The sequence below is a fragment of the Denticeps clupeoides genome, chromosome 4, assembly GCF_900700375.1.
Source record: "Denticeps clupeoides chromosome 4, fDenClu1.1, whole genome shotgun sequence".
Taxonomy (NCBI): domain Eukaryota; kingdom Metazoa; phylum Chordata; class Actinopteri; order Clupeiformes; family Denticipitidae; genus Denticeps; species Denticeps clupeoides.
Window position 1 is genome coordinate 27732754 of NC_041710.1, and position 60948 is coordinate 27793701.

Genomic DNA, 60948 nt, shown 5'->3' on the forward strand with positions numbered 1-60948 from the left:
ACTTACACTTTTTTTTTTTAAACTTTCATCCTTTGTGTACATTTTCCCAAAGCATTTCCTTATTCCACTTTTTTTTTTTTTTACTCTGAAAGTAACTCAACGATAAATAGTAAGGCATTAAATGAGACTGTAATGCAAAGTCTGTTTAATGCCAAAAAAAGACGTAGCTTTGCCCCAATTATCTGTAGTCTGTATTCTGCAGCTGAGAGATTGTTGTGACTTTCTTTAAATAGGCTAGCTTTTGCAGGCTGTTGACCCAGCCTCTGATGTAAGACCCAGACATTCTCACATCAAAGAGTTGTTGCTTCTCCCACATAGATTTCTATCGGGGAGGAGGAGAGTGACTTTGGGCAGCAATCAATACTGCATTTGGCTTTGAAGTCGCCCAATGATGCCAAATCTCATTAATCACTCAATAATTTAAATTTAATCGTAACGCACCCTCTCTGCTGTTCCTTGTTTTGCCAGCACGTCGTTTTAAGCTACATCTTTCTGTTAATGAAACTCTGAGATGTTGGAAGTGGAGCGGAGGGCAGATGTTTCTGTGTCTGCAGCCTGGATCGCTCACACCTGTCCTGCACACACTCACCCTCACCAAAACATGTACAAACACCCCAAAACATTCAACAGGTCTGCGGTGGCCACACAAAACGCCAGACGAATCCAACTTGTGCCACTTCACAGGACGACCTTCTCTCAGTTGATGAGAAACAATGGGGCATGAGGGTCCATTGAGGTCATCACGACTCCTCTTGCAGCCTGGCATCAACAGCCCTGATCCAGACTCCACAGGCCAGCTGCAGCTCATGGAGGTGCATTCTCAGTTGGGCACATTGTTCCCCACCCACAGAAACAGGGATGGATGAAGAATGGGCCACACCTGCAGATACCGGTGATGCCGGTCCTTTCACTGTCACTGTGGTTCCTAGTAAACGTGGAAATCTACTTCCCCCATCTCCTACTGCATTTAATGAATGAAGGGTGATGTTTCGTAACCTTTGCTCAACATTTGTGGCATCTGTCTGGTTCTTTTTATTACATTCTGCTGAGTCATAGCCTGTGCCTCCAAATGCCCAAGGCTCCAGAACAAAAAAAAAGAGCTAATAAATCTTGAAAGCACTCAGAACCAAAGGAGGAATCTAATGTTACTGATAGCTACCTGTATATAACATCAGTAAGATCAGTATATATTTTAGGTATACTACAGGAGTATGACAGATGGACATATAATTTGTCAGAAGATGAATCAACCAACAGGCCAGTATCTTGCCAGCTCTCAACCATTGATGCTCAGTCACACACAATTAAAGCCAATGACATGCTCCCTCACAAAATTTAATTTCCAATGCAATTGTCTCCAATGTCACAGTCTCATGCTAAACTTGTCATTTCAATTGCAACTGAGTTTAAACTTGTCCCACTCATTTTTACAATTATGTCCAACAAGAGCCGCCATGTACGTGCTGACAGCACAATGGTACAACAAGTTGATAGGAACCGGACTGAGTATAAACATGTCACTATAAAGTGGGTCCGAAATAGTTTTATACACAGTTGTGAACACAGTGAATAGATTGTGAAGAGAAGTTCTGCTTTTTGCTGCTCTGACTGTGCCTTACGGTAAATCTCATCCGATGAATACTTCAAATGTTGGAGCCCTGGGACTAAATGCAAGCCAAGCAAGCAACTCCCATGTCCTAAAGAAAGTTCGGCTCAAGTAAAGCAAGGTGTAACTTGAAGGTGAGTTTTGGAAGCCACAGTCAATCTTCTGGCTCAGAGGAAACTTTTAAGATGGATTTAGAGATAGTGAGAAATGACAGCTGGATTCACCGCGGGGATCTCCAAAGAAATGTTTCAGATTATATACATAAAAAAGACATTTTTATTTGTCCTCTTTGAAGACTGGGGGGGATGAACAGCTGACAGTCTGTCTAATGTAAAGTTTTGTGTACTTTATGGATTTGCCCCTTGCTTTTTGCTAATTGCACAATTAAAAATAAAGCACAAAATTGAGGACACTCACACCCCCATGTATAAGCTAGGCACATGCACTCCTGTGCAGATGCACACTCGGGCTAATTAGGAAGAGGTAGGCTGTTATTCCCCCGTTTTTTCCTTCTGCTTCTCTTAAGCGCTCCCCTTAATCTCCGCAACCCTGCAGGCTTTGTGCTCCTGACTACTCTGCTTTTAGAGCCGCTTCAGGAGCAAGCGCACAGGGCCCTTTCACAATACACACACACACACACACGCTTAAAATACACATACACACACACACACAAAGCTCACAGGTGGCTGGCTCACTGCCAGAGAACCAATATGGAAGCTACCTCTGAATGAGTCTCAAACACACACACACACACACACACACACACACACAGAAAGGGAGATAATTCCCCTCGCCCACATGAAAGAGGCGAGCCTTGGGCAGCTCGCCAGGGTCCCGCTGCCTGCAGACAAAGGAGCTGCACCTCCGGGGGGTGTAGATGCTCATCTGGGATCCAGCATGCTGATGGACGATGTCTAGAGTACACACTACCCTGTGCGTGTGTGTGCGTGTGTGTGTGTGGGTCCCACTGTGTTGTACTGCCCTAGCCTGCAATTAATCTCTCCGACATCAAGCTTTCCCCCAGGAGAGACCCTGTTCCCCCTAGCCTGTCATTGATCCCTGCGGTGGGGGGCCCGGTGTGTGCGGTCTAGGTACTCACCTCCACACAGCGCCTCTTAGGAGGCGGCACCTGGGCACACCCCTCACCCGTGTTGGCTCTTCCTTCACCGGGGCTACTGTAAACCGTTAAACTACATGGGATTATTTTGAGCCCTGCAGAGTCAGACCAGCATATGTTGTTACAATTCGCTTGCAGCCATTAACATTCGGACAAGGCACATGGTTGCTTCTGATGACGTCTACGGAAATATCTTTATACTATAAAAATGTTGTTGAATGTAACATTAGTTGTATTTGTATATAGTGTAAAGAAGAGTCATGTTCTGGGTGATTTCAGGCAGCCAGCAATACTACGATGGTTTTTAGCAGCATCACTATGACCCATTTACATCTGTAATGGCACTTCAGCTGATTTTTCCATTTCCATGGGACCAAAGCAGCATACAGGGCAAAAAGTTATTTAAAAAAACAATCCCCTTCCATTTACCCAATGAACTTAAACCCAGTGAGACCCAATGATTTAATTGAAGGTCCAGTAAGTGGACCTTAAATTGAAAGTTAAACGAAAGTGCTACAATCAACACTTTGTCCACAATGTTTGTACCGCACCATTTCTGTTGTGTAGTGCAGGGTAGTATCCCTTAATGATGCATCTTGTGAAGCTACGCGTAATACATGGTGGTGAGATGTTCTAATGATGCTGAGAGAACGAGGCAGAAAGAACGTGTGTGGGGGTGCTTATCTGCTCCACTGTGCTACATTTCTCTTAATTAAAAGCCCTATCAGCGTCTTTGAAGTTAATGAATCGGTTTGGTTATGTAAAAAAAAAGCAGGGGTATTTGGATGCCTGCGCGATTTTTGCCCGTTATTCGACGCCGCGTTTCTGAGAACACACGACTCCCGATTGTTGTACAGCAACGTACACTTGCAATCATTTAAACCGACAGAGAGAAAGAAAACGAAAACCTGGGGGAGGGACGCTACAGTAAGACGCGCTGCTAATAATTTTTCAGGCGTGCAGGGGAAATCCTCACATGCACGGCAGACATGCTTTTTACACGGAGACACACCCGAACCAAGAAGATTGCATTAGCAGGCCAGTTTCTCTCTCTCTCTCGCTCTCTCTCACACACGCAGAAAGATATGTGCTCTTCTCCGTGTACGAGCTGAATGAGTTTAATCTTATCTTGGCTGCAGTTTCTCGCCTCGATTTGATTCCTCCCCACGCTTCCGCTTGGACCCTCAAGATTACAGTCAAACATTACAGGGCCGTGACCAATCGGCAATTAACCAAATGTTGCGAGGTGCGGCCTCTCAATGGGGATTTTTCTCCAAAGCTTTTCACACATTCATTCCGCACACTTCAGAACATGACACCAAATGAAAGCTTAACCCAAATAAATCAGAACCACGTCAACAACTGAAAGACCGAAGCGTAAAACAACGCTTTGAAACCCTGAATGGGAAATTGAAGAAGTCATTTGAGAGTAAATACTGGCTAATTACTGCTGGAGGTGCAGAATGTTTTTCGAATTTTTCTTACGAATGCATTATTCATCACATGGCGTGGGAGGTGAATCATAAAATCAATCAGCTGCCATGATACGGACCGACTTCGATAAAACCCAACCAGCGGCCGTCGCCACAACTGACTTGGAACGCTCCTGTCAGCGCTGTACTTCTCAGCTTCGCCGCTGAAATATTCATTTCGAACGCACCCGTGTCTGGCTGAAGACATGGCTGCTTTGAATCAGGGCTCAGGCCCCGTGCGCTTTTTGTTCTTATGGTAATGACAAATCTGGCGCCCTTATGCCTCCCGTTCCCTTAAATGCTGGTCGAGGTGTAATTGGAGGCTGAGAGCACAGCTTGTTCCAGTGAACCATGGGTACAAACGGCGCGTTCGCAGCACCACACACGCCGAGAGCAGCTAATCCAATAGAGGATCGGCGGGTTTTTAAAATGTCCCTTAACTAACTGAGGTGCACTTCTTGTTGTATCTGGAAACGCTGTGATAAGCGGAAATGGTTCTTTATTTATGTATTTATGTACGTATTTATGTATGTATGTATTTATTTATCTGTGCTCTTCTTAAGACAATTAGTACATCTTGCCTGTGCTCTTATTTAGGAGAAAACTCAGCTCAACTTGCCAAAGTGCAGCACTCTGTTTCGTAAGCAAGGCGTTTTTGTTCCCCCTTCTCGATTTAACAGAATCATATTCTGCTGCTTTTTCCTCTTCCTTTTTTCTTCCTTCCAAACTTCCTTTGTGCTCTCTCACTCTCCGAGGCCGAAAGCTTTGCTTTTTTTCGCCCGCTTTTCTCCCAGCGTCCTGCCCATTGTTTCCTGTCTTCAAAGTCAGCGGCCTCCCCCCCTCCAACCTCTTCATTTCCCCCCCCCTTCCACCCCTCAAGACCCCGGCACTTCAGTAGATTGGAAACCCTCGATAGCATTTTATTCCATGGCGTTGTTGATTTCTTTGCTCTCTCAGTCTGACTGAACTTCAGAGGGACAGACTGAGGTGCGAGACACCTTGATGTCACCAGCTATAGAAGCCTTGCTGAGGGACTGACAGAGACAGGAGGCTGCTGTGCTGCAGAGATGAAACTTTTATGCGATAGACCAAAAACAGGCAGAAAAAGGACAGATGAGATAACACTATGTTTAGAACACTACAGACACATTCCGATTTTTTATTTGATTTTAATGAGGGTGAATGACATGAAATATAGCAAGGCATTAAGCTCTTGAAGTGAATTTACTCAATATTTTGTACATATTTGTACTAATAACGTTATAAATAATATATTTTCTTCCTAAAAATAAAACTGTTGACTCCTGGTCATCATAATTAGCATTTAGTTTTTAATACCCAAAACTGGATGAATTAATAAATGCTAAATTATACTACCTGAATAATACTACGCATTTTCATGTGAACTTTTACTAATAGTAGACTCACAAGACAAGAATGAAACATTTAAGATGGACGGATGTACAAACAATGCGAGAAACTTCTGAAAGCCAAAAAATTGCACTCAGCAAAATGCTTTCTCAAAAACACCTCCAACCTTAAAGTGAAATTAGGTCTGGAAGAAATGCTTTTGAAACCTCTTGATTTTGCTGTTGTTGTGGTTATATCTTCAAAGGCAGCGCCCTAACCATGTTTTGTTTGCATATCTACATCCACAGGAGCAATTCTAGGAAGTGTCATGCAGCAGAGGATGCGTGCGGACAAGGGGATGATCTCCCCAGGTCCAAACCTTTGTTCTGGAGCTTCCTCTCCTCTTGTCTCCACCCTGCGGTGCCAGCATCAGTGTAATTGCACATCATTACCATCCCACAATGCATCTGCTAAGAGCCCAGGTTCCATAATGAAATTGAGTAGTGCACCTCACTGCACTACACAGCAACGTGTGCGTCTCCAGGAAAGAATGGGGACCTGGGAGCTGAAGAATATTCCAAATTGAAATGAAGTGGACATTTCCTGTCCATAATGCCATTGGTCGGCCAAAGAAGTGAAACGACTGAAATTATTGGCTAACATTCTGTAGCCACTTTTAAAATTTCTATATCTATATATATATATATATATATTGGTTTTGTTTTGTTTTGGATGAAGTGGGGTTGGGATGGGGGGGGGGGGGGGGGGGGGGGGGGTTGCCGCCGTACTTCAAAAGAATCTGTAACAAACCTAATTCATCTGAAGCGTAGGATGAGCTGGTAAGAAAGATGAAAGATGAAAGTCTGTTGGCATGGAAACAGAAAGCACATCAGTGCCTTGTAGTGCACAAAAGGGCTGCCTGCACCACTGTGCCACTCTCTCTCGTGAAAGGATGCTGGAAGAGATTTTAAGTAGTAGCATGGCCCTGTAACGAAAATTACCCAATTACGATGGAGTAGGAACTCCAATCTGGACTTATTTTTGTGCATTAAAAAGCCTGCATTTGTTAGCAAGCTAAATACACCAAGCTTTACACACAAGCCGCCGCATTCTCTGCATCTGCTCTGTTCTTCACACAACCTCGAACTACACAGACAGTTTTAAAAAAAAAAACGTCTTGAAAAATGCCTTTTGGAGGCCGTCGGCTGATAACATTTCAATCAACTGGCTAATAAATCAACCATTTTATTTTATGAGCTGACTGTCAATTCTGACTAGTGCATCACTTCAAACAGCGAGCGCTCCGGCCCCTCCCGCCTTCAACTTCCCTGCATCCCTCGCTCCCGTCTTATCACAGGTGAGGGTAGTAAGAGTTAATTGGAGTGTGTGATCTCAGGGAGGGAAATTCCACACCTCACGGCAGTGCTGGCACACACACGTGTACGCACACACACACACACGCACGCACGCACGCACGCATACACACTGCTGTACGGTCTTGTTTCCAACTGAATCAGAGTATCTTTCAGTTTTTGTACTTTTCTACTTTTGCCTTTGGTGGATTATTGTGAAATGTTGATCACATTATAAAAGTGAATAATAGACTGCTAATTGACAATTATATTACAGATTAAAAACTAGTCAAGGTGTTTAGAATCATTTATTAAGGAAGCTTAAACACCAATACACCTTAGGGACAGAAAATATCCACATTAAAACACATTAAATGACTAATTTATTTTAACATAAAGTGTTCTGTAAAATACATTTAGGGCATCCTATGACCTTTACAATACAGGTAAAAGCATTTAATTTCGTACCTTTTTGTGAGACTTTGCACATGAGGAATATTCACTGCTGTGGCATCAAGTGCATTTGCAGAAATAAATACTCTACATAGAAATTAGAAAAGACAGTTTTATAGTCTTCTTTGTCTTGTCTACCCACCAAATCTTTGTTGTTTGTGTGAAAATTTTTGGACTTTTACACCACATGTAAACTATGCTATTTTGACGTCTAAATGTGAATCCACTTGGACGTCAATATGCAGTCAAATCCAGACTTGGTAACTTTTTTTGGATGTCATGGGGACGTCTAACACAGGTGCAAGAAATTGACATTATTAATGAATACACCCACTGTATATTCACATTCAAGCGACATCTTTTTCAGGTCATCTTTAGACATCCGCTGTTGGTCTGCTGTAGATGCAGACTGTGACGCCAGATGACATGTTTATTTTTACGTCTTCCAATCATCCAGTATTTACGTCCTTAGGACATCTGTATCAGGGATAATTCTAGTCCAAATGAGGTAGTTTTCTTTTCTACAAAAATAAAAAATTATATCAGCACTCTGCAGTGCTTTCAATCTGTGAGTGTGCACAAAAGACAATGTGGAAGACACAACATTTTAAGATGATTTGAGAGTGTGTGCAGGTGAATGACTGAGTTTGAGGATACACCAGGTCAGTTGGCCAGATGATTCACGGTATTTGAAGTTAAATGTGTAGTTCAAGTGTTTTAATGTTTATGTAATGTTTAGGTCTGTTTGTTGCAGCGAACTGCACATTACTCATCTGCATAGAGCCGGGTGGGCAAACTTTTAAGATCGGGGGCCACATTCACTAAAATTTGTCAGACGAACTGGACCAGCATTAGATGCATACATATCAGACATAAACATAAAAAAAGGCATTACAGTGTTCATATTTACATTCACTTTTAGTGGGAACTGTGTTGCTTATCAGTCTTCAGTTTGGAGGAAGGCTTGCTAGTATAAGAAGGAAAGGAAATGTGTGAGGAATGAGCGAGTTGTGAGCACCTCCTCACAATTTTAGCATCTTTCTTGCTAGTCGAAATGCATCACCTGACCGATCATTTACCACGCAAGTCAGAATAAAATTCGGTCGGGTTCAGACGAAGATCTACAGCTCCATCTGCGCCTAATGTGCCACCTGGTGGAACGCCAGGCATCAAATGAGAGCCTTCATAATTATGATTTTATTTGGGCAATTCTATAACAATCTTCCGCGATTAAAAAGACCAACGGGTCAGTTTGGCGGCCCCTGGTATAGAGGTTAGCCCATGCGAAAAGTGGCTATCTGGGATCATGCAGATGAAATTTGACAGGGCAGATGGCTTTGTGTGCTTCAGAGCATTTGACCACAAAGATGTGGAGGTGGGGAGCCTTCTCTCAGGACTGCAGCGCTCAACTGTTGTTTTGTATTGTATATATGTAGGATATACTTGGTGGGTGGAATTAATAAAAAGGGAAATAAATGAGTGGGCATTGATTTTATTTTATTTTGTTGATAATGTTGACTGCATTTGCAGAAGGTGGAGGAACTGCTAAAATAAAAATAGGTTTAAAATGCATATGCATATCCAGATACATACAAAGATGTAAAGCATTTCCAGTTAAATCTGATGCTGAGACAATCAAATGAAGCAGAAAGAAAAATGAACTTGAAGAGTATACCAAGTCCTAAAATGAGTTTAAATTTTATGTAGAAAATATGTTCATAACAACCTAAAACTCTTGTACAGAGCTCCTGGGGATGTAAATACTAGACGTTCAGAAGACGTCTGCACCTTCGACGGACGTGCAAAGATGACCTGTAAAAGATGTCGCTTCAATGTGTTTGCGCAGAGGGAACGACTGCAAGCTTTTATACTGGGGATCCTGTATAGGGATGTAAATACTGGACATTCGAAGGCATAAAAAAAACATATCATCTGGTGTCACAGTCTTCACCTTCATTGGACCAACAGTAAACGTGCAAAGATGACCTGAAAAAGACGTTGCTTTAACGTCTCTATGCGCAGTGGGAATGTTGTGTTTGTACTACATACTACATGTGCATGCATTATTCTTGCCTTTGGTATTTTTTATGAAATGCTTTCATCTTCTATTTTCTAGTGATCTGGTTATCTTATTCATTTTTAATATCAATCACTTTCATTCAGTTTTGAAGTGCTTTGTGTTTTGAAGTGTGAAAGGCTTTCAATAAATAAATGTACTTACTTTTTATCAATTGTATCTGCTAGTTTTGCAATTGTATTCACAATATTACTCCACTTAAACATGCTACCTTATTGTGACTACCTTAGTGTTGTCTATTTCTTATTGTATTGTATTGTATTTTTATATGCATATTGGTAAAGTCTTATAGTCTTGCATTGTTTTACAGAAAATCTGCATTGTGCATACAAAATAACTATTCTCATGGACCAAATGCATTGCATGAAAGAAAGAACCTTTGCCATTGGAAAAAGGCACAGGAATGAATGATTGAAATCATTCAGTGAATTTATGGACAAAATGAATTTGATCCCTAACTATTTGTCCATCACAAAATGCATTCTATGGACAGAATTACTTGCTGTTGTTGATACATTTTGTTGACAAAATAACTTGGATTAAATTACTTTTTGTCATTGGCAACATACAATCTTTCACTGAAATGCTTTTCTGTTGTTAACAAAATTGTGGACAAAAAGAAGATTGTGGATAAAAGTGTATTTTGTCTCTCCTTCATACAATACAAATACAGTAAACAAAATTCTTTTGATTTTGGTGAACAAAGTAAAGTAAAGGCTTGTGTACAAAATGTGAGCATGGTTTATTTTTATGTGGACAAAATGCAGTAATGTGTCAGTTTTATAATTCCTTTGGTGACACAGAATATATTTCATCACAGACATAAGCCTTCGGCCCTCATAATTTATTTAATCATCACCATGTGCCCCCATTGTCCTATATATTGATTGTAAAAATATATGTGACAATGTGCTCTTAATCCCAATTGTCCATAGGGAGTTTCAGAACACTAATCAAAAAGGACTTCTGCTATAGATATCAGGACTAAATATGCATGCAAGCATTCTGATGGGGACCTGTGTGACAAATTCAGCACCAAGTAAAAAATGTCCCAAAATGCAATCATCCTACGATTAAGGAGCTCCATCTTAAGAAGTACAAGAAAGTGTTTGCAGAAAGTGAGAGCTCATGGAAGGACATAAAGCAAATAATTTCTTTGTGCTAAATGTTACCAACTGGTTTAATGATATGATGCACACGACCATCCACCAGGGCTGCAAAGAAAGAATTACAAATTCAGTTTCAGGCTGCACAGAGACCAGCAGGCCCCTCCAAACAAGCAAAGTGCTCCACACACACTTTTACTTTCCTCCTACTTTCCCTGCAGTGGAGGAGTTTGATCTTCCTGTATATCCAGCAGTGTCACAAGCACACTGAAAAGACTCACAGCATCAAAGGACGCCACTGACACGTTTTAAAAGAACAATGAAAACTTCATTTTAGACACAGGGGTAAAAATATAAACGGAATTTGGTGGAGGGGGCTGGGGCAAAAGACTGTGTGTCATACCTGACAGTGAATCATGAAACATAAATAAAACTTTGCCTTTTCCAAAGGCTTTCTCAGTTTTTCTCCCCCCCCCATGCTTCTTTGAAACCTGGGTGCTTACAACATCCTCTTCCTTCACAGACTCAAACTGCAATGTACAGCAAGGGTGATCAAACGCTGTTAATGTTTGGATTTTTTTTTTCTCCACCGTGTTGCCATCACTTTTTAGACAGCATATGACAAGGCCACTAGACTGACTAACAAGCCTGCGCTTTCCGGGTTCTAAAAAAGAAACTAAATTAGACCAAAGCAGGGACCTGCTGAATGGGGCGAGTTTCTTTCTGTTCCTAAAAAAAGCAACCAATCAATACAAGTAGAGCAGCATTCAGAGAACTGCTGGTGACAGACAGACTGTCCAAAGATGGGTGCGAACTTGTCACACTGCTAATACTGGGAGAGGCACATCATGGTACACATTAGCATATAACAAACAAATAGGAAAAATGTCTCAATGTCTCAACATTGCTACGACATTTTGTCCCCACTAAGATAGAAATGCAAAACATGCACAAGTCATCAAAGTTCTCACACAAACATGACTCTTTTCATGATTTTTTTGGCCCCAATTAAGAAATTCTTTGGGAGGAATTTGCTGTTCCTCCCAGAGCTTTTCAGCTCTGCACATAAAAAAGTAATTTTCCCTGGAGCCTGAAGTTTGAATGCATTCGCGTGGATACTTTTTTTAAACACAAGGGTTCTCTGGGAGATTAGCAAAAAATCCTGAAGAACACTACACTACACAACATTTCACAGACTCTCTTTTCTAGAGCAACAAACAGTCAGAAGTTAGGGACAGACTCCCCTGGATCAACTTGGGGGGGTTAAGCGTCCTGGTTGGCGGGTAAAGTGTCATGGTTGAACATTTGAACCTCATTCAGACCTGATTAATATTAATTGGCCTCCCAGGTTGGAAATTTTTGCCCAAACATTTCAAATTGTTACTTTAAGAAAACATCAGAAAAAAAAATAGAAGTGAGTGACTGTTGATGCGTTATGAGATAACACAACGTGTATAATGTAATGGAAGTAAATGTTGGATTAACATGAGATGTTTAAGTGCTGCAAAGTAATTTCGGGATGTAGGGTCTAAAAGAGTTCTCTTGTCCAAAGACCACATGACTGAGACAACAGCATATATATGATATACCCAAACAAACAGAATCTTCCCACACTCTTTCAGATGAGACAGCTTTATCAGGGTCTCTTTACATTTACATTTATGGCATTTGGCAGACGCCCTTATCAAGACTTAACCAGACAATCAGGAGTTACAGGGACAGTCCCCTTGGAGACACTCAGGGTTAAGTGTCTTGCTCAGGGACACAATGGTAGTAAGTGGGATTTGACCCCGTGACTTTGTGGTCTTCTGGTTCATAGGCGAGTGTGTTACACACTAGGCTACTAGCACCCCTTTAAAGGATTTAGCCAGGAACTGATGACCAGGGAGGGGCAGCAGTCCAAATAACCTACCAGTGTGACGGGGACAACAATACTTTGTGGGACGGCTGAGGGCCCCCCCACTTCACCCAACTTCACAGTGGCTGCTGCCACTTATCCGGCAAGAGTGTGGAGAGGTACAGGTTTTTAGAGGATTACTTCAATCACTCTATCTCTACAGTCCTGTGCTTAGAGAGCACTTCAGTGGACCCCAGACCTGAAAAAACAGTGGATCTGGGGGATTTGGGAAATTCTCTGGAAATGCCCGTTTTTTTCCCCCCTGCACTCTGTGACAGCTTGATGGCTGATGGGTTTTGGGGCAGGGCCACAGGGATTATCATTACCAAACATGATATATTTACTTTGTTTCCTTTGCTCAGCCAAAGCAAATCCCGCCGCATTGTGTGTAGGGAGGCAAATTCATACCTGTGGTGGTTCTCGTTACAGCCACGAAAAAGACCCAGACCTTCCTAAAACAAAAGGGGTTTTCCCACCTCTTTACCTCCAGAATCACCTTCACACCATGGCTTATGTACACCTATCTTCCCTTTTTTCCTTTTTTCCACTCTCTTACATTCCCTTTTCCCCCTTTGCTCTTTGCTTTCTCTCCCTTTCTCTCTCCTAGTTGTTCTTAGGGCTGGGCTGCATGGACTTTGAGAGCAGAGGACCCGCCAGCACATGTTGAAAGGCAACCCCTCCCGTCTGCCTTTAATGTGGCTCCAGTTGGAGTCAGAGTCCTAATGAGGTGCCGCAAAGCATGGGCCTGGTGGCTCCCATCGCAGCAGGGAGGCCTTCCAAAAACCCCAATCCCCTGCGGGGACTCTGACAGTGAGCTGACAACAACCCCAAGCCCGGCCTCTTCGTCCACACCCACGTGCACGCACCGCATCCCCAATCCAGCCCCAGCGCCCAGGCCCAGGTAGGCCCTCAGGTAGCCCAGTCACCTCAGCCTGGGCTGCAATCCAGCGGCTACCTCACTGTCTGTTAATGCTGAGGAAGTTTGGGTAGGGCGGGGTGGTTCTTGCCACCGAGGTGGAGGGCTGCCATGAAAAAAGAAGGCTCAGATGAGCACCTCCACTAAAGGTGCTGGAGATCAGGGACGGTGGTCTGATGGTTAAAATAAAAGTGTGGCTGCGGCTTTTACCCATTAATCTGTTTCACTTAAGGGCAACACCTATAAACGCTCTGCTTTTCATTTGAAGGGTGGCTATTATTTAAAGTAATGTCTACTTAGGATTTGAATGGGCCAGTATAATAGGAGACCATTTCTTGTGATGACAGTATTTTTAATCAGCGGCAGTAAATATCTGTGCTTTACAGGGAGTGAGACCTCGGCCTCCTGTGTGGTGATTACAGTTGTCTGCTCTTGAGAGGCTGACAGCGATGGGTTTCATTACCGAGGTTTCTCAGCAGGTACACTGCGTGAGAGCTACGCCCCAAAGGCCACACAGAGCTAATCCTGCCACCATCAGATGGTGGCTGGGGAGGAGTAAGTGTGGGTATCGACGAGCCCTGCGGAGAGCCGAGGAGAGCGGAGGAGAGTTAATCCAGAACACCTGGAAAATTCTGGAAGAATTGTACAAGATGTGACTGTATCTGAGCCAAGCAGCGAGAGCCGGCATGCCGCTAGACCAATCAGAAACGGGCTAATGTGATAACCCTCAGCTCTCACTGCATGGAACGAGAGGTCAGGCTCTAAACGCACACTCATGAATTCATCAGATAAGTATCAGATTCAGCGAGATGGAGAATGGCATGATACGACGGCCTCACACCTTAACCATCCCTGGAGATCTACTGATCTGATCAGACAGACAGATCTGCCCTCCCATCTCACCTTGTAAGGAAAATCAGAATTGGCTAGTGTCCCGTGGATATAAGGCCGCCCCCTTCTTTTTTCTAGCCCACAATCCCCTCCTGACACGCGGCACGCTGTGTTTGATCTTCTGCCAACACACGCCTGACGCATGCGGGTCATCTTCATGCAGAAACCTCCACCCCCCTGCAGCCTCCCTCATTCCATCTTGCTCAGCTGGTATCCCATGATGCCGCTTCCCACAGCTCCATGAGGCTCACTAATGGGAACGCTAAAGCTGGCAAGATAATGCAGTAATTAACCCTCGCGTGATAGGCATTCATTGCTTTGACCTGTTGGATACCCTGAGAAATAAACAGTTATTAAACAGTTCAAATTAATAAATAAACGCTCAAAAAATATGATCACTCTCTAGGCCTCCTTTTTATGCAAGTAAATATATATACTGTATATTCCCCATATGGGGATCCGTTCCCTTTGGAGTAACATGTTGTTGTATTTCTCAGTGATGTGGGATTTGAACCTATGGTTTTGGGGGTCATCTGATTGCAAGCCAAGCGTTTCGCCCTTTAATGCATAAAAGATATGGACATTATTATTGGCAGTTTAGGACCGCCTTTTTTTCTCCGGGCGTCTCTCCCGCTTGGCGACGTGGTTCCCTACCCGCCACACCGAGTGCCTGCCTGCCGGCGTGGCTGCCTCCACATTCAGCCTGGCCCCATTCACATGCAGATGTTCGCTAAGTCCCTCTATCTTGTTTTGTTTTGGGACGGCTTGTTTTGTTCGAGCTTATCCCGCCCCCTCCCCTCCCCTCCACGGTTTCGTTCCTCCGCGTTTCTCCGCGCGCATCCAACATGCCCTGCGCGTGCAGGGAGAGGGCGAGGAAAAAGGCGGCCGCGCTAATTGGTCGCATGGATGCTATAATCAAGCCACAGCCTCTTTACCCTCCCCTCCGATCTCGTCCGCGCTTTAGATCGCTTACAAATATTCCATCGACCGCCATGTGGCATTGCGTCTCCCCCGCCAGACCCTGCCGGTCGGTGAGCGTGTAACAAAGGGCCTGCACCCCCCCGCCTCGCTCCATTTCCCGAGCGGAGGATGCTCTTCTGCTGCTCCCACGGCAGCAGGATTACCTTTCATCATGTGTCACTCTGCATAGCGCAGCCCATCCAGGCCCATTTGCCGGGAAAGATGCGCTCCTCCTCAGCGTCGCGCACAGCAGCCAGCGGCCGAGGAGAGAGGCCGGACCCGATGAAACTGAAGCAGGCTTCGTTTCCCCGCCTTTCCGCTACATCTTGAGAAAAGGGGGGAAAGAAAAGAAGAGTTGAGAGGCTGCTCCCTTTCCGTCCCCCAAATGGCATCCAGCCACCTCATTTAAATGAACGCTGTCTTCGCCATCCGCTCGTTTCATGTTAGGAAGATAGTACTGGTAACTTGGTGATCTCTAATTATTTCATGCCCCTTGGTTCTGCGTTACAGGACAACATGATAGTGTTGGCGGGAGAAGGGGAGGGGGGCGAAAAGGGAATGCGGCTTGACTGACAGCGCCCCTTCCCTCAGGAACTCATTAGGCTACCGACTCAGAGCTACTGGGCATGCTCACGCCGGTCTCGCTCGCACTGGTCCTGTTTTAGCCTTACATTCAATCAGATGGAAAAGATTTCAGAAATGGGAGGAAGACGAAGGAGGGAGGAGGAGGAGGAAGAAAGAGCAGTCACTGGCTGTGTTCTTATCTCATCTGATCAGACGCTTCTTTTTTAAAAACTCTGAGCTTCTGCTGGCCTCTTCTTTCATTTAGAGTTTCTTAGTTAGAGATTTGCTTTTCTCTCTATTTCTTTCACCCAAAAAAAAAAAAAAGCTCTCAAAGCCGCCTTCTCTCTCTCTTCTCTCTCTCTCTCGGCTCTCTGGCTGGATTCGTTCTGTTGTGAGGGTTCTGAAAGGCTCTTGAAGTGTTCCGTCCTCTGGGGGTTCCTTTAAAACACCAGCTCACCACTCTCATCATGAGAGAGACGGCGCAGCTCTCGTGGACTTCTGCGGCCTCGCCGGCTGGCTTTGAAAAGTTTGGCCGCCGCCGTCTCCGTGTGGTCTTCCGATCCGAGAAAAATCCATGATGTCACCTTCACCCCGGCTTTGTCCCAACTAGTTTGCACTCTTGACTCTTTTTTTTTTTCTTCTTCTTCTCTTCTTTTACAGCCTCACTTTCCGGCAGTCTGCTGTAATTAATCATGTGCTGTGTAATCTGATTTGATGCATTTCTGAAACCATTATCATTTCATGATGCACCTCTCTGCCTAATAACACAGACGGAGTCTGGCAGGGTGTATGTGGTAATAAATTATACCCGAAGTCGACCCCGAGATGAAAGAGTCCCGTTTCAGTGAGGCAGGCAATTACCCGTCACCAATTAGGGAGGGGGGTGCACTATTCTTTCGGCTCCCTAATCCCCACTTAAGTCAGGAGACCTGAAGCCACACTGTCTTTGCAATGGATATAGTCCACTCACTCACTGCTGTTCATTACACACACTCTCTCACACACACACACACACACACACACACGTGTGCAAACACAGAGACAGGAGCATTGACGTTCCCCTCCTGAATCGCTGCATTAGCCCTTCGAGTTCATTCGGGGATTTGTACATTGAAAGTAAAACATCTCGTGATTCATTTCCTTCCCGTCGTCTTTCCCTGCCCAACCCTCAAACCAATTTGGCCAGTGGGCTGTGCATCCCTACCTGAGCCACTATTAGACGGTCCTGTGGAGTGAGACTACTTATTCCTCCAAATCCCCCGCTGTCTCACAGTCCAGTAGTCAGCGGTGAAATTTCACATCAGCAGAGAGGCCCGCGGTGTCTGTCGGCCCGGGATGACATCGAAACGTATTAATGATACACACTGAATTCTCCCCACCCGACGCGACCTACTACGGGCCGCTAAATGGAGGCTTATTTACCATTAGCAGTCACGTCATTTTCGGACGTAAATTTAATATGTCATGCCATTCGCTGCTGTGATATTTGTTGCCTCGTTTGCGATGTGACTGATGGTAAGTGTTCGGGATCGGGACGCTTCGATTGGCTGCTGGGATGAGCCGGGGGTTGCTTTACCACGTCTGTAATTAGCGGCTGTTTTGAAGGCCGTAGAAATCTTTTTGGTGTTAAGCCAGCGGTTTAATAAAAATCAAGAAGAAAGCTGGAGATCAGTGGAGTTTGTTTCGCTGTGAAATCCCGTCGCTTTGTGCTCCATTTGAAGTTTGGAGTGAGCCACTCATTCGCCGCATATCAAAGCGCTGTCAGTCTTATCGGAGTTTTCGGAGATAATGCTCTGGTTTAAGACTTCCAGTAATTACTCACATACCAGCATCAAATATGACAAGGCTTCACATCCGGCTGTGCAATTTCCTCGACTGTTTGTCTCATGCAAAGGGCGGCTCAACTAGGCAAAATTAATAATTTTTTAAGTCCCAAAAGTTCACACCACCAGGACTCTTCTATTTGTGGGAAAGAAGCGCTTTCATTTTGTCAGTGATCTTGTCACCTTTGACAGTCATGTAGCTGGGCATCTGGAATACTGAGTACAGTCTCATATGACACAGTTAACTCAAACAAGCAGAGACGAAATGCGGCCACAGACCACTATGAATGACAAGAAACCCAAGCGCCTTTTAACGTCATGGTGCGGCCACTAATGTAAATAGGAACGGCCTGTTTGTGTGGGTGTGTGAGTGTGTGAGTCAGTGTGTTTGTGGATCGATGTGTGTATGGGCTGTGAGTCATAATGTGTGTGTGCTCTACTTGTCTTGTGTCTTTAGTGAGTGTGTGTGTGTGTGTGTGTGTGTGTATGTTGAACCACAGCAACAGAGAGCCCAGTTGAAGTTGCCACCAATCAGATCACTTCCTGGCACGCTTCAAGATGGCCGCAAAAATTCAATGTCGGGGAACCAGAGCAGCCCATAGCCCAAACAAGCCCAAATCCCAAACCCGGCCGAGCCCGAGCCGAGCCCTTTGTGTGGGTTTAGATGTGGTCCCTCGTCCCATCTGGCTCGTCTGGAGCGGAGGGCCGCGCTCGGTGGGGCCCTCGCGGTGCACAAAGGCAGGATTACCGCAGCTGTCAGTCAGACTAAGACCCTCCGCTGCACGCTCTGTCACAACACAGACCACATCTTCGGCCCCTCATCTCCCTCCCACTACACACACACACAAAGGGGACATCATTAACCATACACAAAAGGGCTCACCACAGACCAACCAACCACCATCAGGGGATGAAAAATGACAACTGCCCCGCTCCTTTCCATAGCGTATCCTAAAATTAATTATAAAAAAACTATTTATTACTGTGATGAGGGCCGTGTGCTTTCAGACATATCATTAACTGTATGTTCATCATTGTGTGCTTCCTATGAATGTGTTTGGTACGGTTTAAGAAAAAGGCCTCAATGTGGGGCCATGGGAGCATACTCACCCTGCAACAAATCCGATAAAAAAAGAAGGAAAGCCAGAGGTGTCACACAAGATGGTCAGTCCTTATGTGACAATCAGTGTTGAAAAATGTCATTATTAACCTCTTGCATTCTATATGGTGGCTTCACAATATCAAATTTAAGGATGTAAGGTATTGTGTTTTACACAACATTACTTTATGAAATATGTGTTGATTCAATCTTAATGCAGCTTAGTGGACTTCCAGTGCTGATAGTTGCATTGAACTTTTAATTTCTTTTTCACAACCAAAACCTATATCCAATGCTTTTTTCACCAAAGTAGATGGACATTATATTATTTATTAATCGTTTTTAATTATACATTAAAAGCTTTAATTTAATTGCTTTTCCCAAAGATTTCTTGCTTTTGTATTTAGGCTGGACCCTTTGAAATTGCCTTCTTTGCCTCTGAATATCATAACATTTGATCTCCAATTAATTGAAAGAATATAAAGCAGCACTCTTTTACTCAGTATATCAAACAGGGCTGTTTTGAGCAGAAGAAAAATAAATAAATGAAAAGTAAAAGTGAACTGGTGATTTGGCATCAAACACACAGAACACTGCACTTTTTTTTTTTTTTTTGAGGGGTTACTGCACTGCTGTGTGCAATGCGCTTGAGTTACAGATTCATTTTGTCCGGCCCCTGGGCTCCAATCAAATCCCATTCCACACTTCCCACAAGGAGCCTGCTGTGCAGAGAGCCCTGATCCTATAAGAATGAGGACAGGAGAGGGACCGAGATACGGGCAGCACCAGCAGTCAGCCATGTTCACTGGGCGTGCTGCATGATTTGCACAAATGCAGCACAGGGTAATGGCTTCTCTCTGCAAGTCCACAAGATCACAGGGCTTTTATAATAGCCAAGCTGTGGCCTATGCTATGTAATGACAGCCCACCAAAAAAAAATTAATGGATGCCGAATTTAATGGATGTGGGAACGTACGCCATCTGATATCATGGAATGACCCAACCTGTAGCCTGTTCCTGTAACAGTCCTGATGTTGTTCCTGAGACATCACAGGGACATTTGTCCATCACAGCAAACTTAGTTGATTATTTAACCCCTCAAAACCTCTGGAATCAGCACCACAGACAGCTCAGTAGCATTTTAATCAAAACTGGTCCAGTATTCCCTAACCTCATGTTGACATTTTGGTTGCAAAATGGTTAATCCTGGCTATTCATGGCTTTATGCAATATTTTCAGGCAATTCTTTCCTCTCAAGCACTGCAATGAAGTGAAGTGAAAGGGAAGGGACAATATACAAAACAGGCCTAAAGTTTGGACACACCTTCACATTCAATGTGTTTTCTTTATTTTCATGACCATTTACGTTGGTAGATTCTCACTGAAGGCACCAAAACTATGAATGAACACATGTGGAGTTACGTACTTAACAAAAAGTGGAGACCTGGCCTCCACAGTCACCGGACCTGAACCCAATCGAGATGGTTTGGGGTGAGCTGGACCGCAGAGTGAAGGCAAAGGGGCCAACAAGTGCTAAACACCTCTGGGAACTCCTTCAAGACTGTTGGAAAACCATTTCAGGTGACGGCCTCTTGAAGCTCATCGAGAGAATGCCAAGAGTGTGTAAAGCAGTAATCAGAGCAAAGGATGGCTATTTTGAAACGTATAAAAATGTTTTCAGTTATTTCACCTTTTTTTGTGAAGTACATAACTCCACATGTTTTCATAGTTTCATAGTTTTGATGCCTTCAGTGAGAATCTACTAATGTAGATGAAAATAAAGAAAACACATTGAATGAGAAGGTGTTTCCAAACTTTAGGCCTGTACTGTATATTAACCTCAGCAAAGTCTTTCCACCACCAGCCTTCATAGCTCTGTTGTAATGTTTGCAGCTGTTCCAATCTCTGAGTTTTCAGCACATCCTATTATTGAGACAGATCTCTCAGGACAACATTTACCATACTTCCATACTTCCATAGAAGATCCTAACCCTAACCCTACAATTTCACCTTTAGAAAGAAAAACTCTCCCGCTGTGCTTCATGCTTTTGACTGGATAAGAACTAGAGGGTATGTATGTTGACAATAGTCTGAGGGATGATGAAAGGATGGGAAAGCTTTTAATGTTTCAACCCAAACCTCTTTTGGTCTACAGTGACAGGAAGTGTCTACACGCTTTCAGATTTTGTTACATTTCATTTTGTCCAGGGGGATGGATTGCCCGATATGTCCCTTCTCTGGAGAGACTTTTGACAATTCACTGGTCGACAAGCAGCCACCCCTTGACCCCAAAGCTACCCTCCCTTCAGACATGCAGTATCAAAGTCAAAGCAGAAACTAAACACAACATAGATAGAAAAAGAGATGCCCCATATGGGGAAAGCCTGTTTACGATGTTCATGCAGAATCAAAGCGAGGACACGGAGTCTTCTGGAGAAGGTCGGCTTGGAGAGGAAGGCCGCATGATGAAGAGGAGATAAAGAGGAAGGGGCCCAGAGGGAGGAGGAAGAGCGTCAGATGATCTCACGGGCCAGCGTAAACAGAGTAAACACAGGCCATGGGATCCTTCCCACTTGGCCGCTACATTGCGTGTTTACCCATTAAAAGCTGGTGCAGTGGGAGGGAAGATCATAAAGACAGTCCAAGTAAATATTTACAAAACCTAACTCAGATTTTGTGGCTGTGTTGTGTGATTTCATTAAAGTCGGCCCTGAAATCCTCTGAGGCGTCTGGTACTGGGATTCACCAAACAGATGGCTAGACCAGTGCCGGGCTAACCATCCAGGAGCCTACTGGGAGAATTAGAGGGTGTGGTCCATCCATACCAATGGGTGAGGTCTATACAGGTACAAGAGGTGTTTTATCATCTTTGTCCAATGAATTCCTGTTACTGGAACTAAAGGGTCTTGTACAACCCCTGATAAACAACCACATCCCTCCTCCGCCGAACTTTACAGTTGGCAGGTAATGTTCTTATCCAGAGTTGTACATTGGACTGCCAGAAGCACTGCTCCTGTTTCCACCACTCCATTGGACAGTGGAAGTGTGGTGCTTTACACAACTTCATTTGATGTTTGCCATTGTGCTTGGTGACGTGAAGCTTTGATGCCACTGATTGGCTATAAAAGCCCATAATATAAAGCTATCACCACACAGTTTTTTTGCAGAGGTTATTGTTGTTGCTAAAGGCTTCAACTTAACAATAATACCAATATCAGTTCACTGTAGAGTAGCTTTATATAGCAAAGGTGTCATCTTATGAATCCACTAGAATCTTCAGAACAACCCACCCCTTTAAAATGATTGTACTGTAAATGCAGGCTGCATGGATCGCTGTGTGACTTTATACACGTGGCAAAGTGTCTGAAACACCTGAACCACATGTGTTCCAATACACCTTTGCAGAAAGGTCTGATCTTCATGAATGTAATTTTCCTATAGAGCAATGTAATGGAGGAATGAAGAACCCCCTGCTGAGTGGTGATGGCAGGGAAGATAAATATGTTAAGAAAAAACTCAATAAATATGTTAAGAATAAATAATAAACCATAAGTCAACCTCTATCAAACAATTAATAAACCGTAAGTCAACCTCTCTCAATCGCAAATCAACCCTCTTCTCTTGACTGAAAACTTGGGCCGGCCTTTGTAGCCCTGTACCAAACCATTTATCTAACAGACAATAAAAATGATCTTTACACAAACATTAAAACGATGCATAAGAAATCATACTGACCATTCATTAAATAATAAACTAATGGTTTTTGGGGTACACATGCGCACGTATGCAAGGAACCGACCAGGCAAATGGTTTGGAAGTCGGTACTGACAGTCTCCACGGGTATTTCCTATCAAACAGCGTTAGCTTGTTCATAGCCGACAGGTCTAAATATCAGTCTATAATTTTAGTGGTTAATTTTCTTTTAACAGTGTGAGACAGAACAATAACCAAAAAAATGCATTATTTATACTTTATAATAATGCATTAATTTGCTATTTCATAATATATATGTTACAAATAACAGCTACATTCTGAAAACAATCTTCTATGTGGAACGACAGAATTTTACAGTGATTCAATATTTTTATTTTAATACATTATTACATATATTTCCAACAATCTCACTCTCATATACTCTCAAGCAATTTCAACCTCAACCATTTTGCTCTCAAACACTCAAAATTCTCTTGTTAATAAAGTGCATTAGATGATGTATTGAGAAATCACCTCTGCTTCTCTTTCTGATTTAAACATCCTCTCTCCATTGTCCTTCAGCTCTTCCTCTAAGCTCTGATCAAAGGCCACAATCACTTCAAATCAAAGTCATTCTGAAGGATCCAATGAAAATTCACAGTACACTCTGTCATTGTTCAGGACTATATCCCGATCCAAGCTCGTCTCATGAACTTAAACTCCACACAGTGCCATTTTATGCTACTGGCTTGTCTCATCTCAGGATCACCACAACAGTTGGTTCTCTTGCTAAATGATAGGTGCATGCATACAGACATGCAAACAAAAGGAGAAGGATGACGTCAGTCATACACTTACTCAGTCTTACTCAGTCTACCAGCTAAAGAAGTGGACTAATTTTTTTCACAGTAGAATTCCACTGTTTGCTCTACTGTCCATTCATTTTCTATATGAACAGTAGAGCAGTTGCAGGAAAGCTGTATACTCCCAATGGCATTCAAGTGCAATGCAGTAACATTACATTAATGGCATATATCACACACCCTTATTCAGATCGACTCTCAGACAGTAGTTACAGGGACAGTCCCCCTGGAGACACTCGGGGTTAAGTTTCTTTCTTCGGGCCTCAATAATAGTAAGTGGGATTTGAACCTATGACTTTGTGGTTCATCTAGTTCATATTATGTGCAACCTGTATGAATTTGGATTATAGGTGTCACGACAAATCCCATTGTTTTGATCACATTCTTTTGACTAAAACTGAAATCAGATTGAATTCACCCACTATACAATCACGCAGGCTGTAAGTGTGGCGGGTGTGGCATGGCGAATTAAATGTTGAATGTATATGTGCATATGTTCAGAAACCAGAAAAATGCTTCAAGTAACAGATGATTGCATAAACTTTATTAATAAAGAAAGGGATGCACCCAAAAAATCCAACCATCTGATGTTATTTAATGTAACAAAGCACCAGAGACAAAAATCCTAACCACCAAATCTGCCAAATTGGGTCACGTGTGCCTGTGTCTGGAAAAGCTCTTTCTGCTGTAACAACGCCTGGGACTTCAGGAGTTTCCACTTAAATAAGGAGAGAAATCAATCAGTGCACACTGGCTTCACACACTGGTGGCTTTTACTTCACACATACACAATACACGAGCGACTGGCATAAATACTGTCACACATGGACAAATACACATGAAAATGCATAACTTACACAGCCGTCACATTGTTTTATGCACACACTCACGCGCGCACACACACACACTCTCAAAGACTGATAAGGACACACACACACACACATTCCATTTCTCCCACCCCACCTCACCACCTCCCCCTGACATACACACATACGCCTGTTTACTGTTTACCCTTCAGCGGTGATGTGATGAGACGTGGGGGCTGATAGCACCGGGACGGGCGGAGGGGGCTGTTTGATCTGAGGAATGACCGATGAAGGGAGGGTAATGGTGTCGAAGTTGGTGGAGCGGGCTGGGTGGAGCAGTGTTGCCCATGTGCTGCATTTTTGATTACTGCCCGGATAGGGGACCACACGACCCCTCAGTGGGGGAGGCCTTAACCTTCAGCGGGCCTTGACGCGGATGTGGTTGAATGAAAGCAAAAGGGCTGCATGCCTCTATCATCTCTCCTGACGCAGGGACACATTCACCGAGCCTTTCCACCAACCCCAGGAGCCTTATTATGCAGACAGAATCATGTACGTATGTTTAATAAACCACGTCCCTCCAAATGGAATTTAAAGTGTTAATGAATCAGACCAGGGACCAATTTATAATAAAACTTTTCAACAAATGTTACCAACTCTAAGTGCATAATATTTACAAATGAAAATTATTATCATTATTATTATGCATCCCCTCCATGTGTGTGCACTGACATGGAATGTGCCTATTGATTAATTTGCATTAAGAAGCTATTGGTCAATAATAATTACACCTGGTCACACATACATGCATGCGTTTTAAAGAAATACTAATAAGGCACAACATTTTCCTCATGAATCTAGCCTGATTGGTATGAGAGGTGTTTAAAACCACTTGGGCTTAAGATGCTCTTGAGAAATGTGGCCCAGGAGTCTACTTGACTAATTTGTGGCTAATCTGTCCCGTCTCGCTCTGTCAGTAGGAAAAGCCCGGGTTAAAAAATGGCGCTTTCAGCCCGTAGACAAGCGGAGGTGAACAGAGCTGACGGGACGCTCTGCCTGCACAAATATGTGCTGACCAGCCTCAGAGTCCTCAGAAATGTGTCAAACAAAGGATGCATGGGGGGCATGTGGCATGACATGCAGAGAATGGATAAAGGGTTAAGAGCTAATTGGTGTGGCTTAGGTGAGATATTGAAAGTGTGTATGTGGCCTGTGTGTGGCATGGCTTAGCTGAGAGAGGGAACCTTTATCCTCAAAATCAAATGCTCCCAGGAACGCCCTCTCCTCCTCTGTCTTGTCAGGTTCCCCCACCGGCCCGTGGAAGATCGTTTTAATTTAATAACAGCGTGTCTCTCCGCTCTGCCGGTGCCGCAGTAAATCAGCAGATCACAGGACAGGCAGCAGCCCGGTGTTGCACACCAAACCGTCCCCCCAAGACACTTTCCTCTCCTGTGAACATCACCCGTCTAACCACCAATCAAAGGGCAGAGAAAATGATCACTCACCCCCGGACCTTCCCCCTCGTCTGAACATCCCTCCGTCTCGCACTCTCTCTCTCTCTGTCTTTTAAAGGTTGATAAACTGCCTCCCCGTTACCCACCCAGTCACCCCCGCCACGCCTCCCGAAACTTTAATTGCACGCTCTTTTCATCTTCATTTAATGTTTGTTTCCTGTCGTTTTGTGTGGATGTGGCTGGGAGCGGTGAGGCTATAATTTTGGATGATGGGGAGCTGTCGAGATTGCAGCAGGTGGAATCTGATCCGAGGCCTGCGCGGCGCTGCTCTAACAGATGATGAGCCTCTCACACACACACACACACACACACACACACACTCACGCAGAGCGAGGCACATGTTGCTTTGCAGCGTTTCAACTGCGAAACGGTTCTGGTCCCTGCTTTTCCCAAACGGCTTGGCCATGCCTCAAATAATCATTTCTTTTTTTATTATAATGCATAATTGATCCAGAGTTGTAAACATACAATAACAGGAACAAGCATAACCCATCGTCTTGAAACTTGACCAGCTAAAACAGGTATAACGTCTGACCGCAGCCCATCTTCAGCCCATTTAATGTTAAATTTATATCTAACCATGCAGTGGCCCTCAGATGCCTCCATCTTGGCAGCCATCAGGAACCTCACCTAGGAGCATCTCAATGTCCAAGGTTCTCCAAGGTTCTCCAGTACAGAAGAACGCTCCAGCAGCGTTCTTCCTCAGCGAGATCACTGCTGTAAAATATATGAGCTGTAAGGGATGCTCGCCGCTCCCGTGGCCCGTTCCGTCGGTCGGCGGGAGTATTAATAATTATTCTCTCCTTGGTGGAATAATCCGTTTATTGCGCGGTTGAGTATAGTTGGGCTTGACAGATGTTGGCTGCTGGATCTTGGCAGGTTGCAGTTTTCCGCTGCATTTGGGTAAAAAAATATATATATATATGAAAAGGACTTCGCCAGAAGCGCGTTGATCACTGTTTACTTTAAAGGGAGAATTATAAAGAGCGTATTAATATTCAGACAGGTTCACAGCGCAGGAGCCGCAGCTATTTATGAATATTTCGTAATATATTTACGTACTGTATACACGTTACTCACAACGGGCCCTGCATTTATTTATTTATGTTTACTTCTTCATCTATTTATGTGGCATCATTTGCGATTTCCACACTGAATAATACAAAAAAAAATTTAATAAAACAGCCAGCGTAGTAAAGGCTACATCTCCGCTCCTCCAAGGTTACGTAACATCTCAAATGCACAAGCTGACAACTAAATCCAGGTTGGAGCGCAGCGGGAGTTTCCTTTTCATCCGAGTTCCGCAAGGGTCACAGCTGCCAACTCGCTGCAACACAAATGCAAATGCGCGTTCTGCTTATTAAAAAGTTACTATTATTATTCCATGTATTCCTGCGTTTGGAGCCCTTTCATGTGACTATGTGTTTATATGTAGTTTTTTTTATTATTATTATTATTTTTAATAAGGCTTCGAAAAATGTGAGACAAACATGGGCGATTTCACAACAGATTTACGGGGTTGCATAGATAGATGTTGAATGCAGCTGTACTTTATTTATCAGTGCGTTAGTCGCGTTAAAACGACGCATTTCTGCTTTCCCTGCAGGATCGTCGTTAATCTCTGACGCTCACCACACCCTGTAAAATTGTCCCTCCTTCTCCGTCTATGCAGCCTTGCACTATCCGCAAGTCCCATTTTTTACAATTGGTTGTCTTCAATATTTTTTATATTATTAAGCAGTTTTTAATTTTGTTTGATTTCTATATTTGACGTTGTTTGTATTTATTTATTATGTTTTTTAATGAAACCGTCATAAAAAAACATCTTGTAGCTCTAATTAAATAAAGCAACATTAAACATTATTATTACGATAAATATTTTTATTAAAGTTATCTAAATGTATGAATGTTGTTTTTATTCTGGCTGTGATTTATTTAAATGTTATTTAATAATCTGTATGTGTGTATGTGTGTGTACGTATGTGTGTGTGTTGTGTGTACGTATGCGTGTGTGTGTACGTGTGAGTGTGTGTGTATGTGCGTGTGCGTGTGTGTTGTGTAAGTGTGTGTGTTTGTGTGTGTGTGTGTTGTGTAAGTATGTGTGTGTACGTGTGTGTGTGTGTCTGTGTGTGTGTGTGTGTGTGTGTGTTGTGTAAATATGTGTGTGTATGTGTGTGTACGTGTGCGTGTGTGTGTTGTGTAAATATGTGTGTGTGTATGTGTGTGTACGTGTGCGTGTGTATGTGTGTGTACGTGTGCGCGTGTGTGTGTTGTGTAAGTGTGTGTGTGTTTGTATACGTGTGCGTGTTTGTGTGTGTGTTGTGTAAGTATGTGTGTGTTTGTATACGTGTGCGTGTTTGTGTGTGTGTTGTGTAAGTATGTGTGTGTGTATGTGTGTGTACGTGTGCGTGTGTATGTGTGTATGTGTGTGTACGTGTGCGCGCGTGTGTGTGTGTGTGTGTGTGTGTGTGTGTGTGGTTCGGCCCTCCGCTACACTCTGGATCGTGTCCAGTCGCTGCTCTTTTGAATCCACATTCGGGTCCAGATCCAAAGCCTTTGATCTTTCCCGCTGTCTCCTCACCCGGAAGAGAACTCTTGCTTTCGCTCTCAGCTGGGACGAACGCACACGTGGAAATGTTGGCCCGTCTCCATCCTCGCACCAAATTTAGTCCTACAAAGGCGCAGGGGCGCGAGTGGGAGGGCGGGGGTCCGGGATGAAAGAGGCAGCCGCCGAAAGATCAAAGGCGGCCGCGCCTCCTCCCGCGAACCCCACCCCCCGCTTTATAAAGCTTTATAAAGCTCGACCTCCCGCTCCGACCGGGTTCTCACGCAATCTCTCCCCGACCCGCCGCCGTCTCGCTTTCTTCCTTTTCTGCTCCTTTCCGGGCGACCTTGCGTTCGGTCGCATGGTGAACACACACACACACACACACTCCGTACACAGGTACTCTTTTTTATTATTTAAACCGGACGTGATGAATTAAACAGCAGCTACAACACGTCTTAGGCGGTACTTTAACAGAACCACGAACTTTCATCAAAAGATACATTTCACACGTATCCTGCCATGAAACAAGTTTTATTAAATCCCTCAAATAAAGTGGATCGCACTGGCTTTTTAATTATGCAATGAATACACCAGCACACAGACTATATATATATATATATATATATATATATATATATACACACACACACACACACACACACACACACACGATTTAAAGGCCACACCATAACACACAAAGAGACTTTTGTTCTCCGAACAACTTCATTTCATATTTTTACCGCCCTGTATATAATTGTAATATTGCTCGGAATTTTCTGATATTCCTTCTGGTCACTTCACGTTGTCTGTTTGTAGTCGGTTCGTTCGGTCTCGGTGCTGGTCCGGTGTCGGTGTCGACTCCCGTTCACCGGAGCGTCGATCACGGCGGCGGCGGCGGCGCTTTCATCTCCGCGCTCGTGCCCGTGGCGGGGAGCGCGCGCGCGAGAAATCGGGGAAGGAGGGGAGGAAGAAGAAGAAGAAGAAGAAGGAGAGGAAGAAAGAGGAGGAGCAGGAGGAGGAAAGAGGAGCGACTTTACAAACACGCAGCGGGAGCGGCGGCCGCATTGGTGGCGGAGCGGCGCGCCGGTGCAGAACTTCCGCCGCGTCCCGAACTTCTTCTCCTCCTCAGGGCGTGTTCGCGCAGCCGGTGCGGGGTGAGACGCCGGCCGCGGTTTACCTTTTTTTATCCCCACTTTCTCCCCACGAGTGGACGTCTATTTTACCGAGGAGCTACGCGGGACGTCGCCAGACGCGCTTCTTGTTCTGTTGGACCCGGGGACGCTCAGGCCGACTTTAAAAAAAAAAAAAAAAAAAAAAATCTCCCCAACATCCCTGTTGTTCTCGGGAGTTCTCGCCGGAACTTTTCCCCGCTCGGGCCGAAATGCCGCAGCTGGCGGGCGGAGGCGGCGGCGGCGGCGGCGGGGACCCGGAGCTCTGCGCCACCGACGAGATGATCCCCTTCAAGGACGAGGGGGACCCCCACAAGGAGCAGATCTTCGCGGAGATCAGCCACTCGGAGGAGGAGGGAGACCTGGCCGAGATCAAGTCCTCTTTAGTCAACGAGACCGAGACGAGTCCGAACAGCAACGGGCACGACGTAAGCGGTTCAAATAAAGTCCCGATAAACCTCGATAAATAACCGGGTCCCAGAGTTCCGAACGTCGCTAATCACCGCGTCGTGTGGAGTTTTCACGGAGAGTTCGTTTCGTCTTCGTCGGTGACCCGCTGCAGGAACGCTCGAGGAAAATCAGAGATAAAGAAAGGAAATTTATAAGAATTAGAATTTCTTTTTCTTTTTTAATTTTTTGCGCCGCAGTTCTCCTCCTTTTGTTGACTCACCAGACGAGTTCAGTTCAGGGAAGAAATAACGGGACCAGTCAGCAGCAAAATAAAGATAAAAGCATAACTCCTCAATTCTAAATGGGGATGTGTGCGTGGGAAAAAAATATTTGTATAAAAACGAGTTATTATTATCAGATAAATTTTATTTGGGGTCCACTTTTTTTTTTTTTATTTAATCGCATTGACAAAAATGACTTGATTTCAAGTTGTATTAATTACACAAATTTTCTCTAACATAATACGACAAATATTTGCGTGGCAGTTTAGTAGGGGATTAATAAAATGAATTGGAATGATCCCATGTGTTAGTCGTCCCTCTTCAGTCACAGTAAACAGTAACCGTTTGGTTTTCCTACATTAGGAATGGTTGGTGGGTTTGTGATTACGATTATTGACCCCGGTAATGAAAGGTGCTCGCTTTGCTGGTACTAGGTGCTAAGGTGCGTGAATACGGGCTCAGTGTTAATTGGGGATGTGGTGAAGTTGTCTGACACTGCTGGAAGGCACCCTAAGGGAGCTGAAGTGCACATGCTTTCAAAAAAAAAATGTATATGAGTGCAGGGATGGGATGTGTGTGTTTTATTTATTTATTTATTTTCTGCTATAGAACCATCATATACAAATATATTTTGTCATAAGAAAGGCAGGCAGATTTATATTATTTATATGCTGCGGTTATCTAAATCACTGACTATGTAAATGGTTCTGTTTACTCGTCTTTCCCAAATTAAGCTAACAGTTCTCTCCCCTCGGCATTCGACGCATCTGTTCACGTCTCACACCCTGTTTTTCCACAGGCAGCTAGACAGTCCCAAATCCCTCCAGACTCGTACCACGAAAAGCACAGAGAGCACCCCGATGATGGTGAGTGATGCTGGCCTCACCCTTCTCTGTGCTTGCCATATGGAGATAAAAAAAAATAAAAAAAATAATGTTTAGCCAACATGTGCTGTAAGTATCCTTCCATCCCGTTCGTCTCTCTTTCTTTTTTTTTTTTTTGGGGGGGGGGTGCATGCACATTAGTAAAATGTTCAGTGGAGCCTTTTTTTCCCCTCCCATCCTTCATAGGTTGTTCGATGTCTTGAGGCCATAAGGTGACGTCAGAGTCAACTGGTGGTCATACCCAGTGCCACTGAGCCCTAACTGGTGTTGCCGGTGACACATTTCCAAGGTGCCTGTGTCCTGGTTTTCACCCCACTGTTCCTGTTCCTCCCCTCCCGGTGGCACCGAGCCGGGCGGACGGGCTGGTGACAGAAGTTTTTAATTGTCAGGCTTTTGTGGGGAAATAAATAATCAGCTCCACCCCTCACTTCCACCTCCAGCCTCACCCGTGGTGGAGGCTCCCGCTACGCCGCCGTGGCTGCGTGTGTTTCGGCGGGCTCCCCTATTCAAACGTGAGGCCAGCCGTTCTCTTTCAAGGCGTAGGTGATGCCGCATGGGAGGGGAGGCGTGTCGCGCTTGGACACGGGCCCTGTGTTGGCCTTAATTGTGGCTAATTGGCACGTAGGGGTGCTATTGTTCACTTGAACGACATGGCCCTCCTCCCATGGTGGGAGCAGAGTCGCCGAACAAAAGACGGTTCGAAAGGGAGCGTAGGTCAGCCGAGTGCCATGTCTGCGCCGGGGCTTTCGACGTCGCTTCATACCTACCTCGTTCAAGCACACGTACTAACCAATTACAGCGGGATTAAATAAAGAACAAGGGAGTACATTTGGAATCATTCATGATGATTCCAATGATAACAGCCAACAGATTGCCCCTCCCACCCTCTGCTTTGGCACCAGCCCGGTCACCGAGGTGCAGTTCACTCCGATTGTCCTTTGAAAACCTTTTTTTTTTTTTTTTCCTGTCTTCTTCCAGGAAAACATCCGGACATGTACAAAAGCCACCCTTACCCCAGCTACCCGGGCTACATCATGATGAGCAACATGAACAATGACTCCTACATGACCAACGGCTCGCTCTCGCCACCCATGCCCAGAACCGTGAGTGCCGCACGCATTCTCTTCCTTTGTCTTTCCCGCCCTTTTTCTGCTTCTTTGTTTTTCTTTTGTCCATTTTTTTTTATTTCCTCCCTTCCTCACTTTCATTCTCTGCCGTTAATGTGGCTCCGGCGGTGCTGGACGTGCCTCGCGCGACCCGTGCTCTGCGGCAACTGTTTGCACAGCTATACTTCAGGATGGACCGTATACGCGGGCCGGCGTGTTCGGACGTTCTCCGTCCTTTTCTTCGAGGCACAGGGTCTTACTGCCATTACATTAGCAGCGTCATGTAAAAGGCTGATGTCGGGCGTTGTGGGCAGGAAAAGCACTGATGGATGGAGCGATATTAGGAATGCTGGAGCATTATTGAGAACCAGCCTTGACACTGGGACAAAGTCCGCCGCGCCATTCGCAAGCTGCCGTTGGGAAAAGTCTCGCTCTCGTGGCGCTCACAGTCCGGCTCTTTGCTCTGCCTTGTTTGCCAACGTCCCGAAAGAGACAGAAGAGAGGGAAAGAAATGGACACGCTAGCAGCTGCCTGTCCTAATCCTGTTTGGTGGTGTTTTTTTGTGTTCGGGTGGTGTTGGGAGCGGGGGCGCCCGGTCTGGATATGGCCCGGTGCCCGTGAAAAGGCGGCCTGCGGTGGCCGGCTGCTTAGAACTGGGACTTTTCTCGCCGCACGCATTGTTCCGAGCGCGGAAAGCCCTTCGCTAACGTCCGCGTTTGCTCCCCGTCTCCCAGGCGGCACAGTGGTGTCCCCAAATCGGAGGCCGGAGGGCGGGAAGATGCTGTCCTTCAGATATTTATGTGAAGACGATTGTCAATTCTGGACCACTTAGGTCTCAGTGTGGAACGTGTCTCTTATTTGTCAGGCACGCGTATGGATTTATTCTCTTTCTAGAAGTGCTTCAGATGCATTTTGGGGAAAAAAATAGTCAATATGCTCTTCCCTTTCTAACTTTGTTCAAGGTTTGAGGGTTTTTTGATTTATAATTTTGATTATGGCTAGTGGGTGGGCAGCGTCTTGGAAGGTTGTGGGCTACTTTAACCAAACCATGTTGGCTAATAAATTTGCTTTTTATTTTTTTCTTTCCTGCTGTCTCTCTCGTCTCTGTTCTCTGTCATATATTCTTTCTTTCTTTCTTTCTTTCCTCCTCAACCCTCTCTTGCTGTATGGATCAAATATGCGAACGGACACAGTATCTCCAAGGCCTGGGATCGGTTTTCACTGAGATCAAAGGCAGCCCTCTTCCTCCCCTTTCCCCGCTCCCCTGCTCCTCCTCCTCCTCCTCCTCACCCCCCCCAGCCCAAGTTTGGATTGATTTCCATTGACCATGACATTCTTGTGCCTGTTCGCCCACCCAGACACATAACTGCAGTTGCTGCTGCTGCTGCTGCTGCTGCCGGGAAGTTTCTTAACGTCAGCAGATTTCGGGCCCCCACGTCCTCGCAGACCCGGGGCCCTCTCAGAGCCGAGGGTGGTGGCGGGTGTTTGCGTTGGAGAGCAAAGGGGTTCTGCAGCCATGCCAGGTGACCGCCGGTGACCTGTCAGGCTATTAGCATCCCTGTGTAGCTGTTCCAGAAAGAGCCGCTCTGGGAAGGACATCTCTGGATGGAGCTGCGCTGCTGACGCTTTTTTTTTTTTTGGGGGGATTGTATTTAAGGTGCCTGGTTGCTGGCTTGGATTGGTTGTGGCATAATTCGTTTGATTATTTAAAGCTGACCCATTTCTCTCCCTCTCTCTCTCTCTCTCTCACTTTTTTTTTTTTTTTTTTTTTTTTTTTTTTTTTTTGTAAGTGTTGAAATTGTTGGATTTCTCCCCAAAAGCAATTATAATTATCTGAGCCTCAGCCTTTCATTTAGCATTAGCAAGTCCCCCCCCGCCTCCTCCTCCCTCCCGTCTCCCACCATCAGTCGGATCGGGCGGGCGGTGTGGGCTTGGATTTCATTCGGGTGCATAATGGGTTCCTCAGCTCCCTCCTCCCCATGTGTTTGTGTCTTCGGTGGGAGGCCGTGTGTGGTTTTTACTGTTACATGTTGGATTATTTAAAGTGATGCTCGCTCTCCTGACTCTTGGGTGCCAACCTGGTATAGTGGCACTGCTGTGGAGTCCCTCCAGCCTCGCTTCCACCCGCCGCTCTCTCTCACTCCCTCTCTCCCTCCAAAACGCAGCGCAAAAGAAAAAAAAAATGCTGGAAGCACATATAATGCACCAAGACACACCGAGACTATACAAAATGTGCGTGTACACATGTCTGCGAGCGGTTGCGGTCTCCGAGAGAAGCTGTACATCCTCTCATTAGGGATTTTGCACAGTTTGGGTACTGTTTAGTGGGGAATCAGTGGAAGAATATTCCTTTCCTGGTTTTAAGTGCAACTGGCCCATCTGATCCAAATTAACGACCTCAATTAAAGGGGGGGGGTCTGTGTGAAACCCTCTGATTTGCATTTTGCCTGGAAGACCCAAGAACCCCTAAACCACCGATGAACTTCAGTTGCATCTTCGATCTCTGGCGCAGGATGTCTTCCACAACTCGGAGTTCAGGAGGAGGGTTTCGGCGGTGGGCCGCGCGTTGGTGGAGCTGCAGCGTGCCCCGTGCATTTGCGCCGCGGTCGCTGGTGTTTTGATTAAAAGCAGGTTTTTGGCACCAGAGCAGTTCCTGCCCCCCCCCCCCCCACCCCCTCAAACACACACATCCCCCCCGCTGTGACGGGCCGGTGGCAGCAGAGCCGTGGGGAGAGCCTCCTGCTCCTCTTTGATGTGGGACGTGACGGATCTCCTGCACTGCGTGGATGAGCCGTGGAATCGCAAAACCCCACAAACCCGGGCTTACCTAACGGGATTTTGTGTGTGTGTGTGTGTGTGTGTGTGTGTGTATGTGCGTGTGTGTGTGTTAGAAAACTATATTTCCCACCAGCCCTTGTTTTAGAGAGTCGTATTTTGGTTTGTTCCCATGCTTAGGAATAAGCCAGTTTATTCTCAGTTGTGCCGGGTCGAACACCCGGCAGAGAGCGATGCCGGCGTGGATGTCATCTGCTGTGCAGGTCCCGATCACCCGCATGTGCCAGACCTCACAGGAGGCTGCCACCCCCAGGCCTTTGAAGTTCCTCAACGTGCTCTTACTTTATAAACAGAGCCATTGATACTTAATTTACATCCAACACACACCCCATCACAAAAAAAAAAAAGCAACATATTGAATCCATGTGTCCACCCCCCCCCCCCACCCCCCCCCACTCTCTCTCCTGCTGTAAATGGCGCACTCTACAACGTCATGAATTTTTAGCGATAGTATTATTTTACATTAACATTCAGGGGAAAAGAGCAGACGTACTTGGTGTTGTTCAGCGTGGTATTGAGAGGCTCGACTGGAATGGATGACCCCATTTGAACTGTGGGTTTGGACCGCTGTGGAGAGCACCTGTCGGATGCAGCCGGCCTCACTCCCCGCTGCCTTTCTTTCGGGGGGCCTGAGTGGCGTTTCCTGACTTGGGTTTAGTCTGCCTGTGTCCCAGTTGTCATCACTCTGCTGCTTGTTGTGACTGAGATGCCTCTGCCTCTGTGTGACCTCCACATTGACAATTTGGCCCGCCCTGCCATCTCTGACTCCACCCGGCGCTGCTTTGGCTGGTAGGGCCAAAGCTTTCCACTGCAGAGCCGAGTGTGTCCCAGAACATCTGGTCCAACCTTGTTCGACTTCGGCTTGAACGTAGCCACGTTCTCTGCTGTAGCGCCGAATAGCAGCAGTTGACGTCAACTCTGATTCTGATGTTTCCGCACACGCGTGACTACACGTGATACAGGGATAGTGCAGGGCTGAGCGAGTATAATTCTGTTACCCGAGTGGTGTCTGCTGTGACCCATGGCTTCTGCGCCGTGGGATTTTAGGAGTCTACTCAGGCCATTGTATGAGGGTCAAACGCATCCAGTGGACTTTTTCAGTGCAGTATAATTGACTTTTAGTCTGTGCGTGGGTTTGATCAATAACAGATCTGTTTCAAGAGGTTCTCTCTTTTACTCACACACACACACACAAAGATTTCCCCCTCTCTCAGAAGCTCATTATTTTTCCTCTGCTGTGGTTTTGCGAGTAAAGTCTCGCCCGCTCTGTGGATCTGACAGTGCTGAAATATTAATGGTCCCTGGGGTACGGGTTTGGTAAAGGCCCTGGCAGTGTTGCAGTACAAAGGGTGGCTTGCCACCAGGCTTTATTAGCCAAGCTGTTAAATGGATAGATGGATACGGCTCCCTTTTTCCTCTCTAGCACGCTCCGTCTCTCACTCTCGCTTTCATTGTCACTTTTTTTTTTTTTTTTTCGGGACCATGCACATCAGGCTTTTTTCTTTCCTCCAACCTGTTCCAGGATTGTGCACACACACTGAGGAAGTCCCACCTCCAGCCTCTGACTCTCTGTCTGAATCTGACTCTGATCCTGCGCGAAGAGGAAAGTCTGGAGGGAGGGGTTTGCTATCAGTTCGTTTTGTGTGGTCTCGGCCGTAAAAAAGCACCCTGTTCTTTGAATGTACGAAGGGCCTGCCTTTAATTTTTGGGAAACCCGTAAAAGTTCGTCGCTCCTTTCATATCTGCCATTGAATTGAAAACAAATGCTGAATTTTCCCCCAGTCCCTTTGAACTGCCCAATTATGGAGTTGTGAAAATAAAAATCACTCTGTCGATCTTTCTCACCCCCCCCCCTTCCTTTTTTTTTTTTTTTTTTTTTTTTTTTATTCTTCCTTTCTTTATTTCTCCTAGCAAGGTTTTCTGCCTCTTTCATTTCACTCCTGCACTCCTCTCAGCCCCTTTCCCGTCTCCTTCTATAATATCTTCTTCTTCTTCTCTTCACCCTCTTCTCACTCCCTTGATTTTTTTTGAAGAAGTCAAGGGGTGTTTGGAAGAAAGAAAGGAAGCGAGTGAGCGAATCACTGATGTCAAAGTCAAAACCAAGAGCATTAAGAAAACCGGCGAAATGCAATACAGCTGCAATCCGACATGACGCTGGAAAATGGGGCTGAGGAGCAGAGAGCCTCGGCGTATTCCCAGGGCGCGCAACTGCTTGCGGCCTTGGCTTTGATCTCTTCAAAGCCTCCTGCCTCCTACTAGATGGAGAGGCTTGGCTGCCGCTCGCGAGTGTTGGAGAGAAAGAGAGAGGGGGGGGGGGGGTAGAGAGGGGGGGATTACAAAGGGGGGTGGGGGGAGGTTGTGTGTGTGTGTGTGTTGGATGGAGGAAGAGGATGGTGAGTAAAGACGAGTTGTGTGTTTGTCGAGGTTGTCGTTTTTTTTTTTTTCCCCTTTTGAGGCTGAAAATCAATCGCAGCACCCGAGCAATTATATGTAATTCGATGATGACCCAGATTAGCACATTTCTTACTTGTGTGAATGTGAATACAATAATATGTAATAACTGTAATAAAAATGACAATCACTTGACTTTCACTAATGTCCGCTGTGCAACCGGCCCGGGCGGGAGTGGCAGAGACAGGGAGTCAGGGGGACGTGTGGATATACGGCCTCTGCTGCAGTCCAGCAGAGCAGAAAATTGGGGACACAATGGGGTGATTACAATTGCAGATGTCTTCCCCCCTCCACCCCCAAACCACATTTAGCAACAGGGTGGCTTTTGGTGGTGTGTGAGTGCAGAGACAGATCGCGTGTACTGTCCAACAGACCACATGCCACCACCCTACCAACCATGTCGCCTCTCTGTGCCCCCCATGCCGGGCCTTGTTACCCAGTCCCTCTTCAATTGTCCAATTAGCTTTGATTGAGCGAAAGTTTACTATCTTGATGTCATGATGAAGATCTGTAGCAGTTGAAGGCAAGGTGAATATCTCTCTCTCTTTCTCTCTCTGTTGTACACACCCACATGCTCCAGAAATGACTGCTGTATAGATGTGTCTGTGTGTGTGTGTGTGTGCGTGCGCATGTGCTGATGTCACAGTGAAAGAGAGAACGGCTCTTTGTTTACCCCTCGACAGTCACTTGATGCAGGATGATGAAACCCATAAAAATATTCCGCAAGAATGTGTTTGTTCATCCGATTAGGCTGCTTTTATGCTTCGTTCCTGTCTTTGATCAGCCGCTCTGGTGGCTATTAAAGCCATCGCTGTTTTCCTAGTTATGTAGACATTTAAGAAAATTTGATGCCGAGCTTTGTTTAAAAGTAGAGAAGGAGATTTCAATTGACCTAGCAAGTCTGATGATCAAAAATGATCAATATAAATGCTCTCTCCAGCAGTTGACAGCGTTCTGTAAATTGTGTGAATTTGTCCTGGCAGTTTTAGAAATTGAAAATTGCATGAAAATGCATGGCTCTTTCATTTAAGGCACTGTGGTCATAGGGCTGCACGGGGATGGCCTTACTGGGAACAGTGGACCAGGTGAGGCTTTTCATGTGGGCCCACAGAAGGAACATCAGAGGGTGGACAGCCACTTTGAGCTGCCAGCCATCAAACAGTGCATCAAAATATCCAATCGATTGGTCAGACCGCTGGCCTCTCAACCAGATCAAAGGATCTGAAAAACAGTGGGCTGTCACAACTGGAACGCTGCATCCTGGAAAACAAATCTAAACATATAAATAAATAAATAAATAAATAAATAAAACTACTTTTTTTTTTTTTTTTTTTTTAAACATCAGTGGCAGGACCCATGTAACCCAGTGCAATGAAACAAAGAGCCACTCTTCTATTCAAATCTGTTCTTTTGAGAAATAAGAGAGAGAAATAAGAAAGATGTAACAAATGTTCTGATTTTAGTTTTTTTTCCTCCATTGAGTGCCTGACACAGTTTTGGTCTTGGTTCCTAGATTGTTACAGACCTTAATAAAAACACACTGGAACAAAATATTATTCCATGTAATAGCCATCACTAGCCAAGAAGTAATGAAACGCTGTAGTTCTGTCCCTTTTGTACGATACTCATTCAGCTGCCTTATCTTAAATAGTTGTTGGCGATGACACAGGTGTCACCCTTTTTGCAAAAGGAGGAATTAAACCCATGGATACCATTGAAAGCTGAATTCGGACCTTTTTATATACCTGGGCCAACTGTTAACCCCACCTGACCCAGTCAGCCGCACCATCTGCACACGCTATAGGCAGGCCCATCTCATCCACACAAAAGTTAATTAGCCTTTAGCCTTATCCCCGCCCCTAACCCTTGTTAAAGATCCCATAGAGAAGTCATTGGGACAATAGGAACATGGCCCAATACCTACTTCACCGCTGTCTCGCCGTGTTTGTACGCCCTCGTTGTGGTGTTTGCACAGTGCGGCACAAAAGTCACAAAAGAGCTCCTACAAGAGTAACACAAGGGGGAGGGGTCATTCTTGTTGGGGTGTTGATTCTCAAGAGGTTGCTGAAGTGGTCCCTACTCCTGCGTGGGCGGAGAATAGCCATTTGTTCAGCAGGGATTATTTGTGTGTGTGTGTGTGTGTGTGTGTGTCTGTGTTCACATTGCTAGGATGAGGGTGCTCTCTCCGTAGTTAATTCTGAGCTGAAAAGCCCTTGTTTACCATCTAACTAGCTTATCCGTTTCAACAGGGTGGTAGTCAAACTTCACTGGGATGCTAGTAACAAAGCTTTTTATGTCCTTTGCACAATTCTTTTTATTTTGTCCTGCTCCGATGCAGAATGCCTTTTAAAGCAGGCAAGAGCCCCTTCAGTTGCAATTAATGAAAATTTCATTTCATGTTATTAGTTACTAGCCAAAAATGGTGACCAAATCTGCTCCAAACTGTGACCTGTTTAGAATCTAGGCCATAGCTTGACATGCAGACCACCTACGCATTGCCAGCTTGCATTTTGTTGGGTATTGCAGAGCACATGCACTTCAGGGCACAAATGTAAGTGCTCACATGTGCTAACCAGTGGTGCCGGATCAGTGAGGTGTTGAGTGTCCTTTTGTTGTGTGGCGGAGCAGTGAGGTCACAAGGCCGTGTCTTGGGTCAGAGTTCAGGAGAGAATCCTCTATCAGGTAGGATTGATTTTACTTGAGCTTTTAATTGATGATTAGTTTGGTGTGTGTGTGTGTGTGTGTGTGTGTGTGTGTGTGTATCTGCAGTACACAATATGTAATGAAGTAATGTGAGTGTGAGGGAGAGACAGAAAAAGTAGGTCACTACTCAGTCCCAGGCAGCTTCCATTCGTATTTACTCCTCCTCTCTCGATTATGGTGTATTGACTGATACACACTCTTACACACACCGGGAATCTCATATCACAAGGGAGTCACCCTGTCGTCACCTCTCCTCCAAACATTCCACCCCTGGCAGCTGCTCCTAAAGCCTCCCACTCAGGTAGCAGAGCACAATGAGCAGGGAGGAGACTCCGTCGCCCCCCGCCAGCAGCCTCCCAAATCCAGACAGCCAGCCTTTCACGTGCAGAATACCTGAGTGAATGTGCAGCCGCACTATCTAGGCACAGCAGGCAAATCCCCCCTCTCCCCATTCACACGTTTCTGCATACAGCTGGGGCTTAAGACGACTCCTCAGCAATTTTTCCCTTGCGTCTCCACGGCCTCCCTCTTTTGCTCTGTTTTGCTTCCGTACTTGAACCGCAGGTTGTGGTGTGGCGGGTTTGTCTTTTAGTTAACGGTCCAGTGCATACCGCTGCCAGTTGGCATAAATAGCCTGGTAGAAAACCAGCCTCAGTGTAGAAATCGCCTGTTCGCTTTGTGTTTTGTGTGTAGGTGTGCTTGTCTTGTTATTGCAATTGCGTGAGCATGCAATAGGGCATAAGGTCATGGTGTGTTTGGAGCACACACACTCTCAGGGTTTAACGGATCCTGCCTTTTTTTGTGGTTTATTTATGTATTTATTTGTTTATTTTTCAGTTTTAAGATTTATGTACATAAATAGCAGGTCCTTGTCAAAGTGATTTTTGTATGTTTTTACTATTATTTTTTTAAAGAGCTCCAGTGCTGTGTGTGTGCGCTTGTCTGTGTGTACTGTGTAAGTGCAAAAGGGTCTGGCCAGTGGGGGTAGGCCGTCCTGCTGCTCCTGCCTCTTCAGTGGAATGTTTGACCTTTCCTCGGTGCTTTGATGTGACCAGACCCCGCTGTGATAATGAGCCCTACACCCGGCCGAAAGGTGAATGTGCTGCAGGGGAGCGCAGGCTTCAGTCAAACCCTGAGAAAACCTACCTTCAACCTCCCCACAACCTACGGCCGCCCCCGCACAGCCCAGACGCAACGTGTGCACAACCTTTTCGTGACCTCCACCTCTGGACCCTAAATATCAGATGGGTCAGTGTTTTGCACATTCATGCACATATTTGTATGCCTGTTTTTTTTTTTGTTTGTTTTTTTTTTTGGTAATACTGCAATTTTGGAGTTCTAAAACCTCACGAATACATTGTGCTGCTGGATATTAAAAATAAAGCACAAAGTGGTTGGCTGAAGAGAAAATGGAAAGGTTTGTTAGCAATATTCGTATTTCTCTCCAACACTCCTACACATGTGCATCGCACCAGAGGTTTGGGTCTGTTGTGCAGGAAGCACACAAGTGGCAACCAATCACTGTTTTTTCCATTCGTGACAATAAAGCCGCTCCCGCTATAAACCCGGCTGATTTTCCTAATGCATTCACGTTCAGTGAAGTAAATAGATTTCTTTTTCACTGTCTGCCACAAGTGACCTGAAGCTATTGACTCACGAGTCAGTCTGGCGGCATATGACATCGCCCCATTCAAAGTGAATAACACGTACATTCAGCCTGAGCATCTTTCCCACACATGTCTCTGTAGTAGTTTTACATATTATATCAACATAAGTTACTAGCCCAATTGCAACAAAGCATTGATTGGATTAATTATTAGATCACGATCATTGCAAGACCTGCATCAGTTTGAAAGGTCAAGCATGTGCGTGGTCTAATATGCAATGTTATGCCTGAAGCTTAAAACATTGCAGCCTCTTTAATCTTCATTGTACTCTATACAAATGACTGCAGGAGAATTTGCATGAACTTTCTATTCCCTGCTGAGGAACTGTCTCGTTTATGGCATTAATCAGAGGATTTATCAGACTTACAATCAGTAGTTACAGGGACACTCAGGGTTAAGTGTAGTAATGGTAATAAGTGCGGTTTGAACCTGTGACTTTGGTCTTCTGGTTCATGTAAGAGGTGGGTAACATGTTCTATTATCCCTTTGCCCGATTTGCCCGTTCTGAGGTGAAGAGGCAGCCGGCCTGCAGTCTCACACACAGGATTTGTGCAATCGCTGCAGCTCCGTTTGGTTCTACGGGTTGTCAAAGCAACAGGGCCACGTGTGCTTTTTCTCAGGACGTTAACAGGATATATGGGAATATTCTCTTTCTCAGTCATGTGTCTCGCAGTGTCTCTGCTTCAGCAGTCTGCAACATTTTTTGCATGTTCAACAAGAAAAGCGAGTAACAGGAGCGTCTTGTTTTGAAACTGCTGCTGTGTGAGCTTGTGAGTGGTTCAAATCTACCAGGACACCCTCTACATCGGAGAACATCACAAAACACAAAGCAGGGGGCTTGTGTCTTTAGATCAGCGTTTCCCAACCCCTGGTCGTGGAGGAACATCTGCCTGGAAGTTTTTGTTTCAACCCACGTATCTTCACAATCTGCCCCACCCATTATTGGACCATTAAGCAAGGTAGGGCTGGAGTGAAGACTCCTTGGCAGACATTCCTCCACGACCAGGGCTGGGAAATGCAACTACTTTCTCTGATCAATAATATATTTTTATTTTTAAGTTATTCACATTTGGAATAATTTAGATTTTGTGGGTACGTAACCTCCTCTGCCCCCTTTCTGATTGACAAAGTTCCTTGTGTCCAGTGAAGTGTGTATTTCTCTGAGATGCTGTACTGTATCTGTGAATTTGGAGTAAAACATGGATTGTGTGTGTGTGTGTGTGTGTGTGTGGACTGGCTTTATGGATGTAAATTTGTCTCCAGGGCAGGCTTTCCTTGCATCGGTTTCCTCCTCCTCCTCCTCCTCTCGTTTCCCTCGCTCTTCTCATTACTCGGGGCACGTGGCGCACGCTGCCGGTCCTCCTTTCTTCTTCATTAATTGGGTTCGGTTACATTAAGCCCCACGGCCAAGAGGCCATCCTGCCAATAACACATTCCATTTTCCACACTCCACTGCAGACTGGGGGCCTTGCACTGGTCCCCGAATGGTAATTGGTTATTTATTTAAGTTTCCCCCCCAGACCTGTTTTGGTGGCATGAATTGGAAGCTCCCCCCTCCACCCCTCCATCCTAGTACCCCCTTTTTAATTTAAGAAAAATATATGTAGTTCGTACTCTAAAAGCCTCTTGTGTTGATTTGAGGTGTGTGTGTGTGCCTGTGTGTGTGTGGGCGCGTGTGTGTGTCTGTGTTCACCTTTTGTTATGGAAAGGTCATACATTCCGGTTGATGTGAATGGGAACACCTGGTCCGGCTCCTGCATCTCTCCCTCTCTCTCCCGCCCCCTCGGCGTTTCTCATCTGAGACTTGCATGGAAGTCTGGAAATATACACTACGGTCCAGTTGGGTGCGACGAGCAAGTCGTTTTCCGTGTTTGATTTGCGAACGTGCCTCTGTTCCACACAAACGGGGCCTAAATGACATGCCTACGCGGGTGCGTGGGCCAGAGGCGCCACACCCCCATGTTCCCCTCCCTTTCGAGTGCGTGCAGGTGAACTCTGGGCAGCTGCACGTGGGAATGATTGGTCTTCAGAGAGATTTAGCAGCATGGGAATCTGTCACCAGCACTTAAGTTATCATCTCCCGACTGTTTGCAAAACACCTCGCACGCCTTCACACACGCACTTGATTGTAGCCGCAGGCACCAGGAGTCCTCATTGCATATAAATGACAGAAATGGGTAGCAGATATGAAGAGGAGGGGGGGGGACCCTCCCATTAAGAGATGTACAAAAAAGGTCTGGTGGAATGTGGAGTGTTGGGGGAATGTTGGAATAAATGTTGGTGAACAAGTGTAGTCTGTATTTAACCTTCATTTGTTGTCTGCTCATCACTTCAGCGTTTCAGTTCTGAATCCTGCTGAAAAGGCAACGCTGTGTGTGTGTGTGTGTGTGTGTGTGTGTGTGTGTGTGTGTGTGTGTGTGTGTGTGTGTGTGAGAGACAGGGGCTCTTCAAGGTCATGGAAATCACCATCTTACTGGCCTCTCCTTTTTATTTAATTTTTTTTTAAGTGAACTAGGTTTTCTTTGCTCCTCCTCTCTCACTGCATGCGTTGGATTTTCTGTAGGCCCTCTGCCAGCTTGAGTTCCGCACAATGAATTTCTGTTAAAACCACATCTGAGGCGCAAAAAAAAAAAGCCTGGTTATAAAATTCCAAATGGAAATGTTTCTTTTCAATCAGTGCCGCCGCTCTGAAAATATGAATAGAAAACCCTAAGCCTATTTATTTCTTCTTTACAATAAAAAAGGGAGACCTACAGTATGGCTTCTCTCCATCCCTGCTGTCTAGCCTGTGAAAGTGTCAGGCAAACCGGACAGGGGGATAAATTGCCATGATGACATCACATGACCCAAGCTTGTGGTCACTAAGGTCTGCCCGATGACTTCCTCTGCAGTTTTAAATTATTATTAAAAAAAAAATTCTGGCAAAAATGCAGAGGAGCCACAGTTGATAACCACCTGGAAGGATTTGACTTGTCGGTCGTGGTATGAGATCACCCTGAACTTTTTTTTTTTTTTCCCTTCTCTCTCCACATTTGAAACCTCAATGGGCCCAACCCTTCCTGGCTATTAAAAAGAACCACATCTTGGAACGGGGAGAGAAAATAATCCCTCCCTCTAATCATTAGTGCTGGATTTCCCTAACACAGCCGTATATCAACCAGGCCACTGCAGCACACTAATGCATCAGCACCAGAAAGCAAAAGAGAAATAAAATGTCCGTGCCATTTTAAATAGCTGTTGTCATTAACCGGAGTTTGCGAAGGCTGCACCTCTGGGCGACTTATCCAGAGTACGTTGACTCTGGAAATTGGTCACAGAGGACTGCAGGTTGGCCGGTGGATTTTCAGGCCTTAAGAGTCACACAATGCAGAGAGTTTATTAAGAAGTTGAGAGAAATGGGTTATGACAGCCGAGACCGGGGAAGTACAAAAGGCGGCCATATCCAATATGGTGGCTCAACCACGCCTTTTTTTGTGGTTAGTGAGTCTCGAAGTCATCGACATGGAGCTGTTGCTTTTTATATAGTTTGATATGGAATGGGGAATGTTTTTTTGTGTGTGGTGTAATTTGCATATGTGGTTTTTGGAGACACCCCCCCCCCTTCCTCCTCCTTTTGTGCTCATTCTCTCTCCAGTCATAGACAGAGACGGGGGTTTAAATGAAAATCCGCCCGGCTCTTATCTCTTTCCCACAGGAGAAGCCAATGGGAGCTGAAAGGCGTAAAATGGGAGCGAAGGGTATGGATGCTATCGTTTAGAGACTCCTCACCGTGGCTCCTCGCCCCGGGTCACACGCTATTACCCGGGCTAGCCTCTGATTAGCCGTCCTTTCGTAGGATAAGGCCCATTAAAGATACTCCTCAGTCTAGATTATCCTCTAACCTTTGACTTGGGACTGAGGGATGTCTAACCTGGTTATAAAATTTGTTCACTTGTACCAACAGCGCAGATCTTAAGATCATATTAATATTTTTGTGCGTTTATAGTCATGACTGAATATGCTTGGTGTGATTTTTTGTATTTGTCTTTACATATGTTTAATAGTGTATCGTGCTTGGACCAATTTTTTCGTTGTCTGGGTGGGATTGAAGCTGGAAAGCCGCAGACCATTCAGTCATTAAAGGCTTGTACCAGCTTCTCTTAAGCCATAGTCACCACAGGAATGTATGACATGGCCATGGCTCCCGTTTACTGAACGGTGACAGAGCTGGGACAAAGCTCGCAGCCTTCCATGCCGGCATTCCCAGGATGCCCCTGGACAGGACGTAAGTGGTAGCGCACTGTGCAGAACGCGCTACGCGTACACAGAGGATTTAGCATTTAGAGAACATCTGATTGGAGGAGATGACTTGGCTGTCAAAAAGAATGGATTTAAAAATAATCCAAATTGTTGTCAAGTAGAATAGAATTTTTTTTTTCTGGTATTGAAGTGCACTTTTATGTGTGTGTGTGTGTGTGTGTGTGTGTGTACAAATTTACAGTCTCATTGTCATGTACAACATAGCATTCTGATGCAACATTGAGACTCGTGATGAAATTATCGGTCACAGAGAGCCACTGCCACTTTACACAGTTACAATTAAATGGTGAAAATAAAAACTGAATGAAAATAGAAGTATGGAAATAAACCTGTTTGGAAAAAGTGGACATGTCAGATTTATATATGTGTGTGTGTGTGTGTGTTTGTGTGTGGAGCTGTTTTGTGTCAGGGCTGCTCGTGGGTGAGTCAGCCCCAGGGTGGGGGGTTGCGGCTGGGCCGCAGCTGACGTGATTAACCCTGCTTAGTTCCACCGCAGACGGGCCTGGCTCTGTAATGAACTCTCCTTATTCACCGGCTAATGATTCCCTTTGATCTCAAGCCCCAAGACCTCAGCTCAGCTCGCTCTCTCTCTCGCTCTCTCTCTCATGCTCTCTCGCTCGCTTGCTCGCTCACTCACTCGCTCTTCCACCTCCCTTTAATGTCCCCAAACTGGAGCAACAGAGAATTCTGAGCTGAGATTTGAGATTTGAAGATTCAAATATGCAAAGAATCTGTGCACAGCTATTTATAACTCTCTAGAAGGTGTGTTATTAAAAATGTTTTTAATGAATAGATTTTAAAATAAATTACCTCTCCATAGCATCAAATTCAGAATTGCCAAGGTGAAATGAGTTCCTGTTTTTAGGAATAGTTCTTGGATTCTAGCCACTGACCACTCAAAACCTCCCACAGACTCGGCCACACGGTCATCCAGATGTGCCGGTGCTGATGTGTACTAACGGCTGTTTATTTGTTTTCTCTTTTCTGACTCCAGTCGAATAAAGTGCCAGTGGTGCAGCCGTCCCATGCTGTCCACCCCCTTACCCCCCTCATTACGTACAGCGACGAGCACTTTGCTCCAGGCCCCCACTCAGGCCACCACCCCCAGGATGTCAACCCCAAACAAGGTAAAAAAAATACATTGAACACGCTTTGCAGTTTTTTTGTTTTTTAATTTTCTGTTATTTGGGATGTATCTTTATTACATAAAGGAGACATAAGGATTTGGTATGAAGAGAAGACCTTCATTCTCCTCAGCTCCCTGTATACACCCAATGCTGATGAAAATCACTGCAGAGCCTACAGGGGCACCCGGGCTTTTGGCGGAACCAAGCCCAGACTGGCCTTGGCAGCTCCTCCTGTTCATGGGCCGGCCTCCATATGTGCACCCTGTTCCTTCCGGTTGCCAGTTGTCTACAGCACCACTTAAAAGAGAGTGAGGCAGGGAGAACGGGGAGGGGGGTGAGAGAGAGAGAGCAGACAGGATATGATGATGCAGTGGAGGTCTGGTGGAGCTATAAATAACCCAAACAGGACTGCACACCACAAGCAGACATTAAAAACATCTCACACACGCCCTGAATGGAGGCCAAGCTGGTCTGCGCTGTTCACTGCCACGGTTGCTGTGCTATCGCAGCCTCTTTGTTCAGAGAAGTTCTACCAAAACTTGACTGCTCTGAACTCTACTGATGTTTCTGGGGCAGAATGGATATTAGATTATGGAATATTTTTTTTGTTTTTGCTGTAATGACACTTTTGTAATTCATCAAGAGCTATAAGCTCTGTATATCTAGCAAGCTACAGATGCTTTCAATGAATGTAAATGGTTGTTGTTAGGTCACACACACACACACACACACACACACACACACAATGTTCAAAGCAATGTGGTGGCCTAGCGGGAAAGAAATCAGGACAGAAAGCCTGAATAACCAAGATGCCACTGAGGTCCCCTTGAGCAAGGTGCCGTGCCCACACACTGCTCCCTGGGCGCCTTTCGTGGCTGCCCACTGCTCACCAAGGGTGCTGTTTAAATGCACCATATTCTGTGCTTGCTGTGTATCACAATGACAAAAATGATCATGCTAACATAATTAAGTGTCCTCACTTGTTGATATCTATTATAATCTTTTAAGTGAATTTTAATATTATGGTGACTTAAATTCATGACCGTAATTAAGACATTTTTGATTGTCGATCCTTCTCAGATAGTGGCAATGCTTTTTATGGGGAAGGGCAGTGCGAGTAAGTTTGAGCTCTTTGGTCTCTTCTTTCAGCTCCTGCCCTGAGGAAGGTGATGAAATCATGAAGCAGGGGGAGGATTAGCAGCTTCAGGGTTAGGGTTCTCTCTCTCTTTCTCTCTGAGAGGCTGCTACAGTGGCTTTATAGGCGTAAGCCCTCACTGTGCCTCTCTGTAGGGAGAGACCCCTTTTGAGGCCCTGTCTGAAAGGAGAGAAGGGTAGAAATCCGGGATCCATTTGGGATTAGGAACTGGTGTTAATCTTGAGGCAGTTGCCTTCTCTCCCCTCTCCCCTCCAATCACTCTCTCACTTTTGTGGCTGGGGTATGTAGCCAGGGGGCTTTGTAGTGGCGGGAAGATGCCAGTTTGACAGTTCCATTCAGTGAAAGGGCGTCGGTTCTCAGCTCGCACCCCTGCTCTCCTCCCTGGGTGCCACAATGAGTAGAAAGATGTTGACCTTGAAGCCGGAGAGGAGCGGGATGTGATGAAGAGCTTAGTGAAAAAGGCGGAGTGACAGTCATGAGCCCGATGAATCATATCGGGACTGAGCATTAGGGGAGCGAGAAAACATCCTTAATTAGCCGGTGATCGGCTTACGCGAACGTGCCGGACTGGAGGGGGACTGTGGCGCTAAACGCATCCCATTCTCCAGACTGTTTGCGCTCCCTGAACGTCTAGCCCCAATCTGACACGGCTAATGCCTCCCCTGTGCTCAGTCATGGCATCTGTGTGCACGGCTCTAATCTTTGGTGAAGAGGTGTTGAGTTTGTTACATTTTATTGAATTACATTTATTTTTAAAGGTATGCCAAGGCATCACCCCGGCCCAGATATTCCAAACTTTTATTCCCTTTCTCCTGGAGGAGTTGGACAGATCACGCCACCACTGGGTTGGTGAGTATACACACACACACACACACACACACACACACACACACACACACTTCAGTCAAATTCCCCATCAAACAGCCCAACATGCTACCACTATTGGGGGGCAGTTTTTCATTATTTTGGCCCACATGAATGGGAAAGGCAGGCCACAAGAGGCTGGGCACTTCCGCCCTGGCCCCGAAGATCTCTCCTGTGTCGCTCAGATGTAGCTTGTCTCGGATGGCTGTCTGTCTGTCTGGTCGCTCTGTGGCTTTTGAGGGAGAGCAGCTCAGAGCCTGAAAGGCTGGATTCAGGGCTGTCAGCGCCACGCTGGTACACTGTGGACAGCTGTGGGCACACAGAGTGTAAGCAGATGTGACCGTCAGGAGGAGGGTGGCGATTTCTCTTCCCTGTCCTGCCAGATATGCTGCACAGTCATTTGGACTGTTACTATTTTACCGTTCTGTCCCTGTTACAGATAAAATGTAGTAAATTTACCAATGTTAGTCTTACGAGTATCTTGTCCAGTTGGAACTAGCCTGCTTTTATGAAAATAAAGTGCAGAATTTTTAGCCAGTAGTCATATAGTCAGTGTTCATTTTAAACCACAAACCATAGCCATGTTTGTGTGACCCCCAAATAGCTGTTTTTCACAAGAAGACCAAGCACAGTGATGCAAAAAAAGTATTCACGCTTTGTGAGAAGTCCTTCCTACTTCATCCAGACACACTGTGCCATGTATTTTACAAATGTCATGTGACCTGTACTTGAGTAATTTTATTTTGCCCAAAATTTCACCTTTAGAAATCCACATGCCTGTACATAATTTCTGTTCACAATTTTTGATGCTAATAAGTGGAATAAAATTCAGTAACAGGGTTTGTGAAGGAAATATTGTTTGTAAAAGCCAAGAGGGTCTGTGTAACCGGGTCTTCTCACCCTGACCTACATAAGCTTTGCTAGGAATAGAGCGAGCTTGTTAGCTCTTAATGAAGCTGCATCGGGGAGCTCTATACGTTTGCTCTGAGGCTTTGTGGGTAACCAGGATAAACTTCATTAATGCTCATTAGCTGGTTCCCAGGCAGAACCAAAAGTCCTTAGAGAGAGAGAGCAGGGGAATGAGCGAGAGAAAGAGGGCAGGATATGTAGGAGATAACAAACACTAAGAGTCTCTCTGATAGCGCATCATCTTTTAAAACTGAGGATCTTCTGCTAATAAGCCTGTGCTTCCCCCCCCAGCCTTAATGTGTCACTTTGTCATGCACAGTTGTGTTCAGATGCATGGCAGTGGTTCTGTAACACTGTTTAGAAATACAATGCGTGTGTTTCTGGAATAAAAATGTGGTAATCTTTCTTTCTTTATTTTTAGGTTCTCTCACCACATGGTTCCAGGTCCACCTGGTCCCCATGCCACCGGCATCCCACACCCAGCCATCGTTAACCCACAGGTCAAACACGAACCCCAGCATGAAAGTGACCTGATGCACATGTACGTTTCATGACCAGCAGGTTTAAATAAAAACAACAGATCTTCTCCTTTTTATCTTCTCCATTTCTGAGCATTAGCCAAAGCCAATTATTGCATAAGGCTGTATTTCTCAGGTATGTTAAGATATGAATCAGTAACAGTAAGGAGACTTCATATTTCTCGCTCAAATGAACCCAGCTTCCTGGAGCCTGTTGGCCATCAGTAAGACGCAAGCTCATTTTGGACACCAGCAGGAATTTCTAGGTGAACCAAACAAGCCGCACAAACATGGCTGAACAAAAATATTTGCAGAATTTCCCCTGGCGCTGCGGCGATGGCGAGCAGTGATAAGCAAACCAGGCCCTGATAAGACGCTGCCCCCATGCTCCATTTAGCTGCAGGCATTGCGCCCTACCTTCAGGACCGAGCACATCAGGAGTTAGGGATCAGTTCAGCGAGAGAGGTTGGTTTGGTAGCCATTATTGGCGAAGTAATCTCTCTGCATGAGGGAGTCCAACTGGACGTGATTAAAGGACTGCCGCTCCGCGCGTCTGGTGCGCTCTCACGCAGCTCGGCCAGTGGCCAACAGGAAGCAAGTCCTCGCCGTTCTCACACTTGCACCAGTCACCCACCAGTGCCGGCTTTCTGTGTGTTCTTTCTGGCACTCTTACTCCTGTAATGACTATGCAGGATTGTACACTTGTGTTTCTGACTGATCTGATTGGGATTCTTGTTCCTCCAGGAAACCTCAGCATGAACAGAGAAAAGAGCAGGAGCCCAAAAGACCTCACATCAAGAAGCCTCTGAACGCGTTCATGCTCTATATGAAAGAGATGAGAGCCAACGTGGTGGCCGAGTGCACGTTGAAAGAGAGCGCCGCCATCAACCAGATATTGGGCAGGAGGGTGCGTAAAAACTAGCCCATCTGTCTTTTCTCTGCCGTGGGGCCTGCTCCATCATGGGGCTTCCTCCGGCGTGGGGCCTTTCACCACAGCCATGGCCACATCTTAGGCCTCTAGACCCAAACTCTGACAAACAGACTAACTGGCCCCCCCCCAAAAAAATCTCTTGGATAATGGAGGGTTTGCTCTGACAGCACATCCTTCTGTGAAAGGAGGGGAAGAAACAGAGGAACCGCTAAACATGTTTAATGCCTTAACCAAAGCCCTGGTGGTTGGAGGCAGTGGGCCACAGCAAAGTCCCGTTTGCGGCGGCGTGGGGTAATTGCCCGCTGACACAGTTTGAACTAATGCACTGCTAAATTGGAACCAGTGTTTTGATATGAACTCTATTTCTTTCCTTCCTTGTGTATGTGAATCTCTTCATCATGTTACTCTTTTCCTCTTGTCTTTTTCCTCTGTACAAATCGTTTGGAAGCAAAAAATAATAATTTTTGAACTTGAAAGTGCATGCCAGTAACCGACTGCCTTTTTCTCCCTTGTACCAAACAGTGGCATGCTTTATCTCGGGAAGAGCAAGCTAAGTATTACGAATTAGCCCGCAAAGAACGGCAGCTCCACATGCAGCTCTACCCAGGCTGGTCTGCCAGAGACAATTATGTAAGTACCTACAGAACGGACGTGCGTGTCCCCCGTGTGGGTGGGTGGGTCTGTGGACAACTGACCCACCCTACTCACACTGGCAGTAGAGTTCTTTAAAATGGTGTGGCAAGATGGTTAATATTGCGCTGTGGTTTAAATGTTATGAAATTAGAAACAAGTAGCTTAATTAGAAATAGCTTAATAGAATATGGATAATACTCAGAACAGGCTTTCAAATAGTCCCAGTGGAGCATGAGTGTAATTTAGTAATCGCATGTGTAGTGTGTCGTATGCCCCGCTGTAGAATTGAGAATTGCTTTCAGCTCTTTTGATGTCGTGCATCATATTCTCAGCCCTGGCTGGGCAAAATCACGCCGGGCCTGCCAAGAGAGCGCAACGTGCGTGTTGACTGAGATTTTCAGATGGTCCGTGCGTGTCCATGAGTACGTGGTACTAGCTGCTACTGAATACTTGCTGCGTAGTTTTAACCCTGCCCGGCTTCTGCTAGTAGCCATTTAGTGCCATTTCCTTTGTAATTGGAACATTAATGTAGGCATATTTACTTTGGGACTAAAGTTATAATAATAATAAGGCATATTTTATAATAATAATAATTAGTAGTAGTAGTAGTCACATTGGCCCAAAATGCTGAGTGATTTGGTGTGTGCGCTGATATTTTACGTTGTGGAATCGCCGTAATCGTTAGCAACACTTGAGGGATTAGACGTGGCGGGGAGGGGGCCACACTCTGTGCTAAACCACATATATTTTAGACAGCTGGTATTTAAGCGGCGCGTCTGCCGCAGAGGCACTCATCCCGACACCGTGGTAGACTGAGCCCGTCGCCGCACTGTCACAGGCTTCACAGAAACGCTGGTGGCTCCCTCTTCCTGTCAGCACGGGCAGAATACACAGATTAGCGGCTGAATAAGTGGATTATCAGAATTTACAGCGGGAACCAAAGCGGCCCTCATATAGGACTGAAAAATGATGGCACAGTGCTATCTGTACCTGTAGTTACCCCCCCAGGGATTTGAAATAATCCTCAAATCCGCACCATTCCAGACTTCTAGCAAGAGCCGTTTGGTGCTCATGGAAATGAGACCCCCTTCTTCCCCCACATGCCCCGAATTCTAATTTGCGATGCATCGCTGGCCATCGAGTTCCAATGGAACAATTAAAGGTCGCAGTATTTTCTTTAATAGTCATTAAAGACATCACAGAGCAGACAGATTCTTTGAAGCTGTGTATATTTGGACAGACGGTAGGGGTCTTTGTGATTTCTTTATGATGTGCCAGTCTCTGCTCTCTGATTGGCTGAGGCCAGACTTTAAGCAATTCCTTTGGGGTCTTTTTACAGGGAAAGAAAAAGAAGAGGAAGAGGGAGAAGATCCAGGAACAGGCATCAGGTAACCTATTTTTTTTTTTTTAAAAGGAGTTTAGACGTTCGGTTTTCTGCACAAACTGATTAGATTTAGGAGTTATTTAGGGCTCTTCTTCTATTTTATTATTCAGACATCACCAACAGCCAAAGCAAATTGAGTAAAGGGTCTGGGACTGAAACAAATTGTGGCCCATATTTTCACGTTGTTGCTCGAGTCTTGATAAGCACCCTTCAGGCATTCAGAGGCTGGGTGTGAGTGTGGCAGATATTATTTTTTTTTTTTAAAGACTGCATACATACAGCATCTTCATTGTTGCTTCCTGGGCTCGCAGTTTAGGTATCACTACCCCCCTCCCTCCTTTCTCCTCCCCCACCCCCCCCTCCCCTCCCTGCCCCTCTCCGCATTTCTGCACACTTTGGGATTAGTCTGTCCATTCTAGTTGACTGTCGCCTAGGGCTTTGCGCTTCCTCCTGTCCGCCTGCTTCTCTGTTCTTTCTGCTGACCTGTGTGAAGTTGTGGCTTCATCCCTGCACTGCTACTGTCGCCCTGTAGACATTCCGCACTAAACCTGCACTTTAACATCAGCGTACACGCGCACAAAGAAGACGATAAACCTCAGATCAGTTTTGGCCTTGCTGAACGTTGTACTTTTCCCACGATAAATACTCCTTAAGCACAAGAAGCATGTGCTTTCCACCACCAAACATGGTATTGGTGGGCTGAGTGTTAAAATTCCGCCGATTTTTAAAAGCTACGATCTTCCGCAGGTACAGCCCAGAGAATGAAAACGGCGTACATCTGAGCAATGGTAAGATTACCCCACTCCCCTCCCCACTCCGCTCTCAACACTGTGATTATGGTGTGCCAGTCTTTAACTTCAATGAGGGGCTGCGTATACAGACTAATCCTAAAGCCTCCACTTAAACTCACATCCTCGCTGCAGCCGAGGATGCCGAGGATCTCGCCATGTGTATTAGTGTTTTGTTTACACAATTGCTTCGCATTTGTTCCTAATGTATTTTTTTTATTCCAGTTTTCTATAGCGATCCAGTTGTTTGTTGGGCCTTGCACTGTTCTAGCTTCCGTGTGCAGCATTAGTAACTTAATTGAGACAGATTACCTCAGTAGGCACAGAAACCATGATGTTCCAAATGCAGGACAGTGGATTGCATTAATGTAACACAAACCTATTCTATCCTTTACCCCAACATGCATTTCTCACAAGCAAATGAAATGTTTATTTTAAGACTGAGAAGCCTTTTTGAGTATTATTATTATTATTATTATTTTGTATAATTGCTGCTGCAGACTGTTGCAGCCACTGACATTTAGGCTTTTACATTTCCTCTTTCTTCCTCCGAACCTCCTCCCTTTCACTCTGTCTGCTCCACTGTCTGGCTGTGAGGCTTTTTGTCTCACTAAGCCCTCTGATTTGCCAGCTTTGAGATTCTTATCTGTTCAGGACGCACACATGCCCTCAAGGCTTCTACTTTGTGCCACTGTGTGTTTTTTTCGGAACTGGGACACTGTTACAAAGGTGGCCTTAAAAATCACGAGTGCTTTTGGACTACTCATAAGAAGTCATCTTCTTTTTGCTCCATGTGAACATGTTGCTTTGTTGCCTCCTGTAACCTGACACAGTACTGTTTCTGTTATAGTGTGTAGGTTCAACATTGCCTCCATTGTTGCCCCGCTGGCTGTTAAGACTGAAGTAGTTGCCAGTTGTGTTGCCATGTGGGCCTGAAATAGAAGGTTGGGGGTTCGGTTAAAAGGCCAACTGTGTCCTGAAGGCTCTGGCCCACTACACTGTGGCGAGGAGGCAGAGGTGTGGGCACAGCGAGGACACGCCCCGGCCCACGGAATGAAAAGAAATGCTGTTCTAGCCGAAGCAGTAGCTGCCTGTTCGCTGCTCCTCTGAAGTGAGGGCAAAAGTCAGCTGTCAAGCTTTGATGGAAACAGGGATGTCCTTACAATGGCCTATACAGGCCGAAACGTTTGATGAACACGTGTTTAATGTTCTCTGCATCTTCTGCCTCCTGTGCCATTTCTAATCTGAGTACTGTTGGACTCTGGATTCACTGGTCAGTGCAGATTTTTATCCAATAACAAAACTGAACCAGCCAATGGTTTAGCTGGGGCAGATGCACTTGGGACGGTCATTTTTTGCTACATACATTTTTGTGACTTGGTGCTTGTGTTATTGTGTCAATAACACACCGGGAATTAGTAAAAGTAACGTATGTGGGGGAAAAAAATAAGAGCTTTGATGGAAGGTTTTCGGTGCAGATGTACAGGAAAGGTTCCTCCAGCACATTCAATTATTTAGGACACAGTGAAGGTGTTTTTTTTTTTTTTTTTTTTTTTTTTTAATAAAAACGTGTCTTTCATTCATGTAGAACTATAAGAATTATACAGTGTTTAGGCTGGAGCAGAGCAGGGGGGGGGGGCAGCTGTATACTATGGGGGTTTTGGGGTCCTGAGTTTTGTCTCTTCCATTTCCTCTCCCACTCACCCTCCCTGCGTGGAACGGGAATCTGACCTTGTAAAATTGCCCGAGATGGTTATCTATGGATGAAAAGCCCCAGGTAGCAGGGCAAAAGTGCAGACAGGAAGAGCAGAGACGGCTGGAGGAGGAAGCGAAGGGGACTGCTTGGGAGGTTTTCTTTTTTTCTGTGTGTGTGTGTGTGTGTGTGTGTGATTTCTATCTATCTTCCTCCTTTCTCCCCCTCCCAACTTCTCTCTCTGCCTCTCTCTCCGTCTCGTATGCTGAAGTTCCTCTCCTCTGAAGTAAATCTGGCTCCCATTGTAAGCGCAGGCGGACGCTGACGAACCCCCCACCACCACCAGCACCAGCAGCCCCCCCTCCAGCCCCTCCTTGCTGCTGACTGTGAGTGGCGACGGGCCTTTGAAGTGGAGCCGCGGCGGAGGGGTGGGGAGCAGTCATTGTGCCGCTCTTTGATACTGCCGCCCTGGCCCACAGCTCGGGCCGCGCAGGGGCACGTCGCACCGGGCCCCCAGACTGCAGCGGTGCAGGGGCTACATCGCCCCCGGCCCAGCGGCGACGCCTCAGATGTGGGCGCCCCACCCCCACCCACCGCTACCCCTCCAAGTCCCCCCCTCAGCGCATGCCTGAGGTTTTTTGTTTTTTTTGGTGGCTCTTGCTTGGTACCCGTCCCTCTGAACCATCACCCACACCAGCTCCATCCTTCCAAAAAAACGGCTGGTACCTAAAGCTACTTTTCCCGTTTTAAGTGCAATTTCCCCCCCTTTCTTTCCCCCAGTTTTTCAGCAGTGATTGATATTCTGCAGCCCCGAGCGACATTACCCTCCCCAATCCTTGTCTACACTTTGGTTCCACTGAAAAATTATAACGACATAATTGTGGCAGGATTTTTCTGCCTTTACTCCAACCGTCTCCGGGCCAGAGGAACCGCTGACAAAATGAAGCGGTTTGTTTAAAACATCATTTTCTTCCAGGTGCCGGTTTTATTACTCGCCTGCGTTTCACCCTCTGTGGTAAAGGGGCGGGTTGGTTTGAGGGCGTGTTTTATAGGGCTTCATAGACGGACTTCCTTCTGAGGGCGTTGCCAGGCACAACTGGAGCCAAACTAGCCCACCAAGCAAAAGGGGCTTTCCAGATCATTAGATTATACTCATAGCAGAACTGGTTCAGGCTTTTTAGCTTCTGAAAAAGAACTCCCTTCACCCAATATGTATTTAATTTTGTGCTTACTAGTAGAAACTTACATTTCTGCAGCACAGCTCTTAATAACGGCAGGTAGCTCAGGGGTAATATCACCAGTCTCGCAGTCCGTGGGCGTGAGGTTCGAATCCCGGGCGCAGTCTGTTGTTTTTAGGGCAGTGGTGGCCTAGCGGTTAAGGAAGTGGCCCCGTAATCAGAAGGTTGCCAGTTCGAATCCCGATCCGCCAGGGTGCAACTGAGGTGCCACTGAACAAAGCACCGTCCCCACACACTGCTCCCCGGGCGCCTGTCATGGCTGTCCACTGCTCACTCAGGGTGATGGGTTAAATGCAGAGAACAAATTTCACTGTGTGCACCGTGTGCTGGGCTGCTGTGTATCACATGTGTCAATCACTTTACTTTTTTTTTTTTTTTTATAATATACTGGCTGTGCAAAGTGCTTTTCAATGCATAAGGAAACATATGCACGCAAATGTAATACATTTAGTATCTATGGTTTTTATGTGTATTTGTGTGTGAGTGTGTAATGACTATTTTATGGTTTTATTAATATAACAAATATGATATTACTAAACCAGACTCTGGTAATAAGCATGCAGTCGCTTTATGCATAATACAAGTCTGATGCTGATATGTCTGCTCCGGACCTAATCACTGGACCATTGGTAAATTTATAGCATATTTTTGAACGTTTGTTGACAAGTTGTTAAAATTGCAGGGTCTTCCCAGTTCTGAAAAGCTGAAGCGCGGTCAGACGAGTCTTTTTCCTTTTGTGGCGAATCCCACCTCTCCCTCGAATGGCTCTGCCTGTGCCATTATAAAGTCTGCCTCTCTGTGTACGGAGTCACCTCATTGCTTGGGTTAGCCTCGTTTCAGAGCAATTTGTCGGCCATGTTTTTCTTTTCTTTTTACGGCCCTGGAAAGACAGGAAAAAGTGGTTCTTGGGGAGAGGATGAGGGCGAGGGAGGAAGGGGGTGGGTGCAGGCAAGTTGGCCAGCCCCAGCTGTGGGCTCTTTGATTTGCCCTGGGAGGTGAACAGGCCGATTGAGAGACGCGAGGCCGTGCCAGTTATCTTAACCTCCCACACTTCAAAAGCGGGCCCCGCCGCCAAGACGAGTGAGAGTGAGCGAGCGAGCGATGGAGACAGACAGAGGAGCGTTTCATTTCCTGCAAACGAAGCCCAGCATTCCAAAGCGCTATTGCCGAGCAGCTTTTGAATCCCGACGTTTGTGCTGGGTGTGGGCTGCTAGACTCTGCCCCACCTCCACCAAACCTGGACCCCCAGGCCTTTAACCCGGCAGGAAGGGCCGGGGCTTTTCATCTGTGGCCGGGAAGGAAAAAGCTCCACAGGAAAGGGGCGCAGGGGAACTTTGAGATCGTGGGATGAAAAGAGAAAAGTGTGTGTGTATACGGGGAGGGGGTCAGAGGAGGTAAATAAAAGCGATTGGGCGCTCTCCCTCTCACCATGGCGGCCACCGCCCCTCTCTTTCTCGCAAGCTTTGGGGGTCAGGTCTCCTTGGAAAAGGCACTCTTTCATCCACATGTGGTGTAAAGGTCTGTGCACGCTCACGTCTGTCCACCCAGCTGTCCGTTTAAAGAGGCGTTGGAGAGATGTGGTGATAAAGTGTATAATAGTAGCTGCTGGTCACTTAATTAGAAACGCTCACATTTGAACCTACAGTCACCAAGTGAACCTCACCTGCTACTGTATGCAGTTCAGATTACACAGACATTGCTGACCTGATGCGATTTATACGCAAGACGTTTCTAAGCACGGTGACATGATGAGACGCTGGTGATGCGCTGGTTGCTGTGCATCCGGTACAGCAGAGCTGAACGCCACCCCAAAGTCAAGGTCACTGATTACTGAGTGTGTATGTATATTCGGTCCCAGTTGACTCCACCAGTACACCTAAGGAGATGGGTAGGGTCTATGTGCACGCCCAGACTGTATAGGAATCGATGACAAATTCTTTCAGTGTTGGGAATTGTTCGCAGTGACTCTCTGAGTGCTGCATTTCTGTCCATGGCTGATTTTAAGTAGCAATCGTTCAACTGGTCAAAGGGGTATCATGCAGTGTATCTGAGCTGAATCCAGTTGTGTTAATACTCAAGCAGTTAACTGTTTGTGTATACAGCAAAAATGTTGTTTCACTGTGTGTTATAAGTGAGGGCCTTGAAGCTTTCTGTGCCTTATTGACTTCTTCTCTTTCTTTAATTTTTTTTTTTAGGGGGGAAAAGAAATGCTTTCTCAACATGCAAATCGAAGGCAGCAGCTGCGGGGCCCCTTTTAGAGATGGAAGCCTGCTAGATTCCACAACTTTTCTCTTCGACTGTCCCCAAGCTCCCAGTGGAGGAAACCCAGAGCTTGATTCTGCACATCTCCCAGTCACTGCTGTAAAGACACTGAACTGAAAAAAGACAATCACTCCTGTCAAAGAGTAACACCATCTTGTACGCAGACTGCTGAATTGATCAGAAGCTGATGCCAGTGTCTTTTTTTTTTTTTTCTTTCTTCCCCCCCCCTTTCTTCAAATTTTTATTATTTTTTTTTCTAATTGTAATTTTATTTTTTAGTTCGAGCCCTAGGCATTGCACTGAATGCAGCCCAGCAGTTTTGCCAGCCGCACACCCTGCCACCTGTGCATGGAGCACATACACACACACACACACTCGTACACATACACCACCTGTTCCTAAGTTATTCTAAGTTATTTTGTTGCTATGTGTACAGGCTTTTTTTTTTCCAGAGCACTATTTTTTTTTTCTTACGGGTTATGTGAATCTGTTCTCCAAAATCACAGCTTTTTTGGGGGGGGCGAGAGCCAGAGCTTGCAACCCCATACAGTCACAATAAAGAGCACATGGAGGGATTGTGTGTCAAAAAAACGTCCGCTCAAGATTCCATTTTTGCATTTTGACCAGTTCTTATAATAAAAAGGATCAATGTTTAATTTTTGTTTTTACCATTTTGTATTTGAACATTTTGGTGTATATTTCTTTTTCCTTTATTATTTTTATATATAAATATATATACTGGTATATATTAAATAAGCTTTGGAGACAGGAAAGTCAGTTTTCTTGTTGAAGCATCTTGCATAATTAAAAGGCTTTTTTTGATAATTATTTGTAACAAATAGTGACCTCTCAGTCTCGCTCAAATGTAAAATAATGCTCAGTATGTATCCTTTTTAAAAGAAAAAAAATTTCAGGATATGTCACATTTTTCTTCGTATTTTTGCAGGCAATGTTAGGACAAAATGCATAAGAGTAGGTGCGCAGATGCCTCTATTTTATTGTTCTAAACTGAGACATGAAGCAGATATATATATTTACCCCAGCACTTGGCAGACTTTCTTTAATTGGTTCCTCTGTCCTCTTTATGATTAGGTAATAGTGTGACTCCTTGCCATGTTGTTTATTCCATGCAAGCATTTCTGTAACATTTATCAATTTTCTGTTCTTTTTTTAGTATTATCTGATGCATTTTTTTACTCATGGTTTTGAATCACTGTCATCTTGGTTTAGCACTTTGCTTCCAAGTGGTTACATTTGAACTGTGTTTTCAACATTTTTTTTTCTAAAGAAAATAAACAGGCATCATTGACTGTGCACTGGCCTCTCTTGCCTGACTAGATCCCTGTTTTAATATGACAAAGAATATTTTTATAGCTCAGGTATAGGTCTGTCATTGTTAGCATAAACGAACGAATTAACATAATACAAAGAAGGTAATAACTCCAGGAAATTATATAAAATACAGAAGATAAAAACGTTCTTTTGCACCGGCACCAGAGGTGAGTAAATGCTATGAGTGGATACATCTTGGTGATTATTATTTGTTTTTTTTA

General features: G+C 45.4%; 1 protein-coding gene across 2 annotated transcripts; it reads left to right on the forward strand.

Moving 5' to 3' along the window:
* The first annotated feature begins 29051 nt into the window (after window positions 1–29051).
* Window positions 29052–60709, forward strand: lef1 (lymphoid enhancer-binding factor 1). Of its 2 annotated transcripts, XM_028978302.1 has the most exons (11): window positions 29055–29704; window positions 30747–30813; window positions 31810–31934; window positions 46887–47019; window positions 48934–49024; window positions 50370–50489; window positions 51211–51373; window positions 51920–52027; window positions 53370–53418; window positions 54162–54202; window positions 59329–60709. In XM_028978302.1, exons 1-10 carry the CDS (start codon window positions 29489–29491, stop codon window positions 54194–54196), a joined length of 1107 nt encoding a protein of 368 aa, XP_028834135.1. In that variant the 5' UTR covers window positions 29055–29488; the 3' UTR covers window positions 54197–54202; window positions 59329–60709. The 2 variants fall into 2 exon arrangements, with proteins under 2 accessions (XP_028834134.1, XP_028834135.1); XM_028978301.1 differs by lacking the exon at window positions 54162–54202 and having other exon boundaries at window positions 29052–29704.
* The last annotated feature ends 239 nt before the right edge of the window (window positions 60710–60948 follow it).

Bases quoted from the DNA above. Each gene is read 5' to 3' on its own strand.
- lef1 (XM_028978301.1), top strand. From the start codon at position 29,489: ATGCCGCAGCTGGCGGGCGGAGGCGGCGGCGGCGGCGGCGGGGACCCG. The intron at 47,020-48,933 runs GTAAAAAAAATA...TTATTTTTAAAG, and splicing joins GGATGTCAACCCCAAACAAG to GTATGCCAAGGCATCACCCC. The intron at 50,490-51,210 runs GTACGTTTCATG...TTGTTCCTCCAG, and splicing joins GAAAGTGACCTGATGCACAT to GAAACCTCAGCATGAACAGA.